The sequence below is a fragment of the Chelmon rostratus genome, chromosome 6, assembly GCF_017976325.1.
Source record: "Chelmon rostratus isolate fCheRos1 chromosome 6, fCheRos1.pri, whole genome shotgun sequence".
NCBI lineage: Eukaryota > Metazoa > Chordata > Actinopteri > Chaetodontiformes > Chaetodontidae > Chelmon > Chelmon rostratus.
In genome coordinates, this window is record NC_055663.1 from 29,583,648 (window position 1) to 29,647,782 (window position 64,135).

Consider the following 64,135-nt stretch of genomic DNA (forward strand, 5'->3'; position numbering starts at 1 on the left):
AACACGCCGTCAGGAACACGCCGTCAGGAACACGCCATCAGGAACACCCAGTCAGGAATGCGCCGTCAGGAACGCGCCGTCAGGAACGCGCCGTCAGGAACACGCCGTCAGGAACGCGCCGTCAGGAACACGCCATCAGGAACGCACCGTCAAGGAACACGCCATCAGGAACACGCCGTCAGGAACACACCGTCAGGAACACGCAATCAGGAACACGCTGTCAGGAACACGCCATCAGGAACACCCAGTCAGGAACGCACCGTCAGGAACGCGCCGTCAGGAACGCGCCGTCAGGAACACGCCATCAGGAACACCCAGTCAGGAACGCACCGTCAGGAACGCGCCGTCAGGAACACGCCGTCAGGAACACGCCATCAGGAACACCCAGTCAGGAACGCACCGTCAGGAACGCGCCGTCAGGAACGCGCCTCGGACATCAAATATCATGTGATTTAACTGCACGGCCTTACAGTGATAAACATCACACGTTTAATATTGGGAGGGATTCTTTAATTCCTCATTATCGCTGACGTCCGCAGTGAACGTTTCACGTTTCAGCTGATAACGATCGTAGACAAACGTCTCTGTGTGAAGTTGCTGTGTTTCCTTTGTGTCAGCTTTGTCTTGGGGCGGCCATTGAAACCACTCTGCTCACTCAATCATTCTAAAAACAAAAAGCATGTTCAGTCTGATTGGAGGTTTGTCCGATACTCGGACTCCATCTGCTCCACTTCTGCTGGTCAAACATCCACAAACCTCCTGAAGCTAGTTGGAATTGATCTGTGGTAGTTTTCAGTGTGTGACACAGAAACCCGCTCACCTCACTTCCTGTCTCCTCCGTCTGCTTCCTGTCATGTTGTTTAGATCGGGGGAGTGTAGTGAAGTGGGTGTCACACAGGTGCAGGTTTGGGGACTGATGAAGGTTACCTGTATCAGCATGAAGCAGCTGTTTCTTATACTGTGCATCGCTGCAGGACCTCTGTTCACCCTCTGTCTGAAACGCTGTGTTTTAGCTCCTGTTTCTGGAAGGACGTCCTCTGATTGGTTAGTTCTCACAGGCCTGAACAGCTGGTGTTTTTAGATGCAGTGTAGAATGTCACCACAATAACCACTGCATCCCCGGAATCTGATCCTATCAGCATCAGCCGCTTTGTAACGGTCTTTGTACAGTGTCAGCAAGCTAGCTGCTGCGTGCTAATCAAAGCTACGCTAATCAACGCTGCCAAGCACAATTCCTACATTTTTACCTTTTCATTTTCAGCCGGCATCCAGTTTGTCTTGACTGTCCCTCAACATTCCAGCATTAGTCCAACATCGCCCCAGACTAAAGGAGTAGCCACGTTAGCCAAGCAACATGCTAACGCTAAGTTCAGGAGGCTAACCTACAAGATACAGTAAAGCAACACAAAACAGTAAAGCTTACTGCCTCCATGTTTGGAGTCGGGTCATGGAGAACCGGTATTGATCCGTTCTTGAGCCCTCATTGATGAAGCGGTCCAGACTAAAGTGCACTCACAGTTTTCCAGCTGTTTTTGATGTTTGTCACATTTCCATCAAAAATTAAATGAATCAACTGAGTCTTGACATCCTCAGATGGTGGGGGTCGATGAATGAAGAGAAACTGGCGTGCTTATACCTTCCACATCTTCATGTAACGGCGGTACACAGTGACGTAGATCTAGGGACAGAAGAAGAGGCATTCAGGAGCAGTGTCGGCGTGGACTTTGGGCTTTTTAACAAACAGTTATATGACACAGTAAAGGAAGGGGAAAACAGAAAAAGCAGAATACGGTCCCTGTAAGTGACTGAGTGAATGTCTTCGGTGACAAACCTGAAACAACAAACATTTCCTTAACTTTTTATTCTTGCTATCAGCTAGCATGCAACTTATTAATTCACTGATTACACATAAAAAATATTTAATTTGCTGTCTTATTATCCATTTAAAGATGACCATGGACTCAAAAGAGTTGCTTCCATCTCGTCCACTACTGTTTTCAGGGTTGCTTTATGAATTACTGGAGAAATTATGTAACTAAAATGTGCTTGTAGGCGTCACCAATAACCTGAAATTTGACACATCCGCAGTTCGTCTCTCGGCCAGCAGGGGGAGACTCTGTGGTTCCACATTCTTGTGTCCTCAGTGTGACAGATTCGGTTGTAAACAAGGCATGAATGCCTCCCAAACAGAGCTATTTTTCAAAGCGGTGTTGGCTTTTTCTGAATAAACCTTCCCACTGGTCCAAAAGGAGCCATTTGCTGGCGACTCGGAGCACAACAGAGCCACCTGACAGAACCGCCGGCCAGCAGAAATTCACCTCAATGCCTTCAGAAAGCTGCTTTATGTGTGTCCTGCCGGCAATCGAGGGAGGAGAGAGGAGAAAGGCCTTAAAGAAAAAGACTCTGCAAAGTGCAACTCCAAGCTGTAACTCCGAGTTTCCTAGCAACATGCTCCGCGAGATGAATCCGAGGGTTTTGCCGACCTCTCGAGATCCGTCTCTTTTATGCAGCGCTGTTTTATTATCGTCTTACTGAGGACACAAAGTTTGGTTTCATTAGGTAAATACCAGGATGTGTTTTTTTTTTTTATTGTTCAAGTGTTCGTAATCCCCTGAAACACGTCCAACCACACACACATTTCTCCCTTAGCGAGCTTCCAGCAGCAGCAGTCGCAAAATCATTTGCATGTGTTGTTTTTCACTGTAATCTCTGTCTCTGCTTCAGACCTGTTGAGTCTTAAACCTCACAGCTTCCCCATTCTCCCCTCCCACGGAAAAAAAAACAAAAAAAACCCAAGACAAAACCATGAATGCATAATTAATAAAGTGAAGCTGCAGTTTTAATTGTTGCTGGTCTTCAAAGTTGCCCAGAGGCATTGTCTCTCGGTTCGGGCCGGCTGCTTCCGATGGCAGAGCTTCATTCAGGTCTTTTTAGGGCTCGAGCGCTGCAGAAGCACCGGCAGACAACGGCTCCAAGCTCGCCTCTTTTCTCAGGGTGTCTGCCCGCACAATGGACTTCCTTAGCCTGCACACAAAAGAGGCTGGCGCATGAAAAAACACCCAAATTCAATGGCATTCCTCTCCACAATGCACTCTGAGAATATGTGCTTGTCGCTGCGCTCTCCCTCTCGTCTCTTTCAGCACTATGGATGATGTGTGAGGAGCAGGAAGTGATATATTCCTGCATCCAAACCAGAGAAATCCAAATGAAAAAGAAGCACAGCTGACCAGAAAGCAGCTCTGTGAGGCTGCGCTGAGGGACATGATTATCAGTTTAGTGCTAACATTAGCATTGAAATGCTCCCAATAACAAAGCTAACATGCTGATATTCAGCAAGTATAATGCTTGCATGCTAACATTTGCTAGTTAGCGCTGAATATGAATTTAGACCTGATGATGGCGCTAAACGAAACGTGAAGGGATCATCAAAGCGACTGCAGCTCAGTTGCCACAAAGCTCCCCCCAGACCAGAACCATGAATGTGTGAACATTGTGCTCCTCCTTCGAGTCAGTTGTCTTGTTGGTGCTGACAGAAGGTTGCAAAGGTTGGACTCTGGATGTGTGTTGTTGTTTTTTTGTTGCTTTTTTGCAGCATAAAACTTCCACGAGGTGAAAAGAAGATTTGTGTCCAGCTCAAGTTTCAACCAGACTGTGATACAGAACAAAACTAAACAGGTGGTGGATCTGGTCTGGGGATTTCATCGATTCAGTGTGTGTGAGGCACAAGCCGGTCAGGTCTCAGGTGTTGGCTACTGATACTCCCTCAGTGTTCAGCACAAACTCACTGAATCTGGCTTCTTGTGGGGTTGAACGACGTGAAGAAGAATCATAAAGAAGGAAGAACTGTGGTTCTTACTGATGATGTTCTTACTGATGATGTTCTTACTGATGTGGTTCTTACTGATGCGCTTCTACGAATGTCAAACTCATGATGGACCGTTTAAAAAAGTGTTAAAAATCAGCAAAACCAAACATGTCGTCTTTTTTTGTGACATGGATTCCTCCTCTTTGCCAGAACCTGGCTCCAACATTACCCACGATGCAACTCAACCGTCGGCAGTTTGGTGTGTTATGCTAGTAGAGGCTAATGTAGCCTGTAGCAGGGGAGGTCTGGTAAGGTCACCAGCTCCACACCAACAGATCCTACAGTCTTCAGTCCCAACCAATGCTGACTCAAGTGACATCACTTGAGGCCTTCATCACATTTGGCTCCCTCGGGAGACACTAAAAACTTTATACGACTTTTTTTTTTTTTTTCCAGATGAGTGTTCCCCCCTGTAAATAGCTAAATGTGTGAAACTGGTTGAGTGAAAAGCTACCTTGTGGGGGCCGGATCCTGGTGGGGTCCCCACAAGGTAGCTTTTCACGATGTGTGCGATCAGGTTGTTCTCACGGTGTTACGGACACATGCCGCCACGCTGCTGCTGGTCAGATGGGGCGACATTAGCTCCCCTATCACATCCTCGGTGTGTGGAGTTGCAGAGGGTGAGGAGGGGCTGGTTGGTTGGTGGGGCTTTGAGGGGGGTTGCTCCGCCATTGTCGGGCGCATATTGAGCACCGTTGGCACGCCGGCCGGCAGCTTACCGTCCCGAGGCTGCTCAGAGCCACAAAAGGCCACGACGGAGGGAGACTGGAGCCGGGTGAACATCACCAACACCCGCAGCCTAATCCTCCTGCCCTGTACATCTGTGCCGGGCCGGTTTCAAAAGCCAGAGCCCCTTTTTTTCTCTAAAATCCCCCTCCTCCCCATCATGCACCACCTCTTTTCTTTTCTCTCGCTGTTATTCTGCAGCAGCAGAAAGGACGGCCTTTTGTAGCGGCCCATAGTGTCACACAGACACAAGACCTGAGGCTGCCACTCGGCAAATGGAAGCTCTCTCCGGGCTTTCACGGCGCTCACTTTGCTCATGTCGACTCGAGGAAAGAGGGGGAAACTCTTATTTTAGCACGTGAAAAGGCTCCAGACGGGGACACGAAGGCCGGCTCTTCACGTCGGACACAATTGACTTTGAAAGCCGGAGTTTGCCGAGATGTTGGCATCATGTTTTAATTGAATTTGACTGTCAGCGGGTCTCACAGGGGCCCAAACAAGCTTATTATGAAAACGCTCTTCTGGGATCCTGCTGAAGTAAACCAGGGACAAACATGAAAAAAAAAAGGTCAACTGGCTTTTACACACTGCCGCAGTCACTGTGTTAATTCAGATCAATGGATATAATCAAATTATTTTAAAAACTAAGCAATAAAATCATAGCGGCTGTTAAAGGATAAAGCTCTGCTAGCCATGATAAATATTCTATATTTTACATTTTATTGTCAACAAATCCCACAAAGAGACTAAAGCAAGGATCCTTCTTCAAGAAAAAACAGACAAAATGCCTGAAGCCCGACGTTTCTGGTCGGTGTTCGACTGCAACTTCATCAGATACGGAGGCAGAAAATCAAAATTCATTGAAAAATGTCGTTAAAAAAGTGTCATATTGTGAGAATAAAAGTTTGAATATTACGTGAAAAGTCGTAATATGTCAAAAATACAGACACAACATTATAGAATGGTGATAAAACAGTGATATTTCCAGAGCGAAGTTAAACTGTTGGAGATTTTAGGAAACTAAAATGAAAAGAAAAGCAGATCTGTGGTGAGAACGAGAACCTGCAGGCTGCGATATGGACCGTCAGCCTGATCTGAGGATAGAACAGCACTTTGCTCATCCAGGTGATGATATGATCTGTGATATCACCACGAGTGATCCTAAATAAATCATTAAATTAAATACTGATTACAGCCTCTTTAAAGAGCACTGTTCAAGTTCAAGTCCAGTTTCGAATGTTTCCGACGTTACTTCCTGCTCTGTTAAACGTCTCTCTGCACATCAAAGCTGTGATACTAAAGCTTTTGTTGTTCTGGGACCTTCAGCAGAAGGTGTTTCACAGGTGAGTTCAGGGGACAAATCAGCTCGATATTTCAAACTAAGACAAAAAGTAAAAAGAAAGACATTTTAATAAAAATGTGTACTACGTTTTATTTAACTCCATTAATCCGAACATGCTGCACATTATCACGACTGGAACAAAACCTGCTTCAGGAGGCCAACGCGTCTCTAAAATTCATCACCTGCAAAATGTAAATGCTGAGATGAAAGAGGTGGAACATTAATGGACGATGACCTGAGGGCGTTGCCACAGGTCATGTGATGTGACAGAATGCTCAGTGTTTAAGGTAATGTGAAGCTTTTCTCATGTTTTGTTTGAGAAGGGGACACAAACACCAAACCAGTGTTTGCAGAGAATAAATGGCAGCTGAGGCCGCCCTCTGGTGGAGATTAGAACAAACAACAGCCTGATGTTCACCCCTCATCAATAACTGAATCACCAGTCTGGCATGAATGCAGGAGTTAACAACTTCAGATGGTCACATTTTAAAATTAAGATTAAAAAATGCATGGAAGTAAAGGTGCAGATTAGAAAGAACCTGTGTTTTATTGGACACTGTGAGAAGCTTTTTCTCACTTTAATGTAACATAACAGGGCTTTGAAGGAAGTATTTCACTTTACTTCTGAAACCTCAAAATCACAAAGAATTTGTGTCCCAGGGCCAAAAGTTCTCCATCAGCTTTTATTTACCTTTTTCGCCAAAGTGTGATCAGTGAGAAATCTGTCACATGACTAAAAGATGGCTGACAGTTTGGAAAGCAGCAGGAAGGTGAATCACAGACTAAACAGAGAGCTGGACTCTGGAGTGTTGGTGGGACTGTAAAGGGACTTTTAGCTGTTGTTCTTTTAGCTGCTCTCTCCTTCCATTCAAGTAGAAACGCACCTCGTTTCATATCTGTGTCAAGATGTTTCCAAAGACGGTGGCAGAATATCACTAAAGTACATTTACTGTACTGAATAATGAATTTGAGGTACTTGTACTTGACAGCTTTTGCATACAAAACACGTGAAAAGCTTCATAAATATATTTGGTTCCAGATTAAACTGCCCAGATGTATGTAAGAGAGCAGCTGAAACTATGAGTCTATTAATCAATTAGTCCATTGCACGAAAATTAGCTGGCAACTATTTTAATAATTGTCTGAGTCAGTTTTCATTTAAATTTTGATTTTTTATTTAGAATTTTGTACTAATGTTGTGACAATAGAAGCTTTGTGAAAGTTTGATGGCATTTCTAGCTTTCTAACTAATTCTCAGGAAATAATATTGTAATGATATAAGATACAATAAAATACCATCACAGGGGACACACACTTTTAATATCTGAAGTACATTTTTGTGATTATACTTCGATACTTACTGAACATTTTCAGTGCAATACTGAGTAGTTTTACAGTGTAGCATTAAGACCTTTACTGAAGTAAAAGGTCTGAATATTAAAAAATCACTTACCAAGTACTGAGAGGAGGAGGAGCAACTCTGAAAGAAGAAGAATGTCAATGACACATTTCTTCAAATGAAAGTGAAACTTTGTCTGAGCGACAGAAGAAGAAGCTGCAGTCGAGGTCAAACCAAAAAGAAACCAGAAACCAACAAATTCTCAACTAACAAACTAACAAAAAGAAACTAACAAAAACTTAACAGAAACTAAAAAAAATCTCAACAGAATCTCAGCAGAGTCCAGCAGAGTCCAGCAGAGTCCATCGGGTCTTTCCTCAACAAATCTCAGAATCTCTTCAAAGCGCCGGTGAGTCCACTGTCCTACAAAGACTGAACCAATAGTTGGTCAAAAGTCTTTTATTTAATCTGTTTGACCATATAAACAATGTCATACTGTGGAAATGTGTCATTTGATTAAAAACAACATGGAAATTTTGTCACAACTACAAAACAGACGTAAAAACCAAACTGCAGTGACCGAACCAGTGAAGGTTTGAATGCAGTCGCTTTAGCTGAAGCTAGTTTAGCTGAAAGTTACATCAGTTTTAAATTTACCATCTTAGTTATTGATTTTGTTGAACTTTGTACAAATGGAAAGAAGTAGTTCAGTCTAACCCTCACAAAGCAGCATAACATACCAGGACTAGTTTATCTGGTGTTACTAGATTTAGCTAATTAGGCTAGCTTTCTCAGATGCCATTTGTATTGTCCAGAAGTGCATGACCTGGTTTAATGTGACTGTTGCTATTGAGTCATAGTTACTAGTTGCAGCATAGTGGGGCCCTGGCCGTGCCATTAGCTGTCCCAGTAAATCAGTCGAAGTAATTTATTGTGTTTTTTCACACGTTTCGTCCTCAGAGTGTGGACATGTCTGCTGCCAGCTGTCTGCTGACTGAACATCAGCTTCTGTGCTCCATCTGTCTGGATGTGTTCACTGATCCAGTCAGTGCACCATGTGGACACAACTTCTGTAAAACCTGCATCACCGACCACTGGAATAGTGATGTCCTGTGTCAGTGCCCCCACTGTAAAAAGGTTTTCAACACGAGGCCTGAGCTGCAGGTCAATACTTTGATCTGTGAGGTGGTCGCTCAGTGCAGACGGTCGGCTCGACAGAGAGCCGGCAGCTTCGGCTCAGAGCAGCCGGTGTCCAAACCAGGAGAAGTTCCCTGTGACGTCTGCACCGGAACCAAACCGAAGGCCCCGAAGTCCTGCCCGGTCTGCATGGCCTCCTACTGTCAGACTCACCTGGAGCCTCACCTGACAAAGTCAGGCCTGAAGAGACATCGGCTGATCGACCCTGCGGAGGACCCGGAGGGCGGGATGTGCAGGAAGCACGATAAACTGCTGGAGCTGTTCTGTAAGAGCGACCAGACCTGCGTCTGCATGCTCTGCGCTGTTTTAGACCACAAGAACCACGATGTCGCTCCTCTGAAGGAAGAATATGAGGGAAAGAAGGCCGAGCTGAGGACGACGGACGCTGAAATTCAGCTGATGATCCGGGAGAGGCGACTGAAGATTGAAGAGATCAGACGCTCGGTGGAGCTCAGTAAGAGAGACGCAGACAGAGAGGCAGCAGACGGTGTTCAGGTCTTCAGCGCTCTGGAGGAGTCTGTCGAAAGAAGCCAGGCCGAGTTCATCGACACGATCAAAGAGAAGCAGAGAAAGACAGAGAAACGGGCTGAAGGCTTCATCGAAGAGCTGGAGCAGGAAATCTCTGAGCTGAAGCAGAGGAGCACCAAGGTGGAGCAGCTCTCACAGTCTGAAGACCACCTCCTCCTCCTCCAAAGCTTCCCGTCCCTGAACGCCGCTCCACCCACCAAGGACTGGACAGAAGTCAGCGTCCGCCCGCCTTCATATGAGGGGACTGCGAGGAGAGCCGTGAACGAGCTGCAGGAGACGCTCAGTGAACAGACGAAGAAGCTGTCTGAGGTCCTTGAGCTGAAGAGGGTCCAGCGGTTTGCAGCAGAAGTGACGCTTGATCCTGATACAGCACAAAACAGACTCATCCTGTCCGATGACGGTAAACAAGTTTATGACAGTGATGTAAGGAAGAATCTCCCCGACGGTCCACAGAGGTTTGATTGCGCTTGCGTGTTAGCGAAGCAGAGTTTCTCTTCAGGAAGATTTTACTACGAGGTTCAGGTCAAAGGGAAGACTGACTGGGATTTAGGCGTCGCCAGAGAGTCGGCCAACAGGAAGGGACAAATCTCACTGAGGCCTCAGAACGGTTACTGGATGATGTGGTTAAGGAATAAAAATGAGTACAAAGCTCTCGCTGGCCCTTCAGTCCGTCTCTCTCTGAAGTCTCAGCCTGAGAAGGTGGGGGTGTTTGTGGACTATGAGGGGGGTCTGGTCTCCTTTTATGACGTTGATGCTGCAGCTCTTCTCTACTCCTTCACCGACTGCTGCTTCACTGGGAAACTCTGCCCATACTTCAGTCCCTGTGTCAATGATAACGGTAAAAACTCTGCGCCTCTGATCATCTCTGCTGTCAATCAAGCGGAGTAGAACAAGTCGATTTTCTACGGAAAGATTCGCCATAATTTAATGTGAGAAATTCAGATTTAATGGTGACGCACACTGTTTATACAGGGTTGTTTTTTCATAGTGTGATCAATACATTTAATCACTTTGCTCGGTCGAGTGTCTGACTGCCAAAATTCAGACCTTTAGCTGTCCAATCATTGTTTATATCTTTATATTGTTTTTTGCATTCTGGCAAATTACTGAATCATGAGTATTTTTCGAATGAGACGGGAATTATTTACTTTGCTCGCATTTTCTTTAAAATAAAAACAGCACCATAAAGTTTGTCCTGTGTCTGATTTTTTATGTATTTATTTATTTTTATTGATATCAAGAGCTGATGGCGTTTGTAACGACCACAGGATCACGTGATTCCAAACACCATCAGCTGTTCCCTGAGCTGCAATAGCCAATCACAGCTGAGATGATTTGCAGTGTAAAATGTTATTTCAGGTTTGAGTTATACAATACAGCTAGATTCACCTGTACTGTTAATGCTAACTGCTAGCTACCAGTACTAACTGCTAAGATGCTATCATACTACCACCGCTTTAGCTATTGTTAGCTGCTACAATGCTACCACAGGCCTAGATGCCACATGTAACTGCAGATTGCCACACTACCATCATCTGCCCCTGCCACTCACCAACTGCACCAATAAAAGCAGGGTGTGGGGATGCAAACCCTGGTTCAGGTAGGGGGTAGAAAGTTTAGAAGGTGCTGAAGGTGGAGGCCTAATCCACAGACTAGAATTAACAGCCTCTTCTAGCCTAAAACAACCAAAAAGATCAAAAAACAAGCCAACTCTGTATCTTACAACGCAAACTTACCTGAACAGGCCGCATGGTCCCAAAGAGAGACTCTAGCTGGCCACACCCCCACCTTATCTAAACTTCCTCTTCCTGGTTCTCTTCCTATTGGGAGAGCGAGAAGATGGGGCGGGGAAAGCAGAGCAGAGGAGAGGTGTCTTGTTCAGACTTTAACCTCTTCTCCTGCTGGATTAGGCATGCATGCCCCCCCCCCCAACTACTATTATTTCTCCTGATCCATATCCACTGACTAGACCTAGCAGCCTCATCTGACATCTCCCTCACTGTCTTCCTTAAATTTTGCCCATGCACTCCCAGCTCCCTCAACAGTGAAACAGCTGACCCTGCAACAAAACCTCTACACCCCACTTCAACCGGACAGACCCTGGTCTTCCATCCCCTCTGCTCAGATTCTGTCTTTAAATCTGCATACTTAGTCTTCTTCCTTTCATAAGCTGCCTCCACTGAATTTTCCCAAGGGACTGTTAACTCAATAAAATACACAGTCTTTTTACTCATGGACCATAAGACAATGTCCGGCCTCAGATTACTATAAACTATTTCCTGGGGCACAACTAGCTTTCCTCCCAAGTCCACCTGCATTTGCCAATCATCAGCCCCTACCAGGCAGCCACCTACCTGCCTTCTCCCTAACTTAGCAGCTCTATTTTTCTCCCCCTCTCGAACAAACTGCACATCTAACCTCTCCTTTCTAGAACTTCCAGAATTCACCTGCTTCCTTCTCTCTTGCCTGCGGCTAAGCTTTAAACTTTTTTTAACTTTTCTGTCGGCGCGCATTCTTTAACAACAACATTGCGAGACTTTCAATCACTTTACGACTCATTCTTCTCTTCCTCTTCCTCTTCTGTTCAGCCGTGTAACAATAGCAACGCATCACTGCCATCTAGTGGTCAAGTGTGTAATGGTAGCTTTCCAAACACAACACAAACGACTTCTGTCTCATCACTCCTCACTTCTGAGCTCACTGTTGTTCACGATTTCACATGTTGAACGCAGGTGATGCAGTTATTAGAATAATTTAGACGACATCAGCTCAATAAGTGAGACAATCAGTGCAGCACATCAGACATAAACACTGGAAACAACAACATACGCACAGTAAATCAATAAATGTACATTTATTACATGAAATCATCTTGTTGTAGTCGGTGTGATTGACAGGAATCATGATCAGAGGGGCAGTCTTGTCACCACCATGGGTTTTATCATCATCCTCGAGAGCAGAAGAGAGGCAAGACAGGAAGTGATGTCATGACTTTGGCAACCATTTACCACCACGACGTGCTTTGACTGCGTTTCTACTGCAATAAATGCATAGAAGTTTGATTCCCAGACACACTCTGATTCATTTTGTGTTTTATTCAAGCAGTGACACGTTCTGATGGAACATTATGACAGTTAGAATGAAAAGAGAGCAGACGACAGTTTTACCAACAGGTCTGGCAATGTGTAATTTTGATAACTAATCAGTTATTTATTCATCAAAAGCTCTGCCTATTCACTGGCCTGTGTGAGGACTTGATGCTTTTCTGTTTCGGATCATTAAGAGAAAATCTGAGCTCGTGTGACAAACTGAATGGGACTTCCAGCCTCGGCTGCTAATCAGCAGCTGTTGTCACAGGCGGGAAAACGAAGCTGGACCAGCGTTTGTGCGTCCGAACAGATTCTCCCTCAGAAAGTCCAGCGTCTTCCTCCAGGCGTCTTCCTGAGCGCGAGAATGTGCCCCTGCCTCTCCGCCCCACAGAGCCACAACTGCAAAGACAACAGGAAGCGGAGACGTCTGTAAAAACTCAAGCCTGCGGTTTCAGATCCGTCGACAGCGTCCGGGTGTGAAGGTGAACTTACTCGGCTGAGGTGCAGTGGGTGGTTGGAAGGCAGCAGCTCGGGCGTGCGGCGTATAGGGAGGTTCAATCAGGTGACCGGTGTTCGGATACGACAGGACGGTCAGCAGGTGGTTGTTACCCGCCCGCTCCATCATGTCCTTCATCTGGAAAACAGGAAGTAAGAAGGCTAATCTCCTATTGGTAAAACGGTTTCTTTGTTTCATTTGTGCTCCTTGGATATAATCTGTATGTGTGTGTTTTTAATATCGCTCTCCTGGTTTTACTGATGTGAACTTCAAGGAATCTTTGCAGAACAGACACGAAATCTCAAGAACTGAGACCTAAATTACAGTCGGATATTTTTCAAATGATAGAAATAAAATGTCTTAATGTGTGTTGATGGAGTGAACTTAACTAAATATATAAAATGCAGCATTTTTATAAGATGTACAGAAAATCTATTAATATGTTCGTTAATAAATTACATTGAAACATCGCATTGCTTTAAAACCTTGTACGATATTTGAACTCCACAGACTATTTGAGGCCCTCTGGTACTTTCTGTCGTAGTCTTTGGATCTTGATGCATATTGTTTGTCTCATTTTATCGTTGTCTCAGGTGCTGACGAGACTCTTGTTCCGATTGGCTGTTGCCGCCTTTGGCTCCAGTCCAAACATGCTGTTATTTCATTATTGACCTGACATTAAAGCTGAACTTATTATTGAATGTGTGAGAATTTAATATGTTATTTAGCACACGATCTTGGAAAAAGACATAATCCCAAACATTTGTTCCTTGAAGAAAACGCACATTATATATTTTATTGAAGCTGCTTATGTGCAGAATCAAATTTATTTTATTCAGAAATTTTAATTAAACTGTTAAAGTAAAGACAAAAAAGGTTGAGTTTTAATAAGATAATGAATTATTCAACTTATTTTTAGTGTCTTATTCTCTTTATTTAATATTGGTCAGTGATATCTGTTCAGTTTCAGTCAAGTTTAATCCTGCGGCTGCAAACCTTTCGGCCGAGCTCGTCATTCACACAGGATGTTCACGTGTCAGTAAACTCACGTCCATGGCAGACTCGTAGGCGGGCCAGTTCTGATCGTCCTCACCTACAACCAGCAGCAGAGGACACTGGAGTCGTCCCACCTGCTCAGAGACAACCAGCAGCAGCATTCAGCACCTTCAAATATTCATGTGGAGTGAGCTGCCTTTATCTGTGGACTTTGGAAACAGTCCTAATTTTTTGGAAACTTGAAAATGAAGGAAATTAAAATTACACCCATTGCCTGTTTAGTCTAAAAAAATATCACACAACTGTCACAGACGAGAAACATTTGTTAACTGGTTCTGATGTAAGAAGCCAAAAAAAATAAAATAAAAGAAAGGAAGAAACCTTGGTCAATAAAGGCAAATCCGCCATAAAAGAACTAAACATACTTGTTTTGAGGCCAAAAACACAATTAGAAAACCAAACACATGAAATTCTGGCTGGTGATACTCACGTCCACTTTGAGCGCAGGGTCAGTCGGGATGGGCAGCAGCAGATCTCGATAGATCACCTGGTTCTCCTCGTTGATGCGAGTCTTACCAGCATTTCTGTGCGCACACACACACACACACACACACACAATGTGTGTGTATCGCTCGCCATTAAAATCTAAAGGGTTCATTCTCTGGGGAGCAGGAACAGGATCAATAGTGTTTGAGAACGGGAGATCGACTTACTCTCTGCAGAAATTCAGTAATTCTTCTAAAAATCCGTCAACCGGCTGCACGTGAGTCCCACTAATACACACTGCACACCTGAGCTGAGACACCACACACACACACACACACACACACACACACACACACACACACTGTTACGGTTGTGAGTTCTTGGCTTCCTTGCTGCACACTGGCTGTGCGTTTCTTTTTGTTTCAGGCTGATCACCCTGTTTGTTTCCATTTCGTGAGTTTTCATCATTGGCTTAATCCAGTTTTGTTTGAATCCAGCTTGCTAACTGGTAGCTAGCCAGCTATTTTGTGAGACTAGCTGTAGTATGTTGCTGGCTAACTAGCATGTTTTCAGTTAGCTCACCTGCCAAAATATCTCATTAGCATTTTGCTATTAGCAAAGGTAGCCACACCCACCGGCAGCGACTGCACCACCTTACAGGTCGTTACCGTCACCAAGCTTCTAGCACTGAATGAGGACGAGCAGGTGAATTTTGTTGAGTCACTTCGCATCATGATGATTAAAGTAGCTTTCAGCTTCTTATCTTACCTTCATAACTTTGGAGTAAGCAGCCATTTTTAGGGTCATACTGGTGCCCATGGAAAGACCCAGCATGGCGATCCTGCTGCCGAGGACCTCAGGATGCTGCTCCAGGACTCTGTAGGCCGTCTGCAGCAGGAAAACATGTCAGAAAGCAAACTGTTAGAGCTGTAACACAGAGGCCAGGCTCTGAACACTTTGTGATATAGTTCATTTGTAGTTTGTATGGATTGTCATGTTTTATATGAACATCCATATCAACCAAGACTGGTTTCAGTCTACATCCTGTAATGAAGACAACTGGTCTGTATTTTGGTCATTAGTGGCACGAGGCAACGCAAGAGCTACTCGCCTTCTATAGCTCAAAGAGCTTCTATAGCTCAAAGAACTACAGAAGGCGAGCGTATTGTTATCCCCCGCGTTTTTTCTTCCTATTTTTCATCGTCCGCCAGAATTTCGGCACGTAACTAGTCCCGCAGCTTTGAGAAAACCCTCGCAAACTATATATCAAAATGTGCGGCTTGATCGGGAATGGTGTGCTACGACTTTTATAGCTATTTTGTCAATAATTCGCAAAGTTATACGCAAAAAACTGCAAAGAATTTCCCATAAGAAATGAATGGGAAATTTCCTCAAATTTCAGCCTTTTTCAAGTTTCCGCTGCTTCGCCATACTTTCTCCTAGAGACTTCATTCAAACTTTAAAATGTAGATAATTTTGTCGGCTCAAAATGAACCCCGGCACATTTTTTGATATCTCTTACAGTTTTCGAGCTATGACCATCTGAAGACCATAAAGTTTCTCAAAAAATGCTCAGAATTTCTCCCCCTAGAGTGGATGACATCATCACTTAGAGTGAAAGAGCCAGTGAGAAATCGCCTGATTTTTTTTTTTTTTCTAAAATTGCCATAAAATCCAAACGGTGAATAGGAGACAATTAATATTTGGATCTTTTTGTAGACAAACCTTTCTTCTCTCATCAAAGTTCAATTTTAAAGGGTTAGCCCCCACCAAATTTAAATAAAGAGGGATCTTGCACCAGCTGCCCCCTTCTGCTGCTCCATTTAAACCCATACAATCTCCTGTTTTCTGAGTCGCAGCCTGCCGGAGTGTGTCTTTTTAAATCGACCATTTAGTCATTTTTCTAAAGAATATCTGGACATAAAACACACGTACATCTGGCCCAGACTTGTCCACATCTCACAGTGTAATCGTTTTTTTGATAGCAGCTTCGGTTTTGTCACAATCACAAGTTGTTCGGAAGAAACCGACAGCGAAAAAGTAGCTGTTCAGGAACAGGTAAAAAGTGGGAGAGGTAGAGAGGTAATTATCAGCAGGTGGGGCAGAACTTAAACACGCACACACAAACACATTCAGACACACATATACCAGACACATCTCCATGTAGGAACTGGTTGGGCTGCTTGTTCAAAATACTTGGGACAATTTGATAAATGTGTAGTTCAAGCAGACACACACACACAAACAGACGAAGACACACACAAATACAGTTAAATACACACAGACGCCTCATATACATAGACAGGCACAACGCCGTTAGCTCTATTAGCACCGTTAGCATTAGCACTGTTAGCTCTGTTAGCGTTAGCGCCATTTGCTCTATTAGCGCTGTTACCTGTTAGCGCCATTAATGTTAGCTCTGTTAGCTTCATTAGCATTAGCTCCGCTAGCTCTGTTAGCGCTGTTAGTGTTAGCACCGTTAGCTCTGTTAGTAAAAGGAAACTTTGGATGATAATAGAGATGGTTCATTTCCATTAAATTCATTCATGTTTATTGATTCAGTTAATAAGACCAGCAGCCCCCTCGTGCCACTGTCAACATTTCGGCGGCGCCGGAATTGTCTAGTTTTATATAATATTCAGTGTTAGATGTCACTTAGTGTCTGACACCTATACTACCTAACTCAAACCTGACATCTCATTGGCAACATGTTCCCATAAACCAGATCTCATCATGTCTCAGCAGCTGGTCCATCAATGTGAAGCAGACTGCTGTAACCTGGGAGGGGATCTTTGACTCTCAGCTTTCCTCTCACTGTCAGCTGACTAAAGTTGTGCTTTGTCTTTTGTTATGATCTTTCAGAGCAAGACTGTTGTCTTCTCATTTTCAGTAAAGCATATCCAGTAAGGGGACATTTAGCACTGAGACACGAAATAGAAGTTAACTGGATGTCTCAGGAGCTCATCAAGTCTGACGTTCTTCATCTATATTCCTTCGATCTGACGACAAACATTCAGAAACTGTTGGAATTTGTTTTCACATACCTGTGACTGTGCAAGCTGTACAAATCTCAACTTTGATTTGGCAGAAATGTGCAGACTCGTATCTTAGGAGCAAAAATGTATTCATCAGGTGGCACAAACCCCTCTGCAGTGGGAGGATCATGTTGTCCTGTGTCTGCTCCATGTGGAAGTAGGCAGATGTCTGCTAACCTGTCAGCCTCAACTGCTTTAAAAGCTGATATGTCAGATCTGTGTCTGTCCACTGTTGTGGACTTTACATTATGTTTTTACGAAATCCTTGAGTTATTTTGGGGCATTCTGAATGAACATCTTTTAGATTTTTTGTTTGAGTCAGATTTACCTCAAAGTACTGCTCGTCCACTAATTTCCCGGTTTCCATGGTGATTTTAGGTGTCAGGTAGTCGAGGGCCAGGGAGGCGATGCCGTGGGAGGCCAGCAGCGCTGTGCGGTACTCTATCAACTTCCCTTCACCTCCCCACAGATCCAAGAGGCCGGGGAAAGGGCCCACCCCTTGAGATGAGTTAAAAAGTTAAAAGCTGTTCAGAGTTTACAGTGATGGTCTATTTGTGATGTTCCTGCAACTCTGCAATGCTTAACTGTCCTCGTTGAGCGGTGTGTCTTTTTTTCTATTCAAGAACATTGAGCACAATGTTTAAACCAGAATCAGATCCTTTTATGTGCACACATGCTCGGCAATAAAGATGATTCTGAATCTGATTCTGACATTTGAAACCCTTTTGAGTGTTTCCTGCCTTCATTTTTCACTTCCAACAGTACCGACCAGTCAAAACTAACTTATACTGAAGTTATAGTATAAGTTGTGACATGGTGAACGGTAGTCCATTGGTCATTGCTCAGAACGTCACACCTGACCTCAACCCGCGGGACACCTTCCTCCAGACTCTCCTCTGGTCTTACCTGAGGGCAGGAAGAGGGTTGCAGTAAGTCTGCCTTCTGTGATCGGGATCCTGCGGACGCCGGGCGCCATGTACCAGCGCTCCACCACTGTACTGGCCAGTGGCACCTGATCCATGAAGCCCTCAGTCTGGTGGCCTTGGTACACTGATATTGTGACCACCATGGGAGTCTGGACATTCACCTTCCTCAACCTGAGGGATGAAGGAAAAGAGTCAACCCTGATACTAATAATTGATTCATCTGAACAGCTCCATCCTTGTTGGCCTACCTAAGGTCAGGTTTGCTGCCTGGAACTGGTCTGAGGCTCCACAGGAGACCCATCTGTTCAACCCCAGAATATGTCCCACCCAGACTGGGATCCTCTGAGACTGTAAAATGAAAGGCAAAAATTATTTCTCATTTTGGTGTTTCACCATTTCCATGCAGTGTCATAATTTTTTAAAACATGTTTTTCTGCATTTCAAAAACTTTTTGATTCTTTGATGCTTAATTTCTCTAAATTTTTCAAGTTTAGGTATTGAACCATGTACCATTCACAGTCCCGGTAGAATTGGCGGTGTAGTAAGCAAACGCCTCCCAGCTGTGTCCATCTTCACACTTGTGGAGGCCATGGATGGTCAGCTGGGAACCAGGTGGAGTGTTCTGGACCAGGACGATAAACTTCTCATCCACGAGTCCTCTGGACGGCTGGACGGACAGCTTCACAGGACACGTCCTGTCCATCCTGAACTGAGCAGACAGGTAAGCAAATCAGAGCTACTCTGAACGGCTCCCACTCACAGTTTGTTTGTTTTGCCTGAATCATCGTCCTGTCTTGGTAATTTGAACACAACGGTGGCTGTCGTGTTGTTTTCTGAGATGAGACCACGCTAGCTGTAACTAAATATACATTTATTTAGGTAAAGACAAACTAAATACAACAAATCAAACAAGGTGGAAGCCGGGGGGGGGCACTGGCTGGCTGCCAACATCCTGTAGATTTTCCGTCAGACCAGTTGAGCTGAATTTTTTTGACGAACAAACTCTGTCCAGCAGGATCCTGGAGGGAGGGGCCTGATCACAGGTTCACCACACCTAAGTCTGCCCCTCTGCAGCTTTCACTGACTCTGAAAGGCTTGATGGGTTATTATTTTGCAAACACCTTGAGACAATACGTCTTAAAACATAGGGCCTTACCAAGCTAACAGCTGAACAACATCCCCCACATTTAAACAGAAATGTGCAACCCAGTGAGAGTTAATTCAATAACAGATATATTATTGGAGTAGTATTCATGATTCATGGTATATAAATATATGATGTCGCTCATTACATGATCTTCTTCCTCCACTGTGTCCTTACAAATTTCTTAGCATAACCAAAAAAGATGGACAGTATCAGCATAGATATGAATGTTTGAAGACAACCATACTTAAAACAATGAAAAATATATGAATCTTATGAAAAGAAGGGAATAGTAATGATAATAAATTAAACAACAAAGAACAACTTATTTTAAAATTTTTCCCTCTTCTTTCTCCCTTCATTTCATCATTTACTAAATTAAGTTATTTGTGTCAGTTTTATTAAAACTCAGGATGCTGAAAGTGGTATCTACCATCATCAGCCACTTTAGATATTTATATGAGCAGAGAGCTGAATTTGTGTTGTTCATGCAGCTCATTTAATTTCACTGCACAACTCGTTGATACACTGGATTGATGTATATTCTGACCATGTTGTCCGACTTAAAAATGGAAATAAACAAAAAGTGAATATTTCACTGTAAATGTAATTTAAAAACACAAATCGTGAAGTTTGACAGAAATTCTTATTTTTCCTTTTGTGTTTTGTGTAATTTCTTTTTTTATTCAAGTTATATCATAGCAGCCGGTTTCGCCAACGTGCAGTCATAATGAGAAATAAGAAAATACTTAAACTAATTTTTAGGTTTCATTTCATTTTCATTTCTTTCATTTCTTTCATTTCTTTTATCACACAGACAGACTTCTCGTGGTCAGGTCACACTGTACTGCCCTGTGAGTTCAGCAAATTCTTCCTGTCTGATGGTGAAATAACCTTAAATTCGTTTATCGTTAAATGTTGAAAAACTTACTGTACAAGCAGACTGAGAACAGATGCAGACTTCTTCAGGACGGGTGTCGAGACACTTTGGTGTGTGTTCAGTACATCTGCATTTTATTGACTCACCTGGAGTTCAGCCTGACTGGGTGGAGCTCCTCCCACGGCAACATCACTCTGTCTGGACACAAAAAGGCACCATTGAATTAACCAAAGCGAAGTGTTTCACCCTTCCACTTCCCGTCCTGCTTCCTCTCCCCACCACGCTCTGTGAGCCCCGCCCGTCCAGGTCTGCACATTCCCAGCCCATCGTGAGGACACTGAGTGCAACCTCTGCATACATACCGCTCACACGCACTGCACACAGGGTGTGTTTTACACATACCTACCTTGCTACCTGGAACTGGTCTTAGACTCCACAGGAGACCCATCTGCTCAAATTAAGAATATGTCCCACCCAGACTGGAATCCAATGAAACTGTAAAAGGCAAAAATTATTTCTCATTTTGATGTCAATTTTTATGTAATTCAATCATTTTATAGAAACTTAAATGTACCATTCACAGTCCCAGTAGCATTGGGGGTGTCGTGAGCGAACGCCTCCCAGCTGTGTCCACCATCACACTTGTGGAGGGCTTGGACAGTCAACCAGGAACAAGGAGGGACGTTCTGGACCAGGACGATAAACTTCTCATCCACGAGTCCTCTGGACGGCTGGACCGACAGCTTCACACGACACTGTCTCCTGTCCATCCTGAGCTGAGCTGACATAACATAAACCAGTAAAAACCAAACTATATGTTTGGACAGATTCCACTAGGGGGAGGGACTTTTCTTTTCCTTATCATGGAAAATGGTGCATTCAGTTGACCTGACAGCATCACTTGTTTGTTCAAATGCTCAGATCCAGGGTTACCAACACTCACCTGCTCTCAGGCTCTCACCATCCAAAACCAGAGTTTGAGCCCCCACCTACTCCACCTACTTGGCCAATAACTATGTTTCAAGTATATTTTAAAACATTACTGACAATAGTTATTGGTTGATGTAACTGTTCTTGCTGTCCACACTGGCTAGTAAGAGCTCCACTTCTAAAGTAAATGAGTGACAGAAGAGAAAAAGTGCATTCTGATGTTCACCTGAAGCTAATATCGCATTAAGATGTAAATATATCCTTTAACCTTTATCCTTGAGATGTGGCTGTGAATAATTTTCCTGAGTTTTGGAAGGTGCTGCCAAACATCCTGCTGATGGAGGCATCAGATTAGAGAAAGGCCCACAAGTGATGGCACACAGTATATTGTCACTGGCAGGACTTGCTGTACCTCCTTGGGTTCAAAGTTTCAAGGCTGCTGCTGCTCCAACAGCAGAGTCAAACAGTACTAACACCTTGTTTTTTTAAAGTGGCACATCAGTAGATCATTGGATTAATCTGTCACCAGCAGGTACTCACTTTAACTTCCCTTCCTTACTCGCTCAGTTCCATAGCAGTGACACTTTAACTGACATTCTTACCATCAATCCACCAATTTGTCATGTGGCTGAGGTTTTTTTTTTTTTTTAACTCCTTCCAAAATGTCCTTGTTGGAGCGACATCTGAGGTTATTCTTTTATAATGACTGTAATTCAGCATTTATGCCCCTAAGGAATGGAGCCGTCTGTCTGCTGATCTTACACTTGTTTTACCATTTTTATTCTTTTAAAACCAAACTGAAGATCTTTCCTGTCGAGCATGTCCTGAAACAAACACACTGTATTTGTAGAGTGTGTATGATTGCATATGTGTGGATGTCTATTCATGTGAATGTACAAATAGGTGTTTTTGTTTATTGGCACTTTTTTGCGGTTTTATTTTGCCTCTTTATGTAAAGCACTTTGTATGAATGCTGTGCAAACACAATTTGACATGAAGTGCTTTCCCGCTAACCAAGCTAGCCATGAAAGCTGCTTGCTGTCTGAGGTTAATGTGTTGCTGATGCATCATTATAATTCCAAGTAATAGTTAATCAGGAAACTTCTGCATTTTACTGTTCGTGCTGTCCTGTTCCAGATGAATTACTGTGTCTCACCTTCTATTGAGACTCACTGATGAATATAAGTTCCCTGACATGAACCCAGTTACCTTGACAGATTCATGTCCAGATTCTGGTGTTTCAAGAAATTCTTGTGAGTTACTGTACACATACTCATCATTCATTATTCATCTACAGTCTTTACTGTTGTCGCTTTTCTCTGCTTTACTTAAACATTCGGTCCTTTCACAGCAGTGAGCATTATCAGATGAACTTTGGGGACATTTAGCTTTAAAGTGTCACACCGCGGTGAGGTTTGTCTCGTCTTGGGTTTTTGTCTTGTCATCCCCTGTTCTATTTTTTGAATCTAATTCTCCTCTCGTTTCAGAGCACTTGCCCTCCCTCATGTGTCACCGGTGCGTCAGCCTGATTACCCATTGTCTCCACCTGTTACCTATTACCCTCCATGTGTTTAAATAGTCTGCGTCTCCCTTGTCTCGTGCCAGTGTGTGTGGTGGAATTCGACGGCGTTGTACGACGTGTTTTTGAAGGGGCTTTCGACATCCATTCAGGAGATGCTGGTCCCGGGTCGTATCACCCGTGCCTACTCTTGAACCACAGCCACAGATCATCCCTTCGTGTAAGCCATTGTTCCTCCTCGTGAGCGTTTTATGTTGATAAAGTTTCATAGTCTAGTCAGAGCTTTCTGTTCCTTTGTTAATTCCTCGTTATTCCAAAGTTCTCCTTAAGAGTGTATTCGTTGTTCTCGTTTCATAGTCCTTTTGTTTGTTTACTAGAAATTTCCTTATCCTCAGTGTGAGCGTTTTTTGTTGTCTTATCATAGCCTGTATATTCGTCTTTGCCTTTTCCTTCCCTTCCCTCCTAGCGAGCGCTTTATGTTCTAACCTCCCCGAGATATTGTGATAATCCTCCGTCTTTTTAGCGGAGCGTATTTTGGTTTGTAGTGGTCTAATCCCTGCGTTGAATAATTTTGATAGCCTTGTTTTGTTTCCTCCCTTTGGAGCGGTTATTGTTTCTTAAGTTTCATAGCCTATATTCCTCCTCTTTGAGTGATTTACGTTATTCTAGTTATTTGTTTTGTTTCCCTAGACCACAGTCAGGTCCTCATAGTATTTGCTAAGAGTAATTTCACAGCTATTGTTTTCACGCCTGTCGAGTAGTCTTTGGCGAGTTGTGATTTAATAAACTCTGTTGCTGTGTACTCTGCGCCTGAGTCCTCTTTTCCAGTATCGGCCTGACATAAAGTTACTTAAAATTAACTCTTCACATTAATGTTGATTCCATCAACACAACCACAGAAACAGACTACTGTAAAAACTACTCACCATCTGGATCCCTGTACATCTGATTATAAGATCAGTCCACAAACACGCGTCATGTCTTGTGCTTTGGTTTGGGTCTGGAAACAAAGACTGCGACTGAAACTTTATTCAAGTTCAGCTTCAGTCTCCTCTCACAGCAACATCACAAAAGGCACCACTGAGTAACTGAAACGCCATGTTCTGTTTCCATTTGTAGCTCTTAAGGTTTAATATATGCTAAACATTTTGAGCACTCTTTAGCTTTAGGGGCTCTAAGTAGGGCTGCGGCTAAAGAGACGTTTCTCCACCGTTGGACAGTTGAAAGAGGTGTGATAGAACAGGCGTTGCAAAGGAGGGTGACACATTTGTTGTCATACCATTTGACGGCAATCAGCTCTTCAGCAGACTTGTAATCGAAAGCTCCACATCCCTTCTTCATCAGATCATTGTCTTTCATCAAGGTAGCTCCACTGACATGCCTTGAGCTGATAGTGCCAATGCACTTGATACCCAGACCCAAATCTGTGCAAGCCTGACCTCCGATGGTGGAAAGCAGAGTACTGATTTGCTCACCTGCAATTGGCTGATTTGGTGCCTGGTGAGCTCACCACCTGTTGTTCATTCTAGAAGGTGACCTCACCTCGCACCAAATCAGCCAATGGTTGAAGGGCACCAAGAGGCTATTTCTGGTATGGACCGATCACAAGATTTTGGAGTATATATGCTCACCAGGCCCGCTGGTCTCTATCCTTTGCCTGCTTCAACTTTGACATCTCTTACCGTCCACCGTCCCGCTATGCGAAGCCCGACGCCCTTTCCCATCAGTTTCTGAGGACCAAGGAGTATGTTGGGAGACCTGAGCCCATCCTCCCTACCTCCTGCCTGGTTGCCACGCTGACCTGGGACATTGAGGAGAGGGTGAGAGCAGCCACAGAAGGACAGCCGGGCCCCAGCTCCTGCCCACCAAACTGCCTTTCGTCCCCCCAGCCTTGAGGTCAGATGTGTTACTATGGGCCCACTCCTCCAAGCTCTCCTGCCACCCTGGCGTTCAAAGGACACGGCATGCCCTCTTCTAATGCTTCTAGTGGCCCACCTTGCAGGAGGATGCCCAGGAATTCGTCAAGGCCTGTCCTACTTGCAGTCAACACAAGACCTCCCGCTGTTAACTGTTCAGGCCTGGGTCACATGGGTCTCCCTCATCCAGGTCATGTTTATCCAAGAAGGGTTGAATTTAGGGTACCTGGACTCGGTTGTAAATACTTGAAATGTTTCGCCTGTCATCCGAGGGACTTCCTCAGCTCTGACTGGTGGGGAGTCCATTTTACCTTGGTGTGGTTGTTATCAGTGTCATTCATAGCACCTGGTTCCTTAGTGCTCCTGTTGGAGTCACTGGAGCCACCCAACACCAACTGTAAATGGCAGTCGTTGGTGTTGTCACATTAGGCCAAATGTGAGTAGTTGTTAAATCCCCTGGGAATGGATGAAGGGATAGTGTTGGTGGCGGATAGGTGGTGTCATAGACCGCCTCCTCTGTTGAGGGATGACTTCCTCTACTTCGATGTTAATAGCCTCCTTCACTCCTCTTTCCAAACTTCTGTCCTCCATATTCAAAATAAGTACTTTTTTGTTCACCAATGAGTGTCCCTTATCTTTCAGGTAAACTGTGTGTCTTGACCTGAGGAGATGGCCTTCTGGTGTTGAGCCATGTGCTTGTTGAATGGTTGTTCAGTTTCCCTGCTACACAAGTCTGTGCATTCTTCATCGTGTTGGACTGTGAACACTAGATTGCTGTTCTTGTGTTTGATGAATGACAATGTCGTTGCATTTATTCTTCTTTGACATGTTTTGACTATGTTTGCACTGCAATTAAGTATGCATATGATATAGCATTAATGGTGGACACATTTCATTTCAGTGAACCGCGACTCTGGTAGTGAGTGAATGGAGCCATCGTTAATGTTATTATTTACAGAATAACTTACTTACTTTTCCTGCTTTGACAAGTCAAAATGTCGGCTATGGAAAGGACTATGCAGAGGCAGAGGAGTGTACAGTCTTGCCATGGTGTGGGGTTTGACTCTGCTTTGGAGGTAGAAAGAAGTAGTTCCTGTTGGTGCCTTGTAGGCCAACACCAGAACTGGATGTGAGCAGCAGCAGGGAGCGAGCGACTGATGTGGGAAAATAAGAGGCTGGTGGTTGTGGAAGTGTTTTTCCCTGCTCTGCATTCCCATTTTACATTTTCTTTACGAGATCCTCAATGTTACTTAACACAGAAACAAAGGACTCTCCCAGATGATGTAATGATTCTGCAGGTTAATGTTATGGCCACCAGTTTATCTGTGAGGTCACATTTTGGACATCAGTTTGGCTCTGAATACCATAATACCCCTGAGCCTCGGCCACCATTGCCAGTGACAAAATCTTGATTTGTATTTTATCAGCACTGCTGGTTTGACAGTTTGATCTGATTTTGCTGAGTCTGGTGCGTCACACTGGACAGGCTCATCTGCATAGATGTTGATCCTGGATTATGCTAATGCAGATGCGGCAACTGGTCGGTCAACTTTAAAATGGTATTACTTCGAAAGATCCAAAATATATCTCAAAGACCAAACCGAAGGAGTTTTCCAGCCATGTCCAGGTGTGAGACTACAGCAGACTGAACTTTTACCATAAGGTCACCTCAAATCTAGAGCAAACTGCCCCATGAACTGCTTCATTTCAAAGATTTTTATTGACTGTATCAACTGCTTTCAGGCAACATCAACGCTGAAAAACTGCCCCACAAATTCAAACTTGCAAAATCAGTATCTTCTTTTAAATCTCTTCTGAAAACTTGTTTTTATCGAATTTTTCTTTATTGACGTCAAATCAAGCTGTAGAAGTGCTTCAACATTGTCTATGGGGAAAAAATAATGAGACTTTCACGTCCTGAACCTCTGATAATCATTAGTTGTTCTTGCAGGATGAAGCTGCACCAGGGTTTGTGCTGCCGTACAGATTCTCCCTCAGAAAGTCCAGCGTCTTCCTCCAGGCGTCTTCCTGACTGTGAGAATGTGCCACCGTCTCTCCACCCCACAGAGCCACAACTGCAAAGACAACAGGAAGCTGAAACATCCATCAGAAGTCAAGCTCTCTCTCTTGGCCAGACGTGCAATTTTGCTGAGGTGGAAGGATGCTGCCCCGCCCGCACATGCTCAGTGGTTGATGTTATGTCTTGCTTAAACCTTGAAAAAATACATTACCCACCTGTAACTCCAAAGAAAAGTTTCAAAAAGTGTGGGGACCTTTTCTGAAATACTTTCATAACCTTCAAATTAGCTAGGGATTTGATCCCTCACTCACACTTCCCTGTTTTTACGTCAGCAATACCAAGTGTATAAATCTGTCCTCTCTTTGATGCCTCCTTTTGGTCAATGTGTGGGTTCATAATTTATACATATATCTATCTTTTTACTTTATTTTATTTATTTATTATTATTATTATTTTACTTGTTTCTTACCTTCCTAGATTGGAACCCGACATCCAGCGGTCACATGTGATCTACTTGTTTTGTTTATTTTATATAAAATCTGGCTTGGAAATGATGGGCAGGTTGGGTAGGTTAGATAAGGTCTTTTGTTTTGTGTTGTGTTTTTACTCTTTCCCTACTGTGCACGGACAGGATTATCTTTTTTGTTCTGCTTGACTGTGTATATTACAAGCTGCCTGTCACTACTTTATACTTGTACCATAAATGTGTGAAAAAATTCAATAAAAATATCTTTGAGAAAAAAAAAGTCAAGCCTGAAGTCCTGATTGTGACACCTTGAATCATTCAACTTCAGTTTCTGTCAGGTCCAGGTCCAGGTCTGAAGGTCAACTTACCCTTCTCACGTGTGTCGACTCTTCTGAAGGTGGTGAATCGGGCGTGCGGCGTGTACGGAGGTTCAAGCAGGTGACCGGCTTTCGGATACAACAGGATAGTCAGCAGGTGGTCGTTCCCCGCCCGCTGCATCATGTCCTTCATCTGGAAGTAAAAACAGGAAGTAAAAGAACATAATCTCAAATTTGTCAGATGGTTTCATTTGTTGTAATTTGCACTCTTTACATATCATTTGTAATTTTTTCGACTGTTTTTGGTTTCAACCTCAGCCAAAGTGAACATTTCTGGGCCCACCACATCCCAAAAACCATGAGTTGTTCCTTGTAGCACAGTGCGAGGAGCGGCATTGAGCTCATCATCGGACAGTGGGTGCATTGCAAGGAAGATTTTATATTTCTCCAGATGGAGATGTGTCTCTGGTGTATGGTGTACTAAACTTAATACTGACAATGTGTTTGAGAGAACTCAATACATGTCTTTTTTTTTGTTTGTCTTTATTGAATATTGGCTGTTTTGAAATTCCACATATCCCAGAAACTATTCAGTTTCAGTAAAGTTTAATCCTGCAACAGGATGTTTGGAGGAAACTCACGTCCATGGCAGACTCGTAGGCGGGCCAGCACTGATCGTCCTCACCTACAACCAGCAGCAGAGGACACTGGAGTCGTCCCACCTGCTCAGAGACAACCAGCAGCAGCATTCAGCACCTTCAAATATTCATGTGGAAGCATTTATCTGTGGATTTCTGAGACATCACTCAAAGCTAGAGAGCAAAATTTATCTACAAATACCGAATACATTTTTTGTAGCTTCAGCAGAAAATGAAAGATTATTAATGAATCCATTTCACAGCTGACAGAAAACTGTTCTGATTCAAAGAGCGTTAAGCTCATCGGTTTTTGTTCTATAAAAGTACTAAAAGTAGAGAGACAGAGAGAAATTCTGGCTGGTGATACTCACGTCCACTTTGAATGCAGGGTCAGTCGGGATGGGCAGCTGTAGATTTCGATAGATCACCTGGTTCTCCTCGTTGATGCGAGTCTTACCAGCATTTCTGATTGGACAAGAAAAAAATGTTAAAAAAAAAAAAACTCCATCTTCCACCGGTCTCACTGATGATGACTCCATTACAACTTACTTCTGAGAGAAACTCAGTATTTGTTCCACAGATCCTTCAATGGGCTGAACATGACTCCCACCAACACACACCACACACCTGAGCTGAGGGACCACACACACACACACACACACACACACACACACATCCAATGAGTGACGCAGAACTATTGTGGAAAACAGACAAATATGAGACTGAAGTCAGTCCATTTCAGTGGAATCAGTTGCAGATCACAGTAAGGACGAGCAGGTGAATTTTGTTGAGTCACTTCGCATCATGATGATTAAAGTAGCTTTCAGCTTCTTACCTTACCTTCATAACTTTAGAGTAAGCAGCCATTTTTAGGGTCATACTGGTGCCAAAGGAAAGACCCAGCATGGCGATCCTGCTGCCGAGGACCTCAGGATGCTGCTCCAGGACTCTGTAGGCCGTCTGCAGCAGGAAAACATGTCAGAAAGCAAACTGTTAGAGCTGTAACACAGAGGCCAGGCTCTGAACACTTTGTGATATAGTTCATTTGTAGTTTGTGTGGATTGTCATGTTTTATATGAGCATCCATATCAACCAAGACTGGTTTCAGTCTACATCCTGCGATGACGACAAACGGTCTGTATTTTGGTTATTTTATATAATATTCAGTGTTGGATGTACTAGTACTCCACGAGGTCGGCTGGTTTGCATCTGCCCTTGCTTTCAAACCTTTATCAGTTTTGACTTCCTGACGCTGCCTGTTTCCCAGGTTTATGATTGATCACCTGGTCCTGGTCCAGTTTGATCCTTGCCTTGCTTTCAGTTAAAACTTCTCTGAACTTTTCTTTTACACCTGCAGCACATTGAGACTTATACTGCTGCCAGGCTGTGAATCTAGTTAACTATGTATATTGACTTTATTAATCCCCAGCTGGGTACATTTGGTTTTACATGCAGCATCAGTAGAAATAGCAATACTAAAGGTAATGGAAAATAAAAAAATAGAAAGAAAGAAGTTGACTATATATATGTGTATTTTATTCAAGAGACTATAGACTTGAAAAATTACATAAGGATTGAGGCAAAAATTGCACATGGTTGTTCAGTTAAGTAGAGTATTTGCTCTATTGCACAGAAGATAAAGATACACGTATGAGATAGATGGATGTTTTACAGTTGTGCAGAGAAAAAACAGTATGTGCGTGAACACAGTGCTACATTACACAATGCCTGAGTTAAATAGCCTGACAGCTGATGGTTGAAGGACCTGTGGTAGCGTTCCTTCTTACAGGGTGGATGCAGCAGTCTGTTACTGAAGGAGCTGCTGAGGGCCCCCACAGTGTCATGCAGGGGATGGGAGGGGTTGTCCATGATGCATGTCAGCTTGGCTAACATCCTCCTCTCACCTATATCCTCAGTGGTGTCCAGAGGACAGTCCAGGACAGAACCAGCTCTCCTGACCAGTCTGTTCAGTCTCTTTCTGTCCCTCTCAGAGCTTCCACAGCCCCAGCAGACCACTGAGTAAAAGACTGCAGATGCAACCACAGAGTCATAAAATGTTTTTAATAGTGTCCTACATACTCCAAATGACCTCAGTCTTCACGGCATTTGGAGACGACCGGCATCTGTGTTGGTGGTCCAGTCCAGTTTGTTGTTGAGGTGCACACTGAGGTATTTGTACTACCCCACAATCTCAATGTCCAAACCCTGGATGTTCACTGATGTAGTGCTTTCCTGTGGAAGTCTATCACCATCTCCTTGGTCTTGCTGGCATTGATGTTTAGGTGGTTTAGTCCACACTAGTCGACAAAGTTAGCGATGACTTCCCTGTATTCAAATCATTCCCCTGCGATACACATCCAACGATGGCTGTATCATCAGAGAACTTCTGGAGGTGGCAGCTGGTTGAGTTGTGTCTGAAGTCCAATGTGTAGAGGGTGAAGAGGAAAGGAGAGAGCACAGTACCCTGTGGAGCCCCGGTGCTGCAAACTGCCACATCCAACACACAGTCCTGAAGCCTCACATACTGAGGTCTGTCAGTCAGGTAGTCGATGGTCCATGCAGCCAGGTGACAGTCTACTCCAGCTCCTTCCAGCTCCCCCCTCAGCAGTGATGGCTGGATTGTGTTGAAAGAAACAAAGACAAAAACATGACCTTTACCATGCTCTCAGTGCTATCCAGGGGGGAAAGAGTTTTGTCCAGCAGGTAAATGATACCAATGCCGGATTGGTATGTGAAATGTAGGGGGTCCAGCTCGCTGCTCAGTAGGTGATGGGGATGGTTGAGTGTAATCCTCCCCTGGGTCTTTATCAGGTGAGAAGTTAAGGCTACAGGCCTGAAGCGGTTGGGCTCCCTGGGAGGCACAGTCTTTGGCACTGGAACCAAACAGGAAGTTTTCCACAAGGCAGGGACTCTCTCCAGGCTGAGGCTCATGTTGATGGTGTGCAGAACGACCCCGCAGAGCGGACCTGCACAGTCCGTGAGCAGTCTGGGACTATGCACGGACTGTGCAGTGAGTAGGAGTGGAATCAAACCTGTTGAAAAACAGGTTCAGCTCATTTGCCCATTCCCGGTATCCAGATTCTGGGCCCCAGCTGCTATCATGGGTTTAATGACACATAAACACACACAGAAATAACACACATATCCTGGAAAGGCAGCAAAGACTTTTAACCTACTCAACACAATCCTTACGCAATGTGACTCTATGTCACACCCAAAAAAATGACTATTACCAGTATGCAAGCTGCAGTCCATGAACCCTCAGGGCGCCTCATGTCTCTATTTGTCTGTATTTTTTTGCGAGGAATTTTGCAATTTAAAAAGCAAATTTGGTTGTTGTGAGTTTTATGCAGGATATCTGGTAAAAACAGACATTGTATTCTTTGGCTAAACCTGAGATTCCACCGGGCTCAACGATTTGACTGCGGTGCATTTTAGTTCTGTCCTCCAGGCGACTGGATGTTACTCTAGTTGTGTAAGTATGGGCGTAGCCCACTGTCAATGTCAGGAGGTGAGGTGAAACAGTTACTGTGAGGAATAAAAGCAAAGCAATAATATTTGATCATACATCAACAGGTGAGATCCAACACTGAACCAAAAATACAAACCAATGCCATATGGTTTTACATCTGCTGCATGTGGAGGGGGCAGCTGTTTGCTAACGTGTTGGCCACAGGGGGTAATATACCAGTGTGTTGTGGAGTTCTGCTGCTCTCTCCCATAATATCAAGGTTTTCACGAAATACTTGAGTTAATTTGAGGTATTCTGAATGAACACTGATTAGATTTTTTTGTATTTAGAAGCTTATTGGGTTCACCTCAAAGTAGTCATTGTCCACTATCTTCCCAGTTTCCATGGTGATTTTTGGTGTCAGGTAGTCGAGGGCCAGGGAGGCGAAGCCGTGGGAGGCCAGCAACGCTGCACGGTACTCCACCAACTTCCCCCCACCACCCCACAGATCCAAGAGCCCGGGGAAAGGTCCCAGTCCTTGAAACAAGTCAAAACACCAAGAACAGTTCAGTTTACACAACAATAGGGTCTATTTCAGATGTTCCTGCACTCTGAGATTACATTTGATGGAAACATTTTTGAGTCTTTCCTGCCTTCATTTTTCAGTTATTCCAACAGTACCGACCAGTTGCAGCTAACTAATATGGAACCATAATTTTCATGGTGAACGGTAGTCCATTGGTCATTGCTCAGAATGTTCTTCCTCCAGACTCTCCTCTGGTCTTACCTGAGGGCAGGAACAGGGTTGCAGTAAGTCCGCCTTCTGTGATCGGGACCCTGCGGACACCGGGCGCCATGTACCAGCGCTCCACCACTGTACTGGCCAGCGGCACCTGATCCATGAAGCCTTTAGTCTGGTGGCCTTGGTACACCGAGATTGTGACCTCCATGGGTGTCAGGACATTCACCTTCCTCAACCTGAGGGATGAAGGTAAAGAGTCAACTCTGATACACATGATTGATTCATTATTGATTGGCATCACCTGAACCTCTTGCCTCTTACCATTTTTATGTGGATGACACTGTCATCTATTGTTGGTCAACCTCAAGTGTGCTGGCTCTTGAGTTTTTACAATCTGCTTTTAATGTTGTTCAATCTTGTTTGCAAAATCTTAAATTAGTTTTAAATGCACAAAAAACTAAACTGATGGTGTTTTCTAGATCTGGTGAATTACCATGGAACGTCCCCTCAATCTTAACTTCACGAAGTGTTCCCATTGAACTTGTCTTTAATTACAAGTGCTTGGGTTTTCTTATTGATCAGGAGCCCTCATTTAAAGTGCATATTGCAAATTTGGCCACTAAGCTCAAGATTAAAATTGGTTTCTATTACAGAAACAAATCCTGTTTCTCTCTCCGAGCTCGCAAGTATCTTGTTTCTGCAACTTTTTTTTTTTTACCTCTGCTTGATTATGGTGATGTCCTGTACATGACAGCTTCAGCTAAATGTCTTCAGTCCCTGAACACCGTCTATCACTGTGCGCTGAGATTTGTCACTGGCTGTAGCAGACTCACCCGTCACTGTGAACTCTATGCCAAATCTGGATGGCCATCTCTAAGTGTGCGCCGGTACATACATTGGTTGGCTCTTCTTGGCCTAGTTCCAACGTACTTGTGTTCATTTATGCAAAGAGCTAAAAGCCACTACGCTTTATGCTCTAGTGATATCATTCACCTGATTGTCCCTCGTGTCAGGACTGAACAGGGGAAAAGAGCCTTCAGATTTGCCGCCCCATCAGCCTGGAATACCCTCCAGTCTGATTTGACTTTCGCTGTCTACTGACTGATAGTCATCGCGAGACACGGGAACAATGCTCATGTTTTTAAATTGTTACTGTACTTCCACTGCTGCACTTTATATGCTAACCTTTGACCTAGTTATTGGCTGCGCTTTCATTTTATTTACTGTCTGTTATTCATTGTGACGTGTGCTGCTGACCTCTTGGCCAGGTCCCCCTTCTAAAAGAGATCATGATCTAAATGGGTCTTTTACCTGGTTAAATAAAGGTTAAATAAAAATAAAATAAAAAAACCTCTCCACCCCACCTGAGTGCAGGTTTGCTGCCTGGAACAGGTCTGAGGCTCCACAGGAGACCCATCTGTTCAACCCCAGAATATGTCCCACCCAGACTGGGATCCTCTGAGACTGTAAAGTGAAAGGAAATTATTTCATTCTTTTCAGGCAGTGGCTGTGTTTCTGAAATTCACAAACTTTTCGATAACTGTAAACATTTCCAAACTCATTTTCCTGATTTTTCCAAGTTTAGGTATTGAAACATGTACCATTCACAGTCCCAGTAGCATTGGTGGTGTAGTGAGCGAACGCCTCCCAGCTGTGTCCATCTTCACACTTGTGGAGGGCGTGGATTGTCAACCAGAAACCAGGTGGAGTGTTCTGGACCAGGATGATAAACTTCTCATCCACGAGTCCTCTGGACGGCTGGACGGACAGCTTCACACGATACTGTCTCCTGTCCATCCTGAACTGAGCTGACAGATGAAATAACAGATATGTGAACACATGGAAAACAATAAATTAGAACTATCTGACTGGACAGATGCCATTAGAAGGAGAAATGTGGATTCAGTTCACCAGACAATATTTTTTGTATCTTCAAATTTCTAACACCAAAGTTACCGACTCTCTGGCGTTGGTGTGTGAGACACCAGCTTTCAGGCTGTCTCATGCTTTCACATCACCCAAACAACACTCACACCCAACAAGATAACACCACAAAATTATTCTATGAGCAGAAATATGATCATATACAGTATTGTTAATGAGTTTTTGTTGACCTTTTGGCACCAACATGTGCAGGAACTTTCGTGTATAAACAGAATTTGAATGGCTTTAGTCGATGCTGTAGCATGTCTTTTGTTGTTTAGTCTTTTGTTGTTGTTTGTCTTTTTCATTTTGCTTGACAATTGAACATTTATGACAGACTGAAATATCCATGAAAATACAACATTAAAACATTTGTGTGGCCGTCTTACCTTTAATCAAATATTAAAATATGTTTTCCATATTTGTGCCTGGAATCTTCTCTCGCAATCTCGCAAGCCAGTGGAGATGCTGTAGTTTATATAAATAAAATTTAACTGAACTGAATTGTCAAGTGTCTATGACACTGACAATCTGGGTTATTGGTGCAGACGTGGAGAGGTATGGAGAAGAACCACTCAGGTGAATTTTTTGCCCCAAAACAATTCCTTTCAAGGTGGCGACTACATTTACACTTTTGAATGTTTTTTCAGCATCTAATGAGAAAACTACCTCTGTAGAAATGTGGAATAAATAACATTCAGGAGACAACATACATTACAAACAGACTATGGCAGCCCTTCATAAAACCTCTGTGGTGGATACAGTATTCAGCTGCAGAGTTTTTACCTGTCAAGAAACATCGAACAACGAATCAGTAAACCTACACATGCTTTAAAAAAAATAGCATGTCACCTCCGAGGTTCTGTATTAGTTCTGCTAACACAACTGCAGAAGAATCGGTTATTTACAGAGTCAGAGAAGTTGTTTCTACTGGGTGACAGAGTGCTGCAAAATATATTAATCATCTGGATCTCTGTACTCACCTCTGAATATAAGATCCACAAAAACATCTCATTTCTTACCCAAATTACATCATTATCCCTTTAATTACATGGATGAAGTACACTTACTGTCCGAGCAGAGTGAGAACAGACCAGCGAGCTGATATCTCCGGGTTTGTTGTCTGTCTCTTGGTTTTTGTCTGTACTCGTCACAGAGTCTGGAAACAAAGACTGTGGCTGAATCCTTATTTGACCGTCTAAAATTCATCTTCAGTCTCCTCCCATGGAAACATATATTCAGGTGTAACATCATTTGCTGATCCCCAGAGGAGAAATTTGGGTGTTACAGTGGCAGAGAGACAGATAGAGAACTTATCAAATATTCAGAGTCAGAGCCAGGACAACAACCTGCACCTCCAGCTAATATAAGCTAATGCTAATGTTTAAACTCCACTTCCAGGATCTGTTCCAGAAGAAGTGCTCATTCAAAATCCCACAGGCGTTTGTAACTGCACTACTAACTAGAAAATTCCCTCTGGGAAATTTTGAAAGGGACCCGGGAGGCTACTGCAGGGGGAACCATCTCTGTCAACATAGACATGATCATCTTTCACTGAGCAATGATTGAGGAGCTGTAATCACATTAAGTCTTCTGTGTGTGTGTATCTCTGTAATCAAGTTACCGGTATGTGCGTGCATGTGTGTGTGTGTGTATGTGTGTGTGTGTGTGTGTGTAATCACATAAAATGACCTTTGTTGTGAGTGGGGGGAGGAATGTGCACACTGGTGTGTGTGTGTGTGTATCTATAACTTTTTGTGTGTATCTATAACACACACAGAGTGTGTGTGTGTGTGTGTGTGTGTGGGCATGTGGGGGTCAGCAGTATAAACAGCAGATATCAGAGTTAGTCAGTCCCAGATTAATGAACTGGTCCCAGCTGTGGCTCTGGCTTTAGCTCAGAGGTTGCCATGAAATAGCTGTAGGGGCCAGTGACTCGGTGCGTTGCCCCGTGTCCCGAATAATAATAATAATAATAAGAAGAAACGCGCAGAATAACAATAGTGGTGGACATAATTTTATGTGTAAATAAACAGCCTTTTACATATGTACTTGCTGTAAGTATATGACTAAAACATTGTGAATGTCTGAGCTGAAGTAAGGTATCCCATATTATATTTTAAGTTCTGATATACTGTAAATTAAACAGGTGAAATAACTTTCGTGAAATTACCTTTAATGTTTATAGTGTTATTTTATAGATATTATTGTGCATTTTGCAATTATAGTAATGCTGTTGGACTTTATAAGCAACATATACAGATTTTTATGGGCATATTTTGAGTTCTGGTATTTTGGGGCTGGTTTTGAGTTGGTGTTTGGCTGCTTTTGTCTCACAGACCTGGCAACCCTGGGTTTGTGTGTTCAGCCAGATTTTGCGGTGGAAGGCTCCCGAACACCCGCGGATTGTGACAAAACACTAACTCCTATCAGAAAAGATCATGCATGTGTACATTTACAGCTCTGGAAAAAAAAAGGGACCACTTCAAACTTATCATAAATCAAAAGTATTCAAAAAGTATTAATTCCCATTTTCAACCCTCTCAGTGCCAGTGTTTCTGTTGCTTTCTCCTTGTCTGTCTCTGTTGATCACCTCAGCTGTCTGTGTCTGCTTCTCTCCTCTGCAACAGCTAACAGCGCTAATAGAGCTAACGGCACTCACGCTAACAGAGCTAACGGTGCTAACATTTCTAATAGAGCTAGCAGAGCTAATGGCGCTAATAGAGCTAACAGCATTAACAAGAGGGCTGTGTGTGGGTGTATGTATCTGTCGTTGTGTGTGACTGCGTATGTGTGTGTCTTCGTCTGTTTGTGTGTGTGTCTGCTTGAACTACACAAGCAGCCCAACCAGTTCCGACATGGAGATGTGTATGGTATATATGTGTCTGAATGTGTGTGTGTGTGTGTGTGTGTGTGTGTGCGTGTGTGCCTGTGTAACTTCTGCCCCACCTGCTGATAATTACCTCTGCACCTCTCCCACTGTTTACCTGTTCCTGTTCAGTTTTGACGTGCTTGTTTTTAATCACTTTTTAGCTGTTGGTTAGCCCTTTTTGTGTGTGCATTTGTGTGACTACTGTCTCAACCTCTTTGGCAAAGAGCTTTCTGAAGCTGAGTTTAACTGTTTGTTGGATGGAGATTGTTTTCAAACAATGCCCTTGTTTTGACTGAGCTCGTTAAGATAATCATTCTCAGGCTTGTTGTCCTGCAGATGTGTGTGCGTGGGTTATTGACCGGTGTGTGTGTAAATGACAGTTGCAACTGTTAAACTCTTCCCTTGAAAAGCGGCTTTTTCGCTGTCGGTTTCTTCCGAACAACTTGTGATTGTGACAAAACCGTAGCTGCTATCAAAAAACCGATTACACTGTGAGATGCGGACAAGTCTGGGCCAGATGTACGTGTGTTTTATGTCCAGATATTCTTTAGAAAAATGACTAAATGGTCGATTTAAAAAGACACACTCCGGCAGGCTACGACTCAGAAAACAGGAGATTGTATGGGTTTAAATGGAGCAGCAGAGCGGGGCAGCTGTTGCAAGATCCCTCTTTATTTAAATTTGGTGGGGGCTAACCCTTTAAAATTGAACTTTGATGAGAGAAGAAAGGTTTGTCGACATAAAGATCCAAAAATTATGTGTCTCCTATTTACCGTTTGGATTTTATGGCAATTTTAGAAAAAAAAATCAGGCGATTTCTCACTGGCTCTTTCACTCTAAGTGATGATGTCATCCACTCTAGGGGGAGAAATTTTGAGCATTTTTTGAGAAACTTTATGGTCTTCAGATGGTCATAGCTCGAAAACCGTAAGAGATATCAAAAAATGTGCAGAGGTTCATTTTGAGCCGACAAAATTATCTACGTTTTAAAGTTTGAATGAAGTCTCTAGGAGAAAGTATGGCGAAGCAGCGGACAATTGAGAAAGGCTGAAATTTGAGCTATTTCATAGCTGCAGGAGCCAGTGACTAATTAAAGAGCACAGCTTTGGAACAGAGCCTTCTCAACAGCATGTCCTGACTTCAGCTCTCTACTCACGAGTTTACCACAACATAACACCAATATGCTTTCCCTGTGTTTGTACTGAAGTCAATGTGTGCACGGGAATTTGATTCACTTTGTATTTTATTCTTATGACATTAAAATGGTTCAGTCAGAATTTATGAATCAATACAAAGACAATTTATCTACATTGTGATAACGGATTAATCAACTGAGTCGTTCATCAATCAAACCCTCAAACTCTTCTTTGGTGTCAGCCTCTCCAGTCTGAGGCTTTGATTCTTTTCTCTGGTTTGTATCATTGTAAACTCAGTATGTTTGGGTTTTGGCACTGAGGGACTGTTTTGACACCACCAACTGATTTGGAATACAGGGAAGTCGTCACTTACATTGACTGGTGTGGACTGAACCACCCGCACATCAATACTGGCAAGACCAAGGAGATGGTGATTGACTTCCACAGGAAAGCACCACAGACTACACCGGTGAGCATCCAGGACTTGGACATTGAGATGGAGGAGTACAAATACCTGGTGTACACCTCAACCATAAACTGGACTGGTCCACCAACACTGATGCCCTGTACAGGAAGGGCCAAAGTCGTCTCCATCTACTGAGAAGCCTGAGGTCGTTTGGAGTATGTAGGACATTACTGAGGACTTTCTATGACTCTGTGGTTGCATCTGCAGTCTTTTACTCAGTGGTCTGCTGGGGCTGTGGAAGCTCTGAGAGGGACAGAAAGAGACTGAACAGACTGGTCAGGAGAGCTGGTTCTGTCCTGGACTGTCCTCTGGACACCACTGAGGATGTAGGTGAGAGGAGGATGTTAGCCAAGCTGACATCCATCATTGGCAACCTCTTTCACCCCCTGCATGACACTGTGGGGGCCCTCAGCAGCTCCTTCAGTAACAGACTGCTGAGTCCACCCTGTTAGAAGGAACGCTACCACAGGCCTTCATTCCATCAGATGTCAGATTATTCAACTCCTCCTCCTTGGATGTGGTTTTGGTGGAAATTATCTTATTTCCTGTGAGATACCTTTTTATAAAAGATGATGAGACAAACTTGTCTTTTATTCAATTTACATTTGAGTGTACATTCAGTGTGTGTTTCCCTGCTCTGGATTCAATTTCAAACTTTTCACTTTTAGTGTTACTAAGCACAGAAACACAGGATGTTTCCCACAGGATGTCTCCCTGATGATGTAATGATCCAATAGGATAATGTTGTGCCCACCAGATTTGCGTCTGAGTAATCACATTTCGTACGTCTGTTTCGCAGACAGACTTGTTGGTTTCCTTTAGCTTCCCCATTTTTTTTTTAACCAAAATGCAAATTCTCTCCTGATGCGTTTCTATGCAGACAGACTGGTATCTTAAACTTTTATCAAACATCAGCTCACTTTCTTAAACTCTGATCAAACTGAAATCCTTATCACTGGCTCTGACAAGCTGCTGAGATAGCTAAAATCTTTTCCAATGACACGAAAACTTCTGTAAAAAACGTAGATGTCTTATTTGATACCTTTCTTAATTTTGAAATGCATATCAGCAAGTTTGTCAAATCTTGCTTTATATAAATTCTGTTTCTAAGCTGCAAAGACACTGAATCCAAGCTACACGCTCTCATTTCCTCGTGTTTAGATGATTGTACTTTTCTTCAAACTGGCATGAATCAAAAACGATCAAAATTGTAAGACATGGTGCCACTCTTAATGTCTCTACACTGACGAATAACTTCTGAAGCACCTCACGGCCTAGCTTCACACAGCATTTCTGTATTTTTGTGTCCGTATCAACTTGCACAGTCTTTGAGAAGACCTCAGACTTGCAAAATCATTGTCATATTATAAAAGACTTCTGGTGTAATGTAATTGTATTGAAAGGCTTCGTCTTGCCTGTTTTCAGAGTTTATCTGCATGTGTGTATGCAGGTTGTCTTACTTCGCACTCAGTGATCTCTATTTTAAAAAGTGCAGTTTAAATACATTTTATGACCAATAGTGCAAGACATTTTCTAATGCACTTGATTAAATGATTAAACCAGGAAAATTTAACTTCCATCCAAGCCATGCTCCAACTGTGATCATGTGTCATTGTCCATGTAGAAAATGAATGGGACTTTCACTTCCTCAACCTCTAATGCTCTATCATCACTAGTTGTTGCCTTGGTTACAGGCGGGAAAATGAAGCTGCACCAGGGTTTGTGCTTCCATACAGATTCTCCCTCAGAAAGACCAACATCTTCCTCCAGGCGTCTTCCTGAGCGCGTGAATGTGCCCCCGTCTCTCCGCCCCACACAGCCACAACTGCAAAGACAACAGGAAGCTGAAACATCGGTCAAAACTCAAGCCTGATGCCCAGATTTTGTCATCTTAACCCCAAATCATTCACTTTCAGAACCGTTCCTTTCACGTCTACATGCTTCCAGGTCTGGGAACTTACCTTCCTTACTTGTGGTGACTGATATGAAGGTGCTGACTTGGAAGTGTGGAGAGTACGGAGGTTCAATCAGGTGACCGGTGTTCGGATAACACAGGATAGTCAGCAGGTGGTCGTTCCCCGCCCGCTCCATCATGTCCTTCATCTGGAAAACAGGAAGTAAAAAAACTCATCTCATATTTGTAAAATGGTTCCTTTTTATTTATTTACACTCCTTTGATATGATTTCCAATTCTGAATGTATTTTTAATACTAGTTATATAAGAAATACTATCTTACATTGATTGAAATATAGAATCTTCTCATAACAAAGTATTTTCTGTTGTATTCTGGGGATCTCGACAGATTGGTTGTCTCAATAAATTCTTTTTCATTACTGTGAGTTTAACGCCTGACGTTAAAAGTCCAGGACCAGAATGTTGCTTTTCACGAAACCTGGAACTTCAAGCCTGGATCAAGCTCGTCATTCACACGGGACGTTAATGTGTCAGTAAACTCACGTCCATTGCAGACTCGTAGGCGGGCCAGCTCTGATCGTCCTCACCAACAATCAGCAGCAGAGGACACTGGAGTCGTCCCACCTGACAAACAGCAGCAGACATCACCTGCAGAAGCATTTATCTGTGGATTTCTGAGACATTACTCAAAGCTCGAGAGCAAAATGTTTATACTGTGGAAGTCGATAAAAGGAGACGAGAGGTGAGCTTGAGTCTCTGTTAATTTATTTGACTCCACACACCACAAAAACTTCACAGCTTCCTCCAAGTTCGAAGTTTTTAACAACAACTTCCGCTTTCCAAAACCGGAAACCTTACCCCTGCTGTCCCTTCAGAATAATAGTGTTCTTTGTGTGTGAGACCAACAGAACTAGTGTCACCACAAACTATAATACTACAACAATGCAAAACAATTATATAATCTGCGGCGAAACTCGTTCATATTCCAATATTTTGTTCTGATATGCTGGTGCTATTCCCCTCTGAGCCCGTGGTGGCATGTTATCAACATCCGGCGTCTCTAGGCAACTACCTCTGACGTGGATGATGTCATTACCGAACGCCGGGCGCTGCGAGCAGCCAGCCACAACACGGCTGACTCTGCGGCTAAACTAGCCGACCGCCGGCTCAGAGGGGAATAGCACCAGCATATCATAACTAAATATTGGAATATGAACGAGTTTCCGCAGATTATGCGTTATATAGAGGCTGCATGGATGCCCCGAGTACTCGCATTATACGGATATACGCGCCGCTCCTCTGCGGCTAATTTCTTCAAAACGACTCCAAATGCCACCAAAGTTGTCTGGGTGAGTAAATGGTCGTATTTAATGCTACAAATAAGGTCCAGGTTGTAAAAAACCAAAGTTATCATTTAAGTCATTTTTCCATTTTGTCTGTACTGGATTCTAGATTATGAGAAGTTGCTCTATTGTCTTATGTGACACTCACATCCACTTTGAGTGCAGGGTCAGTGGGGATGGGCAGCAGCAGATCTCTCCAGATCAGCTGGTTCTGCTCATTAAAGCGAATCTTCCTGTGGTTTCTGATTGAAGAAAAAAAAAAGAAAAAAATCATGAAAATTTCTTCATCTTCCCCAATTCTGACTGATGATGACTCAACTTACTTCAGAAACAACTTTGGAGTCTTAGCAGTTGTTCAGCTTTTAATTCATTGTAGCATGCATTATAATGAACTTCAAGTATACATGTGTATCAAGTGAGTAAGGGCAGATAAACTTACACGTCCATGGAACTCAGTATTTGTTTCACAGACCCGTCAATCGGCTGCACATGACCTCCACTAATACACACTGCACACCTGAGCTGAGACCACACACACACACACACACACACATTTAGAATAGAATTCAAATAGACAAAAATGGGAAACACTAACAGTTGTCATTCTCTGATCATGAGCTTGGAGCTTCATGAGAAGCCAAAACTCTGAGCAGAAACAAACTCGATTGCCACAGAGCTGTTGTTTACAATTTGGTGAACTTTAACATGAAATTGACAAAAATGATCAGCTCGTCACTGCTTCTCATTTGTCTTAAATGCCTCCTTGTTTCCCTCATTTGCTTCTTCTCCTCATGTCATAGTACCTTCCACATTAGAGGGAAATACGCAGGGAAAAGGGCTGAAGGACTCAAGAACACCCCTTTCACTGAAATGGCTTCATGGCTTTAGAGAAACACAAAAAAAGTACATTTTATGCAAATAACTATATAAACAGAAAAAATGATTGCCACAAAGAACTCTAAGACAAAAGAAATTCTATAGAATTTCGCAGTTTTTGCACAATTGTACTTGGGCAGAAATTGTACATGGTGGGTACGGATAAAGTGACTACAGCATTTATGCTATTGCACAGTGATAAATATGTCACAGTAGAAACCCAGTATGTATTGATAGGTAGAACACTCAATGTAGAAAAACAATATAGCACATCAGTGCAAAAACAGTCTGAGGGCAGTCCAGGACAGCCCTCCTGACCCATTTGTTGAGTCTCGTTCCGTCCCTCTCAGAGCTTCCACAGCCCCAGCAGACCACTGACCAGTCCTGTTTTTTTGTTGAGGTGTACACCCAGGTGTTTGTACATCCACGATCTCAATGTTCAAACCCTGGATGTTTACTTGTGTAGTCTCGAATATCGAGTCTCGAGTAGTCTCGAAGCCTCACATACTGCGGTCTGTTGGTGACGTAGTCGATGGTCCGTGCAGCCAGGTGACAGTCAACTGGTCGATATGCAAAGTGTAGCTCGCTGCTCACCAGGTGACGGAGGTGGTTACGTATTATCCTCGCCAGGTTTGCGGCTTAATGCATTTTTAAAAAATGTAAATTATTTGCTTTCATTGACTTCAGTTTGCACATTAACTGTTTAATAGTCCTCCACATGGCTGCAAACCCCACTGGGAGCGGAGCCTAATTTAGTTGACTTTGGTCAGTTCTCCTTGATGTTCGTGCTTGTACCATGGGTAAGTAGGCTGTGTAGTTAAACTGTTTGCTTTTTTGTCCAGTATTTTGTATTTTGTGGGAGTAGTGGCAGAATGTTACCACTAACTAGCTTTTTTTCCAGTTAGCTTGCCTGCCAGAATAGTTCAGCAGTATTTTGCTATGAGCAAAGGAAGCCACACCCAACAGTAGACGCTGCACCACCCAACAGGAAATTACTGTCAACAAGTTTCTCGCACTCACTACTAAATGAGCAGGTGAATTTTGTTGAGTCACCTACCTGGTCTGACCACATACTCAACTGATGATTCAGAGCTTCACTGAGCTATGTTAAGATGATGAAAGTAACATTCAGCTATTTATCTTACCTTCATAACTTTGGAGTAAACAGCCATTCTAAGGGTAATACTGGTGCCAAAGGAAAGACCCAACATGGCGATCCTGCTACCGAGGACCTCAGGATGCTGCTCCAGGACTCTGTAGGCCGTCTGCAGCAGGAAAACATGTCAGAAAACAAACTGTTAGAGCTGTAACACAGAGGCCAGGCTCTGAACACTTTGTGATATCGTTCGTTTTTCGTTTGTGTGAATTTTCATCCTTTATATTGTTTTATATTAACATGCATGGACCAAGACTGCCCTCACTATTATAGGGGACAAAGTATTTAAGGCTACTTCGACAGTTGCCGCACTCTATATCCCAGGGTTGGGGAATAGCAAAAAACAAGTATGAGTAACTTTATTCTGCAATACCAGCTGAATTACACATTTCTCCCCCCGACCATCCATATCTCCTTTCATCTCTCCTGGCTCAAGCCAGTTAAGGAGTTAAGTTTTATCAAAAATCTGATTAATTTTCCTCTGGTCCTCCGGCTCGTAGTTTCCATGTTTCCGTTTTTGTTGGTTTGTTTTTACTTGTTTCCACGTTCACTACTCTTCTGGAAGCTCTGACACAGTTCAGCAGGTCTGAACTGTGAAACTTTGGAGTACAGTTCGGACTCCACACACCCCCTAAACTGGACTTTATTCCACCGGAGCTGCTACGGACCCCAGAGCCCACCACCATCCCCCCGCTGCTGCCACGGAGACGGAGGAGACACCGTAAACAAAAGCGTGGCAAGAGAGCCGGCTTGCGTGCTAGGCTACAAGCTAACCCTCACAGACCGGTTCTCCCCAGGTCTCTCGCCAACAAAATCGACGAGGTCCGTCAAAGGATAGTCTCTCGCCGGATGGACAGCTGTGTTACCGTTGTCACCGAGACCTGGAAGAGATAACGGGGCGCTCTCTGTTCCGGGCGGACAGGACTGCAGCTTCAGGTAAGAGCAGAGGTGGAGGCTTGGCGCTGTATGTACACAATGCCTGGTGTACAGCCACACGCACCGTCAGCACGTTCTGCTCTCCTGATTTGGAATACCTGGCGGTGAAATGCCGACTGTTCAAGCTGGTTAGTGTAGTGTCAGATCTGAGGGTTACATGACAAGATTGTGCCACTCCACTCTGTCCACTCTGTGCTCACTCTGTGCTCACTCTGTGCTCAGGGGCATGAGGGAGACAGACACATGAAGAGGATTTCTGAACATGTTTCTTTACTCTTAACTCTGTATACTTAAGAAATCACATCTATGTTTATTTAGTGAAATCTCTGTTTACTTAGTGAGTCGTATGTCTGTTTAGTTAGTACTATCTCTGTTTTGCTTGGCCTATGTTCTGTTATATAAATCTTTTTAAAAAATGTCCTAAGAGTTGGCTAGACACCAATAAAAACACTAGAATAGAGATAACTTGCTAAACTTAGAACAAAGCAGTAATCTGGAAAGTTCCTAAGATCCCAATAGATACTGAGGCCAGAGGGATCTCAGTGGAAAATCCCTAAAGGCTACAGTGGAAAATTACCAGTAGAAATTAGGCAAGAGATTATTAATTATGCATTAAAGGGGAAGACCCCCCTCTATGTAAACACCAATAAAATCAGTGTAAAGATGTAACTTGATAAAAAGGATGTGGCCAAACTGTGTGGCCAAGCCCTCTGACAAGTGTATAAAAGGTGATGCGCAGAACAGAATTTGGGCATTTTTGGCAGGAATTGCCTGGGCTTTTTGATCTGTGAAGAGAATAAAGCTCCCTGGACTCAACTCTTCTGGACTCTGACTCTTTTTCCAGACTCTGTGCATTTTTTGAAGAAAAGCTGATCTCTCCTAAGACTTAGAATTTTTAAGATTATAAGTGATAATATTAAGAGTTAAGAATTAGGCAAAGAATTATAATTTGACCCTGATCCAGTCAGTATCTGGTCCTTGGCGAGGCAGTAGGAGATCCCCGTCATTAGAGAACTCTCGTCCTTTATTATTGTGGGCGTCTACATCCCACCACGGGCTAATGCTAAGTTAGCTTCCATCAGGAAAGCGGTACAGGAACATACGCACCACCATCAACAGACTGAGGGACAGCTTCTTCCCCAGAACTGTTAGAGCTATCACCCCCAGCAGCCCCCCACTGCAGTGAGAGACTGTGAGAACTGTGAACCACTGCACCTTCTGTGTACTTAACTTTTAAATACACACACACACTTCACTAAATGGTCAGCCATTTGCATTCAGTCTAAACATTTTAGTGTATTTCAGCTGCTGTCGGTACATTTCATTGGAATATTTCATTGTTTATTGTTTAGTATATTTTCATTTCTGGTTTATTTTTACTGCATTTACAAATATCTTTACTGCATGTTGGTTTATGTTATTCTAGTATCTTAATTTTATTTTAGAATCTTTCTTATCTTTCTTATTATCTTGTTCTAACATGGGGGTTGCAATGCAAATTTCATTGACCTGTCATGCTCAATGACAATAAAGGAATCTTGAAATGAATCATTGGATTTTGGTCTTTTGGTCAGTTGGAACGAGAGACATCAGACATTTAGAGACGTCACCTTGGGATTTACAAAAAAATAGCTTTCTGTGCTTCTTGTGAGGTGAAACAGTTACTGTGGGTAGTATAATAAAAAGCATGATACATTTTGATCTATATGAACAAGTGGAATCCGAACCTGAACTACAAGTCAAAAGCAACACGTGATTTTATATCTGCTGCATGTGGCAGCTGTTTGCTAACGTGTTAGCCACAGCTACCTTATCAGGTGGTAATATGTCAGCGTGTTATGGTGTTCATTATTGAGGTATTCTGAGTGAACACTGATTAATTTTTTTGAAATTTAGAAGCTTATTGTGGTTTACCTCAAAGTAGTCATTGTCCACCATCTTCCCAGTTTCCATGGTGATTTTTGGTGTCAAGTAGTTCAGGGCCAGGGAGGCGAAGCCGTGGGAGGCCAGCAGCGCTGCACGGTACTCCACCAACTTCCCTCCACCACCCCACAGATCCAAGAGGCCGGGGAAAGGTCCCAGTCCTTGAAACAAGTTAAAAACACCAAAAACAGTTCAGTTTACGCGACTGTAGTGTTTATTTCTGACGTTCCTGCACTCTGACATTACATTTGATGGAAAGCTTTTTGAGTGTTTGCTGCCCTCATTTATCACTCGGTTATTCCAACAGTACCGACCAGTCGTTACGAACATAGTACACTATACTGACGTTATAATACAACTACATATTACCAAATGCAGGAGACCATACCCCAACACAGCCAAGAACCATCAAATACATTCTACTGCAGGTTTGAGAAGACCACATCAACACCAGTCAACCACCCCGGCTCGGAAATCAAACAACCGTTCACACCCCCCGCACCATTGTTGCTCAGTCTCCTCTGGTTGTACCTGAGGGCAGGAAGAGGGTTGCAGTAAGTCCGTCCTCTGTGATTGGGACCCTGCGGACGCCGGGCGCCATGTACCAGCGCTCCACCACTGTACTGGCCAGCGGCACCTGATCAGTGAAGCCCTCAGTCTGGTGGCCTTGGTAGACCGAGACTGTGACCTCCATGGGAGTCTGGATGTACAACTTCCTTATCCTGAGGGATGACGGGGAAAAGTCAAGTATGTTACCAAAAACTGATGCAGTTTTGATTAATATCATCAGAACAGCTCCATCCTTGTTGGCCTACCTGAGCCCAGGTTTGCTACCTGGAACAGGTCTGAGGCTCCACAGAAGACCCATCTGTTCAACTCCAGAATATGTCCCACCCAGACTGGGATCCTCTGAGACTGTAAAATGAAAGACATGATTTCATTCCATAATTTCATGAAAACTTAAAATGTTTTCTGAGACATTTTCGATGAATTTTCTAAGTTTAGCCATTGAACCATGTACCATTCACAGTTCCGGTAGCATTGGTGGTGTAGTGAGCGAACGCCTCCCAGCTGTGTCCATCTTCACACTTGTGGAGGGCGTGGATTGTCAACCGGAAACCAGGTGGAGTGTTCTGGACCAGGATGATAAACTTCTCATCCACGAGTCCTCTGGACGGCTGGACGGACAACTTCACACGACACTGTCTCCTGTCCATCCTGAACTGAGCTGACAGATAAATTAACATGTCTAAACTTGGAAAATTCAAAACTATATGACTGGACAGATGTCATTCAAGGGAAAAAAGTTTCTTTCCTAACAATGCAAAATGATGGATTCAGTTTAAAGTTTTTTGTTTTTCCAAGGTTACCAACTCTCTGGCGTTGGTGTGTGAGACACCAGCTTTCAGGCTGTCTCATGCTTTCACATCACCCAAACAACACTCACACCCAACAAGATAACACCACAAAATTACTCTGTGATGAAAAATATGATCATATACGTTCAATAAGTTTTTGTTGACCTTTTGGCACCAACATGTGCAGGAACTTTCGTGCATAAACAGAATTTGAATGGCTTTAGTTGATGCTGTAGCACACACACAATCACAGAAGTCTTTTGTTGTTTGTCTTTTTCATTTTGCTTGACAATTGAACATTTATGACAGACTGAAATATCCATGAAAATACAACATTGAAACATTTGTGTGGCCGTCTTACCTTTAATCAAATATTAAAATATGTTTTCCGTATTCATGCCTTTAATCATCTAATCTTGAACAGGATTTTCCTTTCATGGGGAAACCCATATTATACACAGTGTTCTGCACAGTGATCTGTTGGATCTCTGCATAAACTGAAAAGGTCTAGGATGCTGGCTTGTGAGGTGCAGATGTGGTATTTTACCAACCGCTGAAAGCACTTCATGACCACGGAGGTAAGTGCCACTGGACGGTAGTCTTCTAGACAAGGGCAAGTGATTGTCAGAAAGTGAGGGGTCTCACAGGAACAAGGATTGAACCCAAATGCAGACATGAGGGAGGTCTGGTTCAATTTAATTTGACTGAAGGAAACCAAAATCCGAAACTCAGGGAACTAAGAAAAACAATCACACTGGTAGATGGGCTAAACACGGGGAACGAAGACAACACTGGGAAACACCGGACAAACAAGAAACGTGGCATGGCTCATGGACAAAAGACAACACGAGAAAAACACTTACTGGGAACGTGGCTTGGCAAAAGATTAAGACAACACACAAGAAACATGGCATGGGAACATAGACAACACGAGAAAACCAGGACGAACAGTTACATCATACGTGGCAAGGCTAGAGAACAAAGACAAGACGAGGAAAAACACAAGATACAGGGCAAAGCAGGGATCCACAGACTTTAGGAACACTTAGGAACAAAGCATGGACATGAACAAAGACTACAGGGAAAACACTCACTATGACATGGGACAGAATCATAGACAACAACCTCACAAAGACTGAGGGGAAGACACACGCTTAAATACACAGGGCAGGACAACCAAGGACACGCAGGCGAAACAAATCAGAATATTACAAAGGCGGGAAAGCACAGGAAGTAAAGCAAAAGAAGAAACATAATATGAACCTTCAAAATAAAACAGGACGTGACAAAAAGAGACTATGACAACACAAAAGGAGAATCAACAAAAGCCACGCGGATCATGACAGTGATCTTTGGTACTGGTGCAATGGTGGGTTTTTAGAGGGATGTGGGAATGAGAGACTGGGACATCTGCCCTGGAGTCTGCCCTTGAGAAAGCGTCCGGGTATACACCATAACACCTTGAATTTGTTTGAGTGTTTGAAATTGTTTCTGCATTATGTGAGCATGAAGATGTTTTGTAAAGGTTGTGGAGACAAATATTTTTTTAAAGGAGGGGTAAACCATCTGTTTCCAAAATATCCATATACATGTGGATCAGGGTTAAGTAGGTACAAGACAAATAGCTACTGCAGAAGAGTTTCACATCAACCCTGTTCCAGCCAGTTTTCTTGCCTAGAGGCTGAGCACTGCAAATATTAATGGAGAAAATTGAGACAGCATTTAGTTAATAGGTAAGCTGATAAATATTGGCTAGTTACTGGCAAGGTAGATCAAGTTTAGGTGAACTTTGTCCTCTAGTCGATGTTAATGTTCTGTATCTTTAGCTCTCTAGCAATCAGAAATCTGAAAAAGGCTCTCTACAGCTGAATGCAATCAATGAGTTAAAAATTTCACAGCTGTAATGTAATCGCCACATTAACTGCACGTTCTTGATGGGCAGCACACAAGCAGAGAACTAGTGCTCCAACCAGGCTGAGCACTGAAATGCCGTCGGGCAGGAGGACAGCATCACCAGTGCGAAAGCGTGCACGCCTCTGTGTGAAAAAAAGTTACGGCCTTGTCGCCTCCGAGGTTCTGTATTAGTTCTGCTAACACAACTGCAGAAGAATCGGTTATTTACAGAGTCAGAGAAGTTGTTTCTACTGGGTGACAGAGTGCTGCAAAATATATTAATCATCTGGATCTCTGTACTCACCTCTGAATATAAGATCCACAAAAACATCTCATTTCTTACCCAAATTACATCATTATCCCTTTAATTACATGGATGAAGTGCACTTACTGTCCGAGCAGAGTGAGAACAGACCAGCGAGCTGATATCTCCGGGTTTGTTGTCTGTCTGTTGGTTTTTGTCTGTACTCGTCACAGAGTCCGGAAACAAAGACTGTGGCTGAATCCTTATTGACCGTCTAAAGTTCATCTTCAGTCTCCTCCCATGGAAACATAAATTCAGGTGTAACATCATTTGCTGATCCCCAGAGGAGAAATTTGGGTGCTACAGTGGCAGAGAGACAGATACCATTTTTATGCTGACGATGCTCAATTGTACATCTCTATCTCACCGACTGACCCCACTGCGCTGCATCGTCTCTCTGACATCAATGTGTGGATGAGCAAAACCTTTTTAAAACTAAACGAAGAAAAAAAATGAAATTCTTTTAATAGGAGCCATAGCAGCAAGAGAAAAACTGCACTCAATGCTTGGTGGTTTTAGCAGTCATATCAAAACTCAAGTTGAGAATTTAGGAGTGATTTTAGACTTTTTAATTTTAATTTTAACAAGGTCATTAAAACATCTTTTTTTACCTTAGAAATATTGCAAAGGTCAGACCTTTTTTAACTCAGAAAGACGCAGAAATGCTCATTCATGCTTTTATCACTAGCCGTTTGGACTACTGTAACTCTCTTTTTACTGGTTTGCCAATTAAGTCCACAAGAAAACTACAGTTAGTCCAGAACGAGTCCTGACAAAAACAAAGAAAATCAATCATATCAACCCCCTCCTTAAAACACTACACTGGCTCCCTGTTTCCTGCAGAATAGTTCTTTTATTTGTTTACAAAGCTTTAAATAACCTCGCTCCTCCATACATAAGAAATTCTCTGTCATTTTATGTACCAGCCAGAACACTGAGGTCCTCTACTGCTTTTATTTTGAAAGTTCTTCATATGTGGCATATATGCTCCACAAAAGTGCAGGTGAAGCTGCCTTCTGTTTTTCTGGCCCTAAACTGTGGAGCACATTACCTTTTGACATCAGAATGACGAGCTCTCTCTGTATTTTTTAAAGGAAATTGAAGACTTATCTTTTTAATCTGGCTTTTAATTTGGAATAATGTTATAACCCAGGCTGACAAAACACTGTTGTTTTTGCCCGAGTCTATTTCAACTTTTTTTTTTTTTTTACTGTTTTTATTCTTGTATTGTTTTATCACCATTTCATCATTTTGCTTTTATTGCCATTTTATTGTTTTATTGCCATTTTATTGTTTTGCTTCCTTCTTGATGTCTTTTTATTCTGTTTTGTGAAGCACCTCGGGCTGCATGATTGCATGAAAGGTGCTATATAAATAAAAGTTGAGTTGAGTTGAGAAAGAGAACTTATCAAATGTATAATCAAATATACAGAAAATAAAAATAAATATATTACTATGAGACAGAATGAGACAGAAACTACACAATTTTTTTCAAACAGAAAGATGAAAGAAATGCTGAATGAGGTCATGACTTCAGCTCTCAACTCACGAGTTTACCACAACATAACACCAATATGCTTTGACTGTGTTTGTACTGAAGTCAATGTGTGCACGGGAATTTGATTCACTTTGTATTTTAATCTTATGACATCACAATGGTTCAGTCAGAATTTATGAATCAATACAAAGACAATTTATCTACATTGTGATAACGGATTAATCAACTGAGTCGTTCATCAATCAAACCCTCTAACTCTTCTCTGGTGTCAGCTTCTCCAGTCTGAGGAACTGATTCTTTTCTCTGGTTTGTATCATTGTAAACTCAATATGTTTGGGTTTTGGACTGTTGGTGGGAAAACACAAGATAACTGAAGACATCACAATTAATTAAATTGTACATTAAACAATAATTGCAAACTTAGTTGGAGGGACCTGTGGAATATGGAGGAAGGCCGTATTAAATTTCTGATAGGGACAGCTTACAACTCTGGGTACAGGGCGACCAATCGTGCCCACTCTGCTCAGGTACAGCAAGTTTAAAGCACATTTTGTCAGGTTGTAGAATTAGCTTATCATAAGGCCGGTATACATGGCGGCATAATCAGGTGCTGAGAAGCTTAGCCGCAGGCATTGAAGAGAGAAGGAAGCAGGTGAATTCTGGAAGTTCTAGAGAGGAGAGGCAGAGGACATGCACGCCTAATCCAGCAGGAGAAGAGGTTAAAGTCAGTTAAAGTAGCCGGGAAGGGAGGTTTCCACCTGATGACCCCCAGAGACGTGTTAGGAATCACTGCTCTTTGGCAGGTATAGAGGCAGATTAGGGGTCCAAGGTTCTTCACTGAGAATGAATCCTCTTTTTGAGCACAAGTATCTTGTGTTTAAATTAACATGGTGCCACACTGGCGGGTGCAGTACATTCAAACTTGGAAGGTGAGAGTCATCAAAAATGGTAATCCTGCCAAATAATCATCTACCAGTGTGTTTGTGTCCACTGTTATTGAAAAGATGTGAGATGAGGTGCAAGTGAGGGACAGACCGGTACAACGGCCGCATTACTACAGGTGCCGCACCGATCCGCCTGTCAATCTCACCGTCCATCCTTCCCTCACTCGTGAACAAGACCCCAAGATACTTGAACTCCTCCACTTAAGACAGGAGCTCTCCTCCAACCCAGAGGGGACAAGCGACCTTTTTCCGGTCGAGAACCATGGCCTCGAACTTGGAGGTGCTGATTCTCATCCCAGCTGCTTCGCACTCGGCTGCAAACCGCACCAACACATGCTTGAGGTCCTGGTTCAAAGAAGCCAGCAGGACAACATCATCCACAAAAAGCAGAGATGAGATCCTGTGGTCCCCAAATCAGACTCCCTCTGGCACTTGGCTGCGCCTAGAAATTCTGTCCATAAAAGTAATGAGCAGAACTGGAAACAAAGGGCAGCCCTGCCGGACTCCAACATGCACTTAAATATATCTCTGTTACCTCAAATCTAGAGCAAACTGCCCCATGAACTGCTTCATTTCAAAGATTTTTATTGACTGTATCAACAGCTTTCAGGCAACATCAACGCTGAAAAACTGCCCCACAAATTCAAACTTGCAAAATCAGTATCTTCTTTTAAATCTCTTCTGAAAACTTTTTTTTATCGAATTTTCACTTATTCACGTCAAATCAAGCTGTAGAAGTGCTTCAACATTGTCTGTGGGGAAAAATTAATGAGACTTTCACGTCCTGAACCTCTGATAATCATTAGTTGTTCTTGCAGAATGAAGCTGCACCAGGGTTTGTGCTGCCGTACAGATTCTCCCTCAGAAAGTCCAGCGTCTTCCTCCAGGCGTCTTCCTGACTGTGAGAATGTGCCACCGTCTCTCCGCCCCACAGAGCCACAACTGCAAAGACAACAGGAAGCTGAAACATCCATCAGAAGTCAAGCCCGAAGTCCTGATTGTGACACCTTGAATCATTCAACTTTAGATTCAGTTTCTGTCAGGTCCAGGTCCAGGTCTGAAGGCCAACTTACCCTTCTCACGTTTGTTGACTGTTCTGAAGGCACCGAATCGGGCGTGCGGCGCGTACGGAGGTTCAAGCAGGTGACCAGCTTTCGGATACGACAGGATAGTCAGCAGGTGGTCGTTCCCTGCCCGCTGCATCATGTCCTTCATCTGGAAAACCAGAAAAAAATCTCATGATGTCAGATGGTGTCTTTTCTTTATTTGCACGCTTTAAATATCAGAGTGCGGTGCTCGCAAGTCATGGCATTTCTTCAGAGAGAACAAAAAATCCTCCATTTTCCCAATTTCCCAATCCCAAAAATGCGTTCTGACTGGTGTTTTCCCACTTTCTGTAGCTCTGAGCTCTGAGTTCTGAGTTGGGGACATGAGTTCCCCCTCAAGACAACCAGGGTATGTGGTAGACTGTAATCTTGGCCAATGAACTTTGAACATGGGACAGTCACTGGACAGTGTCCCAATACATCTTGTACAGTTTGAGGCAATGACAGATTTTCTGTGTGATATTGCTTCAGGCACCAGTTTATGGTGGTACTGAACTGGTTGTGGAGATAGTGGAACTGTTTGTCCATTTTTTCCACTGTTTCTTTAAATTGTGAGCTGCACACTGTAGCACATTCTCCAGTGCTTCTTTCTAAGTGACTTACTACCCCCTCCTTGTCCATCTTCAGTAGCCTCCAACTCATCAACTCTCTTAATTCTCCCGAGTGGATGCATGTGTCCCATATTTTTTTTCAATGGGAATCAATGGGTGACCCAGCATAGAAACTCCACACAGCTCCATTTCAAGGATTACTGCATCCCTTTATCCCTTTTATAGAGTTTTCACTGAAAGCAGTCAGTCAGCCTCGTCCTCAGGCTTTGTGTTGAGTCATCCAATTATATGTGCAAACACTTTTACTATTCTTGCTGGCTGTCCCGAAAGCTAAAGCATCTCGTCCAACTTCCTATTCTTATTGAATATTGGCTGTTTTGAAATTCCACATATCCCAGAAACTATTCAGTTTCAGTAAAGTTTAATCCTGCAACAGGATGTTTGGAGGAAACTCACGTCCATGGCAGACTCGCACGCTGGATAGTTCTGATCGTCCTCACCTACAACCAGCAGCAGAGGACACTGGAGACGTCCCACCTGCTCAGAGACAACCAGCAGCAGCATTCAGCACCTTCAAATATTCATGTGGAAGCATTTATCTGTGGATTTCTGAGACATCACTCAAAGCTAGAGAGCAAAATTTATCTACAAATACTGAATCCATTGGTGATACTCACGTCCACTTTGAATGCAGGGTCAGTCGGGATGGGCAGCAGTAGATCTCGATAGATCACCTGGTTCTCCTCGTTGATGCGAGTCTTATCAGCATTTCTGATTGGACAAAAAAAAACCCTTCATCTTCCACCGGTCTCACTGATGATGACTCCATTACTGGCAACTCATACTGATGGCAGAACAACTTACTTCTGAAAGAAATTCAGTATTTGTTCCACAGATCCTTCAATGGGCTGAACATGACTTGCACCAACACACACCACACACCTGAGCTGAGGGACCACACACACACACACACACACACACACACACACACACATCCAATGAGTAACGCAGAACTATTGTGGAAAACAGACAAATATGAGACTGAAGTCAGTCCATTTCAGTGGAATCAGTTGCAGATCACAGTAAACTGTTGCAGAGCTTTTGTTTGCAGTTCAGTGGTGGTGAACTTTGATCAGCGAGTCACTGCTTCTCATTTGTCTTCAATGCCTCCTTGTTTCCCTCATTTGCTTCTTTCCCTCAAGTCTTAGTAGCTCCAACATTAGAGGGAGATACGGAAGGAAAAAGGCTGAAGGACTCGAGACCACAAGTTTCAATGAAATGGGACGTCCTTTCCTCTCAGGCTTCATCTGATGAGACGTTTCTGATGACGACAGCACCGTTGGATCGGCCGTCAGTCTGCAGGTGTGAACAGCTCTGTGATGCTCTGTCGTCCTTAATGACAGCAAATCAGGATCAAGCTAGCTAGCTTGCTAACTGGTAGCTGACCAACTGGTAGCTAGCCAGCTATTTTGTGAGACTAGCTGTAGTATGTTGCTGGCTAACTAGCATGTTTTCAGTTAGCTCACCTGCCAAAATATCTCATTAGCATTTTGCTATTAGCAAAGGTAGCCACACCCACCGGCAGCGACTGCACCACCTTACAGGTCGTTACCGTCACCAAGCTTCTAGCACTGAATGAGGACGAGCAGGTGAATTTTGTTGAGTCACTTCGCATCATGATGATTAAAGTAGCTTTCAGCTTCTTATCTTACCTTCATAACTTTAGAGTAAGCAGCCATTTTTAGGGTCATACTGGTGCCAAAGGAAAGACCCAGCATGGCGATCCTGCTGCCGAGGACCTCAGGATGCTGCTCCAGGAATCTGTAGGCCGTCTGCAGCAGGAAAACATGTCAGAAAGCAAACTGTTAGAGCTGTAACACAGAGGCCAGGCTCTGAACACTTTATATTAACATCCATATCAACCAAGACTGGCTTCAGTCTCCATCCTGCGATGATGACAACTGGTCTGTATTTTGGTTGTTTTATATAATATTCAGTGTTAGACGTCACTCAGTGTCTGACAGCTATACTACCTAACTCAAACCTGACATCTCATTGGCAACATGTTCCCATAAACCAGATCTCATCATGTCTCGGCAGCTGGTCCATCAATGTGAAGCAGACTGCTGTAACCTGGGGAGGGGGGGGGGGTCTTTGACTCTCAGCTTTCCTCTCACTGTCAGCTGACTAAAGGTGGGCACTCACGTTAATGACTGTCAGGTATGTTTTCTTTGGTTTAGTGACCACAAAAGTAAAATAAGTTCTTTCTGTCTCCTGCCCCAGCTCCGGCCAGATCATGACATTCATGCTGTTTACTGATTCTTTCTATCTGTCAAATGAACTCTCATGTAATTCTCGATCCTGCAGTAACCCCCCTCCCACTGTTTCCACTCTCTTGACCTTCCCCACCCACTCACTTACCTGCTTCCCAGTCAACACGTAATCAGCCCACAAGTGTCTACTGTACACACCGGTTCACTTCCACTAGTACTCCACGAGGTCGGCTGGTTTGCATCTGCCCTTGCTTTCACACCTTTATCAGTTTTGACTTCCTGATGCTGCCTGTTTTCCAGGTTTGTGATTGATCACCTGGTCCTGGTCCAGTTTGCTTTGTCTGATTGATCTTCTGGTTTTGATCCTTGCCTTGCTTTCAGTTAAAACTTCTCTGAACTTTTCTTTTACACCTGCAGCACATTGAGACTAATACGGCTGCCAGGCTGTGAATCTAGTTAACTATCTAACTATATGACACCACAGAGGTTAATTTTTGATTTAAAGATTTTGTGTATTGAAATCAAAGCCCTAGAGGCCTCGTGAAACATTTTTTTAATAGCCTCAACTTATTTACGTAGAAATGTACTCAAAATAATAACTAAACTAAAAATAAACTGATAGGAGCATTAAACATTGTTCACATCGAGGTCACTCCAAGAATAGCTGTGGGTCAAACTGTTCAGACTCTCCGGACCTGTTGAACAACACTTCAGTCTCTGGACTGACTAAAGGTGAATGAACCTCTGAACCAGTTTTCATGAGTTCATTGACACATAAACACTAACAGAGATAACAGACATATATCCTGGAAAGGCGGAAAAGACTTTTAACCTACTCAACACAATCCTTACGCAATGTGACTCTATGTCACACCCAAAAAAATGACTATTACCAGTATGCAAGCTGCAGTCCATGAACCCTCAGGGTGCCTCATGTCTCTATTTGTCTGTATTTTTTTGCGAGGAATTTTGCAATTTAAAAAGCAAATTTGGTTGTTGTGAGTTATATGCAGGATATCTGGTAAAAACAGACATTGTATTCTTTGGCTAAACCTGAGATTCCACCGGGCGCAACGATTTGACTGCGGTGCATTTTAGTTCTGTCCTCCAGGCGACTGGATGTTACTCTAGTTGTGTAAGTATGGGCGTAGCCCACTGTCAATGTCAGGAGGTGAGGTGAAACAGTAACTGTGAGGAATAAAAGCAAAGCAATAATATTTGATCATACATCAACAGGTGAGATCCAACACTGAACCAAAAATACAAACCAATGCCATATGGTTTTACATCTGCTGCATGTGGAGGGGGCAGCTGTTTGCTAACGTGTTGGCCACAGGGGGTAATATACCAGTGTGTTGTGGAGTTCTGCTGCTCTCTCCCATAATATCAAGGTTTTCACGAAATACTTGAGTTAGTTTGAGGTATTCTGAATGAACACTGATTAGATTTTTTTGTAATTTAGAAGCTTATTGGGTTCACCTCAAAGTAGTCATTGTCCACCATCTTCCCAGTTTCCATGGTGATTTTTGGTGTCAAGTAGTCCAGGGCCAGGGAGGCGAAGCCGTGGGAGGCCAGCAACGCTGCACGGTACTCCACCAACTTCCCCCCACCACCCCACAGATCCAAGAGCCCGGGGAAAGGTCCCAGTCCTTGAAACAAGTTAAAAACACCAAAAACAGTTCAGTTTACACAACAATAGGGTCTATTTCAGATGTTCCTGCACTCTGAGATTACATGTGATGGAAACATTTTTGAGTCTTTTCAACAATCCCACAGTCAAAACTTACTTATAGCGAGCTATACTGAAGTTAACTTTCATGGTGAATGGTAGTCCATTGGTCATTGCTCAGAATGTTCTTCCTCCAGACTCTCCTCTGGTCTTACCTGAGGGCAGGAACAGGGTTGCAGTAAGTCCGCCTTCTGTGATCAGGACCCTGCGGACGCCGGGCGCCATATACCAGCGCTCCACCACTGTACTGGCCAGCGGCACCTGATCCATGAAGCCCTCAGTCTGGTGGCCTTGGTACACTGATATTGTGACCACCATGGGAGTCTGGACATTCACCTTCCTCAACCTGAGGGATGAAGGAAAAGAGTCAACCCTGATACTAATAATTGATTCATCTGAACAGCTCCATCCTTGTTGGCCTACCTAAGGTCAGGTTTGCTGCCTGGAACTGGTCTGAGGCTCCACAGGAGACCCATCTGTTCAACCCCAGAATATGTCCCACCCAGACTGGGATCCTCGGAGACTGTAAAGTGAAAGACATGAAAAATGATTTCTCGTTTTGAAGTTCTTTCCACGCAGTGGCGTCATTTTATTAAATCATGTGTTTCTACATTTCACAAGCTTTTCGATACCTGTAAACATTTCAAAGTAAATGTTCGATGAATTTTCCAAGTTTAGGCATTGAACCATGTACCATTCACACTGCCAGTGGTGTTGGCGGTGTAGTGAGCGAACGCCTCCCAGCTGTGCCCATCTTCACACTTGTGGAGGGCGTGGATTGTCAACCGGAAACCAGGTGGAGTGTTCTGGACCAGGATGATAAACTTCTCATCCACGAGTCCTCTGGACGGCTGGACGGACAGCTTCACACGATACTGTCTCCTGTCCATCATGAACTGAGTTGACAGATAAATTAACATGTCTAAACTTGGAAAACAATGAATTCAAAACTATCTGACTGGACAGATGCCATTAGAAGGAGAAATGTGGATTCAGTTCACCAGACAATATTTTTTGTTGTGTGTGAGACACCAGCTTTCAGGCTGTCTCATGCTTTCACACCACCCAAACAACACTCACACCCAATAAGATAAAACCACAAAAATACTCTGTGAGCAAAAATATCTGGTAGGGTATGGTAAAATATTCTGGTATATTTTTATTGCACTTATGAATATTTTTATCGCATGTTGGTTTATTTTATTCTAGTATCTTAATTTTATTTTATAACCTTTCTTATCGTTCTTATGATCGTGTTTCTAACACGGGGGTTGCAATGCAAATTTCATTGACATGTCATGCTCAATGACAATAAAGAAATCTTGAATCTTGAATATGATCATATATGTTCAATAAGTTTTTGTTGACCTTTTGGCACCAACATGTGCATGAACTTTCGTGCATAAACAGAATTTGAATGGCTTTAGTCGATGCTGTAGCACACACACAAAATCACAGAAATCTTTTGTTTGTCTTTTTCATTTTGCTCTACAATTGAACATTTATGACAGACTGAAATATCCATGAAAATACAACATTAAAACATTTGTGTGGCCGTCTTACCTTTAATCAAATATTAAAATACCTTTCCCATATTCATGCCTGGAATCTTGGAATATGATTTCAGTCACCCCTACAGTGGACCGTAACATTTCTTAATCTTGACATTAGTGGAATTTTGTTTACCTGCCCCATGCTCATTATTGTAGTGGCTCACATCTTCATTAATGCCAATACTTGTGTGCATCACGCAAGCCAGTGGAGATGCTGTAGGTTAATGTCAGTGGTTAGCTATCTAGCTAGTGTTGTAAGATAAGATAAGATAAGATAAGATAAGATAAGATATACCTTTATTGTCCCTGTGGGGAAATTTTTCCCGTCCAGCTGCAGTTTACAGGTGTAAACAGAAAAGAGAGAAACAAACAAGAAAGTACAGCAGCGACATACTTCACAGAAGTAAATATGTATATATGTATATAAACAAAAGTATATTAAAAATATATAAATACACACACACACACACTATATATATATATATATACACACCTATACACAAGAGAGATATAAACAGATTATATTGCACGGATAGGAATTTATTGCTCCATGTATCTTATTGCAGAGGTCCTGTTGGTTGTTTAGCAGTCTGATGGATGTTGGCAGGAATGAGTTCTTGTAGCGGTTCAGTCTGGTTCTGGGGGCCCTGAGTCTCCTGTCAGAAGGTAGGAGCTGGAACTCATGGTGTAAAATGTGAGTCGGGTCAGACACAGTTTTCTGTGCCAGTCTGGTGACGGACTGCTCATAAAGCAGCTGGAGGGGAGGATGATTCCTGACCCCTATAATCTTCACAGTGATCCGCACCAGACTGGCAATCTGTGACCTTGACTTCACGGTCAGGTTGCCGTACCGGGCCGCGATGCCGTATCTGATGATACTTTCCAGTGCAGCCCGGTAGAAGAGCAACATGACCCTCTGCTCCACTCCGCAGACCCTCAGTCTGCGTAGAAACGCTGTTGGAGTTTGGAGCAGAGGCAGAGGTACACGTTACCTTCAGCTGAGTGTGTTGTCAGCGTGGACCCCCAGACACCTGCATGAACCCACCTGACTGATGTGTTGGTTCTTAATGACGACTGGCTTGTGGTCCCCGACAGACTTTGGGTCAAATATCATCTCCACTGTCTTTCCCACATTCAGCACAAGATGATTTTGGTCACACCGCTGGACAAATTCCTCTATTTCTGAGAAATAGTCCAGTGGGCTACTGTCAGCATGCAGCAAGCTGACGACAGCTGGTTTATAATAAAGTTCTCTGAGTGTGTTGTTACACAGTCATTTGTGTACAATGTGAAGAGGACGTTACCAAAACATTTGTCCAGGATTCTGTCTAATATCTAATATTTCCGGGGCACAGGAAACGGGGTCAGTGATGTATAATAACAGATCGTCTGCATATAAGGACAAACACTGTTCAATACCACAACAACAGATGCCCTTAATCAGTGGGGATGCTTTCAGAGCTCTGGAGAGGGGTTCAATGGCTGTGCTGTATAAAAAGGGGCAAACGGGGGCAGCCCTGACAAGTTCCTCATGACAGGGGGAAACACTGACAATCTGGGTTATTGGTGCAGACGTGGAGAGGTATGGAGAAAAACCACTCAGGTGAATTTTTTGCCCCAAAACAATTCCTTTCAAGATGGCGACTACATTTACACTTTTGAATGTTTTTTCAGCATCTAATGAGAAAACTACCTCTGTAGAAATGTGGAATAAATAACATTCAGGAGACAACATACATTACAAACAGACTATGGCAGCCCTTCATAAAACCTCTGTGGTGGATACAGTATTCAGCTGCAGAGTTTTTACCTGTCAAGAAACATCGAACAACGAATCAGTAAACCTACACATGCTTTAAAAAAAATAGCATGTCACCTCCGAGGTTCTGTATTAGTTCTGCTAACAGTCAGAGAAGTTGTTTCTACTGGGTGACAGAGTGCTGCAAATATATTAATCATCTGGATCTCTGTACTCACCTCTGAATATAAGATCCACAAAAACATCTCATTTCTTACCCAAATTACATCATTATCCCTTTAATTACATGGATGAAGTGCACTTACTGTCCGAGCAGAGTGAGAACAGACCAGCGAGCTGATATCTCCGGGTTTGTTGTCTGTCTGTTGGTTTTTGTCTGTACTCGTCACAGAGTCTGGAAACAAAGACTGTGGCTGAATCCTTATTTGACCGTCTAAAGTTCATCTTCAGTCTCCTCCCATGGAAACATAAATTCAGGTGTGACATCATTTGCTGATCCCCAGAGGAGAAATTTGGGTGTTACAGTGGCAGAGAGACAGATAGAGAACTTATCAAATATATAATCAAATAGTCAAAAAATACAAATAAGACTAGAATGAGACAGAAACTACACATAAAAATTAAACTCAACACTCATGATTACAATAGTAAATAGGCAACAGCAGTACACATACATGGAGGTCAGAGCCAGGATAACAACCTGCACCTCCAGCTAATATAAGCTAATGCTAATGTTGGAACTGCACTTCCAGGATCTGTTCCAGAAGAAATGCTCATTCAAAATCAAAATTGTAACGACACTAGCATAGCACAGCTTTGGAACAGAGCCTTCTCAACAGCATGTCATGTGACTTGCTTCCTTTGTCGAGATAAGGTCAGTTTTATGGGTGTTTTAAAAAAAATGTCATATTTTTTTTAGGGGAGTCAAAGATGAATGTATCCAATCCCTACTTTCATCTTTGACTCTACCTCTTTACGTTCTACCCCCCTACCCGAACCAGGGTTTGCATCCCCACACCCCGCTTTGATTGGTGCAGTTGGTGAGAGGCAGGGGTAGACGATGGTAGTGTGGCAATCGGCAGTTACATGTGGCATCTAGCATTGTAGCAGCTAACAATAGCTAAAGTGGTGGTAGTATGATAGTATCTTAGCAGTTAGCATTGGCATCTAGCAGATAACATTAACAGTATAGGTGAATCTAGCTGTATTGTCTTCTTCTGTTCTTCTTAGCAGTTAGCATTTAGCATTAGCTAAATGGTAGCATCGGTACTGTATTGTCTTCTTCTGTTCTTCTTAGCAGTTAGCATTAGCATTAGCTAAATGGTAGCATCAGTACTGTATTGTCTTCTTCTGTTCTTCTTAGCAATTAGCGGTTAGCATTTAGCATTAGCTAAATGGTAGCATCGGAGCTGTATTGTCTTCTTCTGTTCTTCTTAGTGGTTAGCATTAGCATTAGTATTAGCTAAATGGTAGCATCGGTACTGTATTGTCTTCTGTTCTTCTTAGCGGTTAGCATTAGCATTAGCTAAATGGTAGCATCGGTACTATATTGTCTTCTGTTCTTCTTAGCGGTTAGCATTAGCTAAATGGTAGCATCGGTACTGTATTGTCTTCTTCTGTTCTTGTTAGCGGTTTGCATTAGCATTAGCATTAGCTAAATGGTAGCATCGGCACTGTATTGTCTTCTTCTGTTCTTCTTAATGTTAGCATTAGCATTAGCATTAGCTAAATGGTAGCATAGGTACTGGCCACTACCTGGAGCATCTCTGGGTCAATTGAACGTGGCAGTGCTGTTTGGATTGTGTAGGAGCAGTGTGAACTGGCACTGGGGGGGGGGTGACTCTGGGATGGCGGAGTTCACCGCCTAGCCCCCTGGAGTTGTCGTGGGACTAAGTAGGCGAAACACCATTGAAGGGAGGTTTCCACCTGATGACCCCCAGAGACGTGTTAGGAATCACTGCTCTTTGGCAGGTATAGAGGCAGATTAGAGCTCCAAGGTTCTTCACTGAGAATGAATCCTCTTTTTGAGCACAAGGATCTTTTAGTAGTTTAAATTAACTGTATTCAATGTTGATGTTCTTGAGAGGCCTTTAACACCATTTCCCATCAGCCCTCCACACTTTCATGGGTCCCTGAGTGAGGCGAGGGGTCACATTCAGTTCAGACGTGTTTGTAATAGCAGCAGAACTGAGAGAGGCTCAAACAAACAAAGCTGCTGAGTTGTTTTAAATAAGTTCATTACTGAACAGACTAATGAATATATCATCTGACAGAATTCTTGTTCACGAAGAAAGCATGTCACGATCAAGATCGTCCTCATAGTATGCTAGTTTCGTGTTCGCAAGGTAAGGTTATGTAATTCACATGCATGTGGGATGTGGGAAAAGTCGTCAGTCTGGGCTTTGTTGTGTGTTTGATGTGCCGAGACAAAGGTATGCAGGTGTGCCTGAGCTGCAGGTGAGCGAAGGGGTGGGTGGAGATAGACGTGGGAACCATTTGCACATTCCTTTGCACCATCTACGGTTAAAACAACTTTGGGTCCGCGTTACGTGCATTAGTCTAAATACCATGAG

At 43.2% G+C, this 64,135-nt stretch overlaps 5 protein-coding genes across 5 annotated transcripts; 1 reads left to right on the forward strand and 4 right to left on the reverse strand.

Annotated features, from left to right (window-relative positions):
• Window positions 1-7,574: 7,574 nt before the first annotated feature.
• Window positions 7,575-10,050, forward strand: LOC121608568 (E3 ubiquitin-protein ligase TRIM21-like). Its single transcript, XM_041939897.1, has 2 exons — window positions 7,575-7,681; window positions 8,233-10,050. Exon 2 carries the CDS (start codon window positions 8,242-8,244, stop codon window positions 9,883-9,885), a length of 1,644 nt encoding a protein of 547 aa, XP_041795831.1. The 5' UTR covers window positions 7,575-7,681; window positions 8,233-8,241; the 3' UTR covers window positions 9,886-10,050.
• A 2,298-nt stretch (window positions 10,051-12,348) lies between these two features.
• Window positions 12,349-18,740, reverse strand: LOC121608364 (acyl-coenzyme A thioesterase 5-like). Its single transcript, XM_041939622.1, has 10 exons — window positions 18,536-18,740; window positions 18,274-18,373; window positions 18,006-18,196; window positions 17,428-17,597; window positions 14,833-14,952; window positions 14,292-14,374; window positions 14,069-14,162; window positions 13,632-13,712; window positions 12,579-12,720; window positions 12,349-12,485 (listed from the first exon to the last, which is right to left on the reverse strand). The coding sequence occupies exons 1-10, from the start codon at window positions 18,726-18,728 to the stop codon at window positions 12,349-12,351; spliced, it is 1,311 nt and encodes a 436-aa protein (XP_041795556.1). The 5' UTR covers window positions 18,729-18,740.
• Window positions 18,741-26,349: 7,609 nt separating this feature from the next.
• Window positions 26,350-33,857, reverse strand: LOC121608365 (peroxisomal succinyl-coenzyme A thioesterase-like). The gene is made up of 10 exons (XM_041939623.1): window positions 33,650-33,857; window positions 33,413-33,512; window positions 32,094-32,284; window positions 31,674-31,843; window positions 28,696-28,815; window positions 28,405-28,487; window positions 28,227-28,320; window positions 27,859-27,939; window positions 27,269-27,410; window positions 26,350-26,489 (listed from the first exon to the last, which is right to left on the reverse strand). Exons 1-10 carry the CDS (start codon window positions 33,843-33,845, stop codon window positions 26,350-26,352), a joined length of 1,317 nt encoding a protein of 438 aa, XP_041795557.1. The 5' UTR covers window positions 33,846-33,857.
• A 6,276-nt stretch (window positions 33,858-40,133) lies between these two features.
• On the reverse strand, window positions 40,134-47,811 carry LOC121608572 (peroxisomal succinyl-coenzyme A thioesterase-like). Its single transcript, XM_041939902.1, has 10 exons — window positions 47,616-47,811; window positions 47,410-47,509; window positions 47,126-47,316; window positions 46,586-46,755; window positions 43,725-43,844; window positions 42,143-42,225; window positions 41,852-41,945; window positions 40,904-40,984; window positions 40,407-40,548; window positions 40,134-40,270 (listed from the first exon to the last, which is right to left on the reverse strand). The coding sequence occupies exons 1-10, from the start codon at window positions 47,809-47,811 to the stop codon at window positions 40,134-40,136; spliced, it is 1,314 nt and encodes a 437-aa protein (XP_041795836.1).
• A 5,582-nt stretch (window positions 47,812-53,393) lies between these two features.
• On the reverse strand, window positions 53,394-59,140 carry LOC121608366 (peroxisomal succinyl-coenzyme A thioesterase-like). Its single transcript, XM_041939624.1, has 10 exons — window positions 58,945-59,140; window positions 58,674-58,773; window positions 58,406-58,596; window positions 58,001-58,170; window positions 55,961-56,080; window positions 55,113-55,195; window positions 54,926-55,019; window positions 54,705-54,785; window positions 53,665-53,806; window positions 53,394-53,533 (listed from the first exon to the last, which is right to left on the reverse strand). The coding sequence occupies exons 1-10, from the start codon at window positions 59,138-59,140 to the stop codon at window positions 53,394-53,396; spliced, it is 1,317 nt and encodes a 438-aa protein (XP_041795558.1).
• Between the last annotated feature and the right edge of the window lie 4,995 nt (window positions 59,141-64,135).

Bases quoted from the DNA above. Each gene is read 5' to 3' on its own strand.
- LOC121608568 (XM_041939897.1), top strand. From the start codon at position 8,242: ATGTCTGCTGCCAGCTGTCTGCTGACTGAACATCAGCTTCTGTGCTCC.
- LOC121608365 (XM_041939623.1), bottom strand. From the start codon at position 33,845: ATGGACAGGAGACAGTATCGTGTGAAGCTGTCCGTCCAGCCGTCCAGA. The intron at 32,285-33,412 runs GTGGGGTGGAGA...TTCATCCCTCAG, and splicing joins GGCAGCAAACCTGCACTCAG to GTTGAGGAAGGTGAATGTCC. The intron at 28,488-28,695 runs GTAAGGTAAGAA...GTGGTCCCTCAG, and splicing joins CTTACTCTAAAGTTATGAAG to CTCAGGTGTGTGGTGTGTGT.
- LOC121608572 (XM_041939902.1), bottom strand. From the start codon at position 47,811: ATGGACAGGAGACAGTGTCGTGTGAAGTTGTCCGTCCAGCCGTCCAGA. The intron at 47,510-47,615 runs GTACATGGTTCA...TTCATTTTACAG, and splicing joins TGCTACCGGAACTGTGAATG to TCTCAGAGGATCCCAGTCTG. The intron at 46,756-47,125 runs GTACAACCAGAG...ACTTGTTTCAAG, and splicing joins AACCCTCTTCCTGCCCTCAG to GACTGGGACCTTTCCCCGGC.
- LOC121608366 (XM_041939624.1), bottom strand. From the start codon at position 59,140: ATGGACAGGAGACAGTATCGTGTGAAGCTGTCCGTCCAGCCGTCCAGA. The intron at 58,597-58,673 runs GTAGGCCAACAA...TTCATCCCTCAG, and splicing joins GGCAGCAAACCTGACCTTAG to GTTGAGGAAGGTGAATGTCC. The intron at 53,534-53,664 runs GTAAGTTGGCCT...TTGTCTTTGCAG, and splicing joins AGTCAACAAACGTGAGAAGG to TTGTGGCTCTGTGGGGCGGA.
- LOC121608364 (XM_041939622.1), bottom strand. From the start codon at position 18,728: ATGGACAGGACGTGTCCTGTGAAGCTGTCCGTCCAGCCGTCCAGAGGA. The intron at 18,197-18,273 runs GTAGGCCAACAA...TTCATCCCTCAG, and splicing joins GGCAGCAAACCTGACCTTAG to GTTGAGGAAGGTGAATGTCC. The intron at 13,713-14,068 runs GTGAGTATCACC...GTCTCTGAGCAG, and splicing joins ACCCTGCGCTCAAAGTGGAC to GTGGGACGACTCCAGTGTCC.